This window comes from Sturnira hondurensis, unplaced genomic scaffold, assembly GCF_014824575.4.
Source record: "Sturnira hondurensis isolate 20B ecotype Veracruz unplaced genomic scaffold, ASM1482457v3 Scaffold0004136, whole genome shotgun sequence".
Taxonomy (NCBI): Eukaryota; Metazoa; Chordata; class Mammalia; order Chiroptera; family Phyllostomidae; genus Sturnira; species Sturnira hondurensis.
Genome location: NW_028076767.1, coordinates 27,109,886 through 27,172,523, shown reverse-complemented (window position 1 = coordinate 27,172,523; position 62,638 = coordinate 27,109,886). Strand labels below are relative to the sequence as shown.

The window sequence follows — 62,638 nt, the reverse complement described above, 5'->3', positions numbered from 1 at the left end:
CCTCGAATTCGGGGGGCTCTGGCTCCTTGGTTCTCTACTCCTGCCTAACAGCCTGAGTGAGCCCCCTAAATGTAAACCTGATCTAGCTTCTCCAGAACTTAAAACCTCTGTCCTCCCTCATCAGATTAATAGGATTCTGCCCAGCCACCACTCCCCCATCTCTAGCCAAAAGAAACTTGCTAGCTTCCTCGCCTTTGCTGGGATCAGGAACACTTCCGTCCCTCCCACCTATTTCCTATTTACCCTTGGGGTCCACTGCCCCTACTCTGTTGACTTGTGCGTGTCCACCTTCAGCCTTGGGGGTGAGGGAATAGGGAAGAGGCCACATACTAAACCTGACAAGCTCAGGGGAGGCCTGCCTGGCGGCCTTACAAACTCAGAGACTATAGAGACTGAAAGTAACCAACCACACAGGACGCTCTGAAGTCAAAACTTTCTAACTGAAATCGGATCAGATCGCCAGGCCCCAGGTGGGTATTGTCCCTGACAAAGGTCAATCTTTATACCTTAAGTGGGCCTGTGTTTTTGCATCTACAACTACCTTTGTCAAGGTAATGAATTTCCTTTTTTTCTAGAACTCTTCAGGAACAACCACCCAGAGACCACAAAGCCCCTCATTGTTATTGTTATCATGTTGATTGTTAACTTAATTATCCACCATTGTAAAGGAAGTATTTGTCTATTCATTTTACTTTTTATATACGGTAATCTTCACCACTATAACTCTTTTAATGTTCCCCTTTTATTCTGATGTATAAAATAAGTGGTAAAACTGCCATTTTCCAGAGCATTTTCTCAATCTGTTGATTTTGCTTCCCGGCAATTGTCAGTTTGGCTCAAATAAAACGCCAAAAATTCTCTACAGGTCTGAACATTTCTTACCTCCATGGAACTACGGGCATACTGAGTGGTCCCTGCATTCACCGAATATCCCCAAGGCCCAGAATTCAGCTGTTGAGTTGAATTCAGGATTTCCCATGTTGGAAAATGGAAATCAAGTTGCCATGTAATGATTACCTTCCAAACCTGGCTCCCCCAGAGGCCTGCTGAGAGGAAGGAAAATGAACAGGAGCCTGGGGAGACCCCGCTGAGAGCCAGTCTCTAAGCCCATGCTTCTGCCTCAGACTCTTCTTCCGGAAGCTGCTGGACTTTTGGGGCCAGCTGATGAAAACTTCATTTATCACAGTGGAAGACACACATCTCAAATGCTAGAAGATTCCACATCCATCAATTCAGGGCTTCCCCACCCACTTCCCTCATAAAATAATTCATATGGACATCCCCTCTTTATTGCTAAAGCATAGTATTCAAGGGTGCTGGCTCTGCCCTGGCCAGCTAGCTCATTTGGTTACAACCTTGTCCCTTCCCAGGTAACACAAGGTTGTGGGTTTGATTCCTGATCCAGGTACAAACAAGAATCAACCAATCAGTGTGTCAATAAGTGGAACCACAAATCTATGGTTTTTTTTCTTGCTCCAAATCAATTTTTGAAAATATTTTTTTCTTTTTAGCTTTTATTTCTTTTTAGAGAGCAGAGAAGGGAGGGAGAAAGGGAGAGAAACATTGATCGGTGGCCTGTTGTGTGCACCCCACTCAGGAACTGAAGACTGCAATCATGACCCAGGCAACCCTTCAGCTTGCAGGACTGCACCCAGATCACGGAGCTACACCAGTCAGGGCAATAAATATATATAATTTTTTTAAGTGGAGGCTCTGAAGCCAGACTTCCTCAGATCTGAGTCCCAGCCCCATCATATACTAGTTGTGTGGTCTTAGGAAAATTACTTAACCTCTCTGTGCCTGTTTTCTCATCTGTAAAAATAAGATTCATCAAAAACTTAGCCTTTAAAGCCCTGGCTGGCATAGCTTAGTGGATTGAGTGCGGGCCTGTGAACTACATGATCATGGTTCGATTCCCAGTCAGGGCACATGCCTGGGTTGCAGGCCAGTTCCCAGCAGGGGACTCACGAGAGGCCACCATACATTGATATTTCTCTCCTTCCCTTCCCCTCCAAAGATTTAAAAAAAAAAAAAAACCTTAGCCTTTACTATGTGCCAACCATTGTTCTGTACGCTTCCCAAATTTTAGCTCATTTAATCCTCAACAAATTTACAATGTTAGAATTATCCTCGTTTAACAGATGGGGAAACTGAGGCTCCAGCCTCCCCCAGGTCACACTGCTGGGAAAGGGCAAAGCAGGGATTCCGAGCTGGGCCGTCTAGTTCCAGCATCCGCACTCTTCATCACTGCTCTGGTACCTACTTTGTAGGATCCTACTTTGGCCGTAGGATCCAGTGTTTGTAAACCGCTGAAAACACTTCCTGGTACAGAGTAAGTACTACATGACTTTCAGTTGTTTTGTACGTGACTCGTTTATTACTATTATTGTGACAATTCAACTGCTCTCGCGCTTGTCCTTTGGGGTCCAGTAAACTGCATTGCACACAGCAAACAATCTCCTGTGGATTACCAGTCTCTCGCTGCCTGCGGAAACCTGGGGCAAGGACAGGACCTGTTTCTCGCACCCGGGTGTAAGTGGAAGCCCAGGACCAGGTGTGCTCTGACCGCGGGTGCCCTGCCGCCTGTCACAGAGCACGCACTTCAGGCGCCCGGACTCGGGTACCGCGCGCCCGCGGCATCTCGGGAGTCCGCCGCCTGACGTCAGCAGGGCGGCACCTGCGGCTCGGCTCCGCTGGGAGCTTCTGGGGTTCCCGGCCGCCTGTCCCAGCCCTACCTCGCCGGAGGATCCCGAGAGCCGCGCACACGCAGAGCCATCGTCGCTGGGAGGCTTCCACTGAGACCTGCCGTTTGCAACCCCCCTCTGCCCGGACCGCCCCTCCCCTCACCATGCCCCACCCCACCCCCGCGCCGTGTGTCAGCAACCCTGGACAAGCTTCTAATACTACGGATCTCCTTCGGGCTGTTTGTCACCGTTGGCACCTCTTAAGAAGTTCGTTTATCTCCTGAATTAGATTGTGAGTTGCAAGAGCGCAGCCCGAGAATGCAACATTAGTAGGCTTCATGCTAAAGTTTGGTGTAAGCAAGAATTTTCTCTTTAAAGTGTGTTATTTCTGGCTGTCTCTTAAAGGCAGCGGAAGATAACATGGGAGGGAGAAAGGAGACCTGAATGCCTGAAGAGGGTGACATTCTTTCTCTTCACTTTTTGGTTTTCAAGTATCACCTGTATTTTCTATTTCTAAAAAATTTTAAATTTCACTAAGGCATATGTAGTGCCCTAGGACCTTTTAGGAAACCAGAGTGTTAAAAGTCTCTTACATTTGGTTTTACAAATAAAGTAACTTAGCAAAAGCCATACACCTATGAATCATAAGACACCACATTTTCCTCCTTTCTGCTAGGACCCAGATGTTCATTACACGTCTCCCCCCTCTCATGTTAGTTCCTCTTTTTGACACTAATGTTTTCTCTGATCAGAGATGTATTTGAGCTCAAATAAAATCTCCAACAGTTATTTTTATGCTGTTATCTGCTAGGACTGATGCTATTACTTTTTGTGGGTTTTTGTTGTTAAGAATAAAGGGGAAACACTTATTCAAGTTGGTTAACTTTTTCATCTCCAACGACTTATGTGAACCGCTCAGATCTTGAGACCGGACATATTATCTAGGACTCATGTAGGGATTTCCAGCTATTTACTGGGTATTTCCACTGCATGAAATGCCATCATCTCAATTGGATTCTTACACAGTTCACCCTTTGGAATCCCCATCTTCCAATACCTCCACCGCCAAGCAGTCAGGATCGAAATCTTGGCAATCTGACCTTCAACCCCTAGACCAAATCCATTTCAAAATGCTCCCCTTCCTACAACAGCACTTTGGCCCACATCCTCATTACTTCCTCTTGGGGCTGTATCACTCTCTCTTTCACAGTCCCATCTTTATAAAGCCCACCTGCTAAGCCATTCCCACTGTGCCCCATCCCATACATGCTGGCAGTGGCTCTGCAGTCTTCTCTCTGGTTCTCTGGGATCCCCAAAGCTGGTGCCCAGCACATCCGGTACACCAGTGTGCACTCCCACATCAAGCTGCCCCATTCAGGTAGGGATAGTCTCTCCCATTTTCCCTGTGATAATCCTTTTGCTCGGCATTATCACCCCAAATGACAGCACTAAGTGCTTCAGGAGCTCAGAGGAGGGGATCAAAGTATGCGTGGACAGGAGAACCTCCAAACAGCCGTGTCTTGTGGGCAGCTGGATATGTAAGGAAGATGTGCACCTACTGTTTTATTTTTTTCATCAGGTGCAGTGGGGCAAAGGGACTGTATCCTTCTGAACTAGTCCAAAAACTGAACAGTAATTACAAGCTTGAGTTATTTATGCCTTTGATAAAAGACTCAAATCCAGAACTAGAGTTGAAAGAAAAGACTCCAGTGAAACACTATTTCATGTATTATAAAAAGTAACAGATTAGATCAGATTTAATTTAGAAAAAAGGAAACATATCTTACAGAAGGATCTTGTAAGTTAGAAATGTTTTACCTATCTGGGGACTACAAAAGATACACGGACCTCACACAGCTCCCAGTAGAAAGGAGAGATAGACAACTTTGATGAAGGGGTTGAGGAACAGTTGAAAAACAGCTGACAAATCAGGAGGCAGAAAATGCTTCAAGAGACAGGATCCTCAGAAATTATCCTGGAATGCAGTTTCACTTGTATCAATGTCATGTTCCTGGATGAGGGAATAACACACAGAATTTAGTATTTCAGTGCAAAGTCTGAAATGTGATCTTCAGTGTTTTGGACTTGACTAGAGATTCTGAAACATCACTGATTGGGACACACAGGTTATCTCTGGCTTTAAGGCCGAATCCAGCCCAAGGGTCAAGATTTCACTAACAGGACAGGGCTTTTGACTACTGTCCACCACCCACCAAAATGCAGGGAGTAAATATCATTGCAGGTGTCAATGCAAAGACCCACTGGACTTCTTACCTTGCCCTTGGGGCCTGGCTCTGCCTTGCCGCCAGGGTAAGTGCTTTTGGGAATCTACCCCAGCCCCAGTCCCTCGTTTCAGTGCTGAGCAGGCATTACAGGAGCACCTCACCCCTGGATGCCATGTGCTGTGAACACCCACACGCTCCCACCTGCCCCATTACCCTCAGCTCCTAGACAGCAAGGACCGCATCCATCCTGCTCACTGACGTAGCCCCAGCACCCAGCCCTGTGCCTGGCACACACAAGGCATGCAGTATGCGTGCACAGCAGTGCCAGCCCCTGCCAGTGTAGGCTCAGACCCGAACTAGTCTTTCCACTCAGCATCTAAATTCCTAAATATACATATGAAGAAAAATGGATTCTTTCTTTCTACTGTTTTTTAACCCTTCCCCCACCGCATGAATGTCTTCACAATCCTTAAACACTCTTTCTAATCATTTTTATTTTTTATTTCTTTTTTAAAGATTTTATTTATTTATCTTTAGAGGAGAAGAGAAGGAGAGAGGGAGAGAAATATCAATGTATGGTTGCCTCTTGTGTGTCCCCCACTGGGAATTGGCCTGCAACCCAGGCATGTGCCCTGACTGGGAATCACACCGTGATCCTTTGGTTCACAAGCCCACGCTCAATCCACTGAGCTACACCAGCCAGGGCTTCTTTCTAATCATTTTTAATCTTGTGGATGCACCATAGGTACTTCACCTACTGATGATTTTATTCTTCCCTACTGATGATTTCATTTATCTATTAAAACAGTGCTACTGCACTGAGAATCCAGGGGGTCAATCTGTATACACATAGATTATACCATTAAGAAATATTCTGAATCACAGGGCACATGCCTGGGTTGCAGGCCAGTTCCCAGCAGGGGACTCACAAGAGGCAACCATACATTGATATTTCTCTCCTTCTCTCTCCTTTCCTTCTCCTCTAAAGATAAATAAATAAAATTTAAAAAAAAAAGAAATATTCTGAGTCAAATTGCTGAGTCAAAGGTGTATACATTTTTAGGGCTTTTGAATACTATTTTTAAAAATATCTCCAGAAAAGTAGGACCAGTTTATTCCTTCATCAGTAGTGTATGAACTCCCTTTAACAACAGTGCTAGGCATGTAATGTGAGAAATCTCGTCAAGGTATGAACAAAATGAAGGCCAGGCATAATCTCAAAGTAGCTGGTCCTTAGTCCGGAGAAAGATGGATTTGGACATGAAGTGCTGACCCCACGTCCTGCTGCTCGGTCCTTGGCTTAGTTCTCTCTGGCCACAGTGGCATCACTGTCCTTCCCCACACACATGCCAGGCGAAGCCTGGCCTTAGGGACTTTGCACAGGTCTTCCCTCTGCCTGGGACACTTGTGCCCCAGCTAAATCCTGCAACACTTTCAAGTCTTGGCTGCAGTCCCGGCTTTGCTGTGAGGCCTCCCCCACCACCCCACCACCCCGCTCACTACCGCCACCTTCAGCATGCCGATCCCCAGCCCTGCTCTGCTTGTTCTGTGCCACAGCACTTTCGCCTCCCAGCATACCGTGTGACTGATTTATATATTTACTGTTTACCGTCTCCTTCAGCTAGAATGGGAGTTCCACCAGTGCAGGGACCGTTTTGCTCCCTTGGTGACTTAATAAATACTCGCAGAGTGAACGAACAGCACGAAGCTCAGTTTATGGGTGACGCTGCCACTCCAAGGGCTCCCGCACCAGGGAGTCCTCCTGGGCTCTGTACCTGGTTCAGCTTCTTGAACTCCACCACTTGGAAGAAGATGTGCTCAAGGATATGTTTGGCATCTTGTTGATCCTTTGGGAGTTTACTGGTCACCCCGAGAATGTCACCACACTTCCTGACGTAGAATTCTAGGTCTTCTTCAGTACCTAGGCACAGTCGGACCAGTTAGATTAACCCTGACCTTCTGCCCTCGCCTAAGTATGAAAGTACTGTGATTCAGGCACCCTCATCAGATTTCTGCATCTTTTGAGATCGACCACCATTCCTAGGGTGACGTGGCCACAGGACACACTCATTATAAAGATCTCTGGTGCATCCCTTTTATAAATTAGGACAAAAGTGTGCCACTCCCAATCAGAATAAAGCTGGACCAGCCATGGCTCTCCCATTCCCCGACCCGGCATTCCTATATTACTAAGAGCCACCACCAGTAAGAAACCAGGTCACCATTCTCCAAACGCAGTGAGGACCACTAGGAGAAGGGCGTGTGGGTACTGTATAGCAATATCATCGACGAGGAAATAGAAGAAGAAAAAAATCACCCATAATTCCACCAACAGCCTACCTCTGCAAAGCCATCCCCACAAACCCCATATTCAAAGATAAACAGCCATTACTGCCCTTCTTACACCGTAATTTCTTTCCACCCTCTGTTTTGCCTTTTTTCTTCTTATTTTTTATCCTCACCTGAGGGCATTTTCATTTGCTTTTTTAGAGAGACAGAGTGAGGGCCAGAGAGGCATCGATGAGAGAGAGGCATCCACCTGCTGCCTCGGTAGGCACCTGGACCGGGGCCGCAGGCGCCTGTGAACCAGGGGATGAACCCGCAGCCTCTCGGCTACAGGACGGCCCTGCGACTGCTGAGCCGCACCAGCCAGGGCGGGTTTGTCTTTTTAATGTTATGACAGGGACGTGTTTTAATCTCTCACACGACCTCAATCCCCACCAGTGCTAGGTAGGATAAGTACTGCCGCATTACGCCCACATAGTTACATGTGTGTAAGCAATGGAGTCAGATGAAGACGGTTCTGTCAGCTGCCTTCATCATTTAACCGTATCACATGGCCATTCCTGTCAAAGCTTACACTCCACGTCTTTCACTTAACAAATGGATAATAGCCTCCTTTATTTCGTATTTTTTAACCAATCTGCGTACTGACAGACCACTAGACTCTCGCCCATTTTCTGAAAGCTACAGTTAACATCTCTAGAGCTAAACCTTTCTTATTTTGCATTTCTACAAGGCCCGCTGCTGGGTGAACTGCCAGAACTGGAAATGCTGGGTCATGGCACCTTTTCCCCCCAGGTCCGTTATTACTGCCGCACTGACCTCTGGGTCTCGCCGATTTCCGACTACCCAGCGCCTACCATGGGGCCTGGGCAGGACAGAGACGCAGGAAAGGTGTTTTACACGGAATGATTTTCACTCCTGCACATTCCCTCTGGTCTCTGGGAACATGGGTGTTGTTCACGCAGCTGGGAACCTACTGGCCATGCAGTTTTCTATCTTGCTTTCCTCACTTAGGACTTCCCTAAAATCGACTGGTGTCACTCCCCAGCCTTTGTAAACCCCTTTGTAACGACTGCACGTTGTCCCATCAACTGAAAGTGGCACAGCTGACCACCATCCCCTGCTGGGCAACACCAAAGCCATTCCCAACTGTATTTTATTTTCTAAGCAAATAATGTAGTAGTCATCAGTACACCTTCTTTTATCTCCTTACATTCTCAGGAGTGGGGTCTCTGCCTCAAAATGGTTAATTCTATGCCTCTCAGCACCTGTGTGCAGGCCCGTCTGCTGTGCTGGCAGCGGGGCACGTCGGGGAGCACTGCGCAGAGTCGGGGTGCCACTCACCAGGCAGCTGTGTGGCCTGGGCCTCATTTCCTCGTCCACGAGTCAAGGTGGGCGTGCTTGGCTCCTCCTAGGACCCTGTGAAGGCCCCACGCTGAAGTCTCTATAATTGCTTGGCCCCGATTCCACTCTCCCATTGAACTGCTCCCCTGACTGGTGACCCAGACTCGGCACCAGTGACAGCCGAGTTCAGAGTGCACTCTAGGGTCACTCAACAGGTCAGAACTCAGGACCTGCAGGGACAACAGCCGGGACTGCGGCTTCCGCTCAGCACCATGCCCTGCCTCACTGAGCTGACCGGACTAGAGAGAAAGACATCATTTGCACGGACAAAAACTGTAACTTTACACTCCGTTCATATTTTGTTCTCCCTAGATGAATGCTAAATTTTCTCTCAGGGCAAATCTCAGAAGTTCACACTTAAATAAAACTCACAAGGGAAGAAAGACAAAAAGGTGACTGAACTTACACTTATTGGTGATCTGAGCGAGCCGCGCCTTCTCAGAGGAGAACGTCTCGTCCAGGTCGAACAGCTCCAGCGGAGGAGGGGGCAACTCCCTGAAGCTGGGAGGGAAAACCTGAAAGGAAGCAAGGGCTGTCACCAGAGAGACACCCACAGCCGAACCCACAGTGAGGACACCTAAGGGAGACGAGGGGCCAAGTCAGCCCTTCCCCGGGACAAGCCACCCGAATGGCCGTCACTCCTCCTGCCCCAGCCCGTCAGGCCACACCAAGCAGGACACCAGCCCACTGTAAACAGGCAAGCGGAGCCAGCTCTGACCACACCACCGACCTGACCAAGCTGATGTGCCAGCACCCACTCGCTGTGCAAGGACACAAAGCTTACAGCTTATTAGGCATATCTGCGGTGAACATCTGACCGTAGAGTTTGCTTTATATTTAATCACAAGCTCTTTAGCAACAGAAACTGGGGAAGCAGATGTAAATTAGTGTAGAAAGCGCTAAACTTGGAGCCAAAATTCGCAGGTATGAACCAGTGGTGTGCTGATAAATGTTTAACGGTCAGCTCTCAAAACAAAAGTCCTGATCTATAGCATTTGTGATTTTCTGTGATGTAAATACTTCCAATTTCAAGCTACCAAGAGGAAACCAAATGGCTCCAAATATTCCAGAAGGTGGTGGGATACGACAGTTTTGAAGACAAGCAGGGTAGACGCTGGGCTGGCATGCTGGGAAGTGCCCTCCGTGCACAGGAGCTCGCCCTGGGCTGCGGGGCCTGCGCGATGGCGCTGAGGGCCTGCTGCCTAGGAAACCGCAGCACACACATTCCCTCCTGTTTGCCCAGAATTCTCACTGGTGCCCTCCAACCCCACAAGAAGCGACATGTTTAAAAGCCAAAAAGGCCCATGGCCTTGGCGTCTCAGTTGGGAACTACACCAACGGGAAGAATGCTAGTAGCATGCGAGTACTTCTGGTCCCGGTGCCTGACGAGAGGCAGTGAAAGGAGCCTCGTGAGGAGTGGCATGGGTGGCGTACAGAAGGGTCCACAGCGGGGCGAACGGTGGGGTTCCACAGTGGCCCCCCCAAGCACACCACCCACCGCTGGCTGAAGGGCTGGCAGCGGCGTCTCAAACTGAGGCTGGATCAGCTGGAGAGGCTCGTGTCTCACGTTCAGCTGCTCACAGGCCCTGTGTTGGCAATGAGACAAGAAAGCGGGGTCAAGTTGAGAGCGGGTGGGCCTGGCTGGTGTGGTTCAGTGGGTTGAGTGCAGGCCTGTGAACCAGAGGGTTGCAGGTTTGATTTCCAGTCGGGGCACATGCCTGGGTTGCAGGCCAGAAACCCAGTGGGGGCCATGTGAGAGGCAACCACACATCGATGTTTCTCTCCCTCTCTTTCTGCCTTCCCCTCTCTAAAAAAATAAATAAATAAAAATTAAAAAAAAAAAAAAGATGAGAGCGGGTGGGAAGGACGGCTGACGGGTCACACTGTGCTCTTCTCCACCTGACCCGGTGGTTCAGCACTTCCGCGGGGAAACACACACAAGTGTGCTCTTATATGCAGCGTAAGACCCTTCCATGACTCTTCTCTACTGTACCAGACAGCACGACTTCACCGAGAACTGAATGGGAAAGCCCTTCCACGTTCCTACAAGCTTCGCCTGTTTACTTTCACCCAGTGAACACTGACTCAGAACTGTGTGAACTTTCTACGGGAGTTGGCTGAACTCACGTCGAAAGGAGGCAAATTAAAATAGGCCCAACTGGCCTTTCACAGTTAAGCCACACAAGCGAATGCCAATGGGTACGAAGAAAGTTCACATCTGTTTCTATGTGTAAGTGATTTCAGAAAGGAGAGACGCCTGTGACTGCAGAGAGGTGACCAGCTGGTTACTGCTGTCACCGCCTCTACTGCGCCCTGGTGCTTGAGGGAATGTTTCCTTGTAATGAGCAGAAGATCCCTGTGGAGGCGAGAGAAATAACTCGACTGAGCACCAACTAAGTGCCACATATTGTGCCCAACTCTCTGCTAGACGCTTGTTTATTTCACTTAGTCCTCAGAGTGACCCTGAGAGTGGGTGCAGTCTCTTGCAGAGGAGGAAACAGAGGTGCAGAGACGAAGTCGTTTCCGGAGGTCACATGCCCAAGAAGTGACAAAAGCAAAATAAAAATTCAGACCTGGCCAATCCCTGCCAACCAGAAGCTGTATGGCTCAGTCTACCCAGAAGGCAATGTCATTAGGGGCAGTTCTTTGCTAAAGGTCCACCAGCTACACCCGTGCACACACACACACACAGGTTCCTGTTGCCAAGTCTCAGCCCCGGGCATCCCCGCTGTGATTTCCTGCTTTCCATCCCGGGTCAGAGCTGACTGTGCTGAACTGTACTGAAGCCACGCTCGGGTGTGTCTCCTCGAGTGCTGGTGCCAGACAATGTGGGACACTGGGTTGCAGGTGACATCAGAGGCTCATTTTCCAACTGTTACCAAGTTGGCCTTGTTAGGAGTCAAGGCTAACTGCAGCTCAAAGGGCCATTAGGAATGAACGTGCTTGCCTGGACACACCTGCACGTGAGCCCACCTGGGGCTTTGCTCATAGGACCTACGTTGCTGCAGAATGTTCGCTCCCAACATCCCCACCTGCGTTCTGAAATCCCTCCCACCCCTTAAAGCGCAGCACCCAGCACAGTGCCCAGCAGACCCAAGGCCCCAGGAAATGTCTGTTGAAATGATCAATGCCTGCGTAAAACGGCCCCTCCTTCATAAAGCCTTCCCTGCTCACCCCAGTCAGAATCAAATTATCTTTCGTCATTACGCCCGCAACCTCCAGTTTTGTACTTCCTGCCTAGCATTACTGTAAAAACCGTGTATCACAGCTTTCGTCGGTCCCCTCCATAAAACCACACTCTCCAGGCACAGTGCTCAGCACAGCAGGAGCTCTGCCCTCGATGAACCTGAGAACACGAGGACGGGAAGTCAGACAAGCATCTAGGGCTGCACCCTCAGCCTTTGGTTTATCCAGATGTGGATCCCACGCCAGGCCAAAGATACTCGTAAGTTTTAGCCCCTGTGCCTGTCATTAGGGATGGAAACCAACAAAGTGGACAGTGAAACGGGGTCGAGCCCTGGCTCGACAGTCATTCAAGCCTGGTTTGAAATCCCGGCTCCCACCTTGGGAAGATACCCTTCCTCTTTAAACCTGTTTCCTGTCCTGGCTGTTGTGGCTCAGTTGGTTGGATCATCGTCTCCTACACTAAAAAGCTGGGTGTTCGATTCCCAGTCAGGGCACATGCCTAGGTTGTGGGTTCGATCCCCAGTCAGGGTGCATGTGGGATGCAACCAAGTAATGTTTCTCTCTCTCTCCCCACCACCCCTCCTAGCTCTCTAAATAAAACAAAATAAACCTGTTTCCTCAGTTGGAAACAAAACAGGTAACTCAGAGGACTACTGACAGTATTAAGGGGAAGAGGGTGACTAACCACCTGGGTTTAACCAGAGGATGCCTGGGACGTGGGACTGTCTCTGCTAAAACCACAAAAATCCTAGGCAAACCGGAACAAGCTGCTCCCCCTAAGTGCCTGACATGGCACCTGAAACACAGTGAGGGCTGACAGCATGGAGGTTGTTCCCCCTGCGCCGATGCCCATTCCCGGTACCCTGCTCTCTTTGCTGACCTCATCATGGAGCTGAGAGCATGTTTTGCACAAAACACTCACCGTGACCCCCAGCCCCGCGCCCAGGCTCACGTTTCCAAACCAAACACTCAGAACAGAGAGCAGTGCAGCCCAGAGAACCACGGGTACTGACTTGATGACCTTGGTGAGGGAGGTGATATCCAGCTGGTAAATGGACAGGTCGAAGAGGGTGGTGAAGTCCCGGGGGTTCTCATCGCCCTCCTGGAGACACACCCGAAGCCGCTCTGACAGGCTGGCTGTGTCGGGCAGCATCATGTAGTCGGAGATCTGAAAGCCACAAGAAGTTCCGTTCAGCAAGCTAAAACGAGAATTCAACCTGTCACGTCACCTGTGTCTCAGGTCTAAATCTGCAATATTTATATTCTCTTGCCACTATTCACGATCACTGACAACTAAACCTTGACTTTATGTGGAAAGAGAAACGCAAGTCCCCTGGCTCGGCCCCAGCGCTGGCTAAATCCACCTGTCCACTTTCTCATGCTGGCAGTCACCCCACGGAACACGGCTGGAGAAGCGCCTACCACCGTGCTGGCCGGTCGGCGTTTAACTTCACGATCGCTGACCTTGAGTGCTCAGCAATCAGTAGTATTCCCCCAGTCCACCCGCTTTCCCATTCTCCTATACTTTCTTTCCTTTTGTCACTTCAACCATCTAAAGTGGTTCTTCTTTATTTTTAGCTGATGATCTTATTTTCTAGTGCAGTGAGAAAACAGAGGCAACCACAAAAGAAAGTCCACAAGCTTCCACTACAACATCTACCCACCTGCCAGCACTGGGGCCACACACTCTGCTTTCTCTCCTGTCACACGTGCGAACCCGGTGGCCCCAGCACCGAGGACCCCCCACTTGGACACTAGATCCCAGCCCTTCCCAGCCAAGGACATGCACCCGGCATTGCCGGGAGCCCTCCATGATGGCGCTGCTGGGTGTTGGTAACAGTAAAAGAGCAAGGAAACCTAAACACGCAGCAATGGGAAACTGGCTAAACATACTACAGCACAAACAAGGGAAAACACAATCTTAAAAAATAACAAAAAACAAACAAAGAAAGAAACTATGTATAAACAGGAAACACCTCTAAGTCCTACTGGTAATTCTAAAAAGTCCGGAGCTGGACAGTGTGCGCTGGACAGTGTATCTACACACACCAGAAACTGCTACGGTTGCTGTCACCGCAGGGAGGAGCAACGTGGCTGGGGAAGGAGGGAAAGAAGACTACTTATTGTATACGCTTTTGAATTCCAAACTATGTGAACACGTTACTGAGTCAAAAATTAATTTAAACTGAAATAAATGCATGCTGGCAACAAGAACTCTCCTTAATGGCCCTTTGAGCTGCAGCTGGCCTTGATTCTAACAAGGCCAACTTGGTGATGGTGGAAAACCGGTCCTTTGAAGTCACCTGCAACTGACGGTCCCCCGAGTTCCAGCGCCCGCACTTGAGGAGACACACCTGAGCACTCTGGAAAGGCCAACAGGCTCCCCTTTTTCATCCGTCCCAAAGGCCAGAAACTACCCCCTCCTCAAACTTTCTGTAGACAAGAAACAAGGGGGGAGCACACCAGTCACACTCTTCCCTGCAACAGGTGGCTGTTTGAGCCTCCGACCCCTAGTGACAGTGGGGTGACAGTGAGAGGGATATCAAGGGCAGGGACTGTGTCAGGACGCAGCAAGGGGATTGGCGCCAGGCAGCTCACCCACCCGTAGGTCCGGGCCAACCCTCGTCTCTGCGCAGAGGCCTGCCACGGGCTCCGGCTTGGAACACTGCACGGCCTCACGTGCGCAGAGGAAACGTGGGAGCTCCTCAGGCCACTGGCTTTCATGACTTCCTCGCAGATTTTGAGGTTAAAACTGGTTACATAAATTCCTTCAACTCTTTCCTGAGCCGCCATTTGATTTTCTTACACATTGTTTGAAACTGAACTATACTGTCTGGGTTTGAAACCCATTTGGATATAACAAGATTTGATCTGAAATCACAGGAAGTTCAGGTTTTCAGAATTTCTTATTTTGCAATGCTACCAACCGGATGCAGCCCTTCACTCTCTGAATCCTTACAACACAAAGCCCTGGTCTCGCCAGGACTCGCACCTGGGAGACACATTAGCCTGCACGGTTTTAGAGAAAGGCTTAACCACACTGTACTCCTCTGGCTTTCCGATGCGTCCCTTCCAAACCAGTCCAGTGTCATGTGTGAGTGACAAAGGCACAGGCTCTGAACCGGGCTGACGTGGCATTAAGAATGGCTCAGCCAGGTATTCACGTAAGTGGGACCTTCCAGAGTTTACTTACCTCAGTTTCCTCAGCTAGAAAACAAGAATGCCAGACACTTAGCAGAAGCCAGGCAGCCGCCCAGAACAGGAGCAGAGGCAGTGTCTCAGGGCTGTGTCCCTCGACCCACGACACTCTGACTCGGGTCTGCGGCTGCCAGAGGTCTGTCCACTCAGAGCTGCATCCTCTGAGATCAGAAAAGCGAATTCCTGGCTGTACCCCAGTTCCTTTCTTTTGGGGGCTTCCATCACTTTTCAGGGGGAATTTAAGCAAAACAGCCATATACTGAATGCTTTAGACATGGGACCCCTCTGTTTCCTGACCTGAGTCAGCCCCTGGGCAGCCATGTCTTCAGCTGAGGGCAGACGCAATCAGGGGAAGCCACCATTTCTCAGTGCCTTCTGCCCACCTCCTGCTGCCCACGCAGGAAATCGTTTTCCTGGCATTTCAGAGGGTAAGGAGCAGAGCTGAATCAGGAGACCTGGAGGTGGGGCCTGGCTCCACATTTGTTTGAAACTGAGGTACATGGCAATCGTACAGAATTTTAGTTTCTTCACCTGTAAAATGAGTTTACCACCACCCGCCTCCCAGGGCTGTTGTGAAGCTTAGATAAGGTGGTTCGGGGGGACATGTATGGTATATAGTGTCTAGTATACAGTGATTACGGAAGTTTTCTTTTAATGCATTACAGAGGTGCACAGCACCTTTTAGTTTAATAAAAAAATTTCCATCTATGAATTCAGGCCTCACAATCACCCTGTGAGGCAGACAGCAAAGGTATCAGTGTTCCCTAGAAAACTAGGATGAAAAAGGACAAACACAACCTGCTTAAGGCCCAAGGTTACTGGTTCCCAGTCCAGTGTGTATCACCCTCCCTAGTCTGAGAAATATTGTCCTAATGCCTTCAGGATTGTTATTCCCAAAGGCAACAAAATTATAGCTTAAAAATTCAATTCAGCCCTGGCTGGCATCGCTCAGTGGATTGAGCACAGGCCCATGAACCAAAAGGTCACCGGTTCAATCCCCTGTCAGGGCACAACATGCCTGGGTCACGGGCCAGGTCCCCAGATGGGTGCCTGCCAGAGGCAACTGAATAATGTTTCTCTCTCTCTCTTTCTCCCTTCCTTCTTCTCCCTCTAAAAATAAATAAATGAAATTTCAACTCAGATGATCTTTGTTTCTTCGTGAAAAAATTATTTTTATAGCTTGCATATTTCTGAAAGAAGTATTTCCCTACGTATTTTGATCTTGAAAGTTTGGGCCAAGGACCACATTTTAAATTCCAATGACTATATACATATAATCAGAGGTTCTCACGCCAATAAATGATAGCATCTACTATTTTTTACCACATAGCTTTCACCTCTCCAAGAGCACCACACCTTGCCATCTGTCCAACAAAGTAAGAAACAAGTATTCCCTTGGAGCTGTCGGAAGTGGTGTTGAGAAGGTGAACCCGGTTCCATTTTAAAGTGTTTTTCTAATGATTCACAAGCTCCTACCTCCGGGTCCTCCGCATCGATCTGGTTGAGGTGAATGTCTTCTGTTGTAAGCCACTGGAAAACAACATCCTGGATTTAAAAAATAAAACTGGAATCACATACTTGGTTATTGGAGAAAGCTGAAGGCAGAAATACAGAATTTTATCAATAAAGAAAAAGTGAACCAGTGATTCAAATGAGGGTAGCCACCTTTCTGTTTGTGAAATCATATAAAAACTCACTATAATATCACTTTTATTATAGGAAATTTATAACTTTTAAAAGATTTTACTAATTTATTTTTAGAGGAGAAGGGAAGGACAGATACATCAGTGTGTGGTTGCCTCTTACGCCTCTCCCCTCTACTGGGGACCTGGCCCGCAGCCCAGACATGTGCCCTGCCTGGCAATCACACCAGAGACCCCTTGCTTCGCAGGACAGTGCTCAACGGAATCACATCAATGTACGGCTTTGGCACACACGGTCTGTGGCCCTTCACACCACTCTGCCAAGCAACTGCCGTGCCTGCACCTCCCTCCGTTATCAGCCAGTGACCAGTCCTATCATAACCCCTCCTAAATACCTCCCCTCACATTCACACCGTCACTACCTTCCTTCAGGTCCCCGCCCTTCTTGCCTAGCTGACTTCACCAGCCCCTGAACTGGCCCTAGGCTGCCTGCCTCCTCCTTTCCACTCTCCACCCACCGCACAAGGGGCTCTTTCTAAAACTCAGATCTGACTGTGCCCAGGGCTACTCAACACCCCACCAGGGCTCTCCAAGGCTTCCTGCACAAAGTTCAGACTCCTGAACTTTAATCACGAACCCTGACCAGGCTTGTCCCTCACCACTTCCCCAGGGTCGGCTCCCGCTCCAAGCAGACATGCTTAGAAATGCTTGGCACACTCTTCTGGATTTACGTCTTGGTCTCTCACGCTCTCTCTCGTTGTGTTATATAGTCCCAGAGTAGAGATTATGCCTGACTCAACTCTGCATTCTTAGCACGTGGCACGCGATGGGCTCTGAACAGCTGGCCGTGGGTAACAGATGAATGGGGCAGTACATTTTTAATGACGTGAAGATCACACCTAACACACTGTACATCGACGTAATGAAGGAGAAAGGCTTACCATGATTTTGCTGTTTTCTTCTTTATCCAAGTACTGGTCACTGAACATGTGACATGAGCCGAGCACTGCCAGCTTCCCACCTTGGTTCTGCGGATGACAAAGCAGTGTCAGATACTCTTGACCCCAAGACGCACCGCACACATCCGAGTTTCCAAACACTTGTCGTCAGAGTTCCGTACACGGTAATACAAATCAGTGCCAGTTCTCATCAGGAGTTTAAGTCTAGAAATACCAACTATGCAATAACCACCTTCCAATCTGCTTCTAATTCCATTCTATTGCATTATTTTTAATTTTATGTGCCCCAGGCATGAAACAGCTCTTGGCTGCCAACACAGGCATCGAGCTTGGGTAAGCTAAGGACTGTACGTCTGCCTTGCCCTGACCAATATGTGAGCAACACCTGCTTCTCAGGTTAGACACTTCCATGCTCTATTTGACCTGAATAAAAGACACTGTGAATTGGCTCTATGGCATTCCCCTATTATTATCTTACACACAAAGACCATAACCTCAAAGGAAAATAAAAAGATAAATCCAAAGAGAGTTGAAGACATTTTCAAGTACCAAAACAGTATTTGGTCACAAGCATGAAAAAGTCACAAAAGAAGTAAGTTAACAAAAAATACTTCAGTATCAGGATTTTAAACAAATCAACATGGTTTTGCCTATTAGATCACTAATACGACAAAAACGACTAAAAAGAGTGTTGGTCAGGTCTAGGAGGCAGAACAGAAAGCCTGGGAGGAGGATGACGCGGCCTTCGGGGGGGGGGACAGCGGGCAGAGGGCAGCCCCCCGAGTTCTGGAAGCGCCACCACACTCGGCACAAAATTTTGTGCCTCGTCTCCGCTCCACCAAATCCCACTGACTAGGCCAAGTAAAATCTTTGTGCAGTTAGGAAACCAAGTAATTATAGTTCAACCACCAAAAGTCCCTTAAAATAGTGTCTCATTAGTGTTGTGCCTATAAACGGATTCTTCATGTAAACCAACCCTTCGGTCATTTAATAACACTTTAATCTTACAACAAGGTTTCCAGCTGTCTGGGAGAGAACGACCACTGTAACAGCTACAGGAACTCAGTTTAAGCATCATTTTGCAAACATATCAGAGATACTTACGTCATGATAAAATGAGGTCAGAGCTACTTAGTATGGGAGGGAAAGGTAATATTACCTAAATCCCACAAAGAAAATCAGCACTGTGAGGAAGCAGAGACATCTGGGTCTCTGGGGGGAAACTAAAAGGTCAGCTGGTGAATTCTGTGTCTTGGTGGACGGATGAAGGTAACTTCAGCAGAACAGGGATCCAAAGGCAGCGGCAAGGCTGGGCCACAGTGAGGAGGGCTGTGTCCCCTGGGACCACCTGTCCCCACGTTTTGTGGGGTTTCCAGAACGAGAACTGGATGAGCAGTCTTCTGATACGTTTTCCCGGGATAAACTGAACTAAAATACGGCAGCACAATTCTGCGCAATTTTTTAAATTTTATTTTTCATTGGATTTATTGGGGTGACATTATTTAATAAAATTATACTGGGTTCAGGTACGATTCTGTAAGACGTCACCTGTGTATTGTCCTGTGTGTTCACCACCCCAAGTTGAGTCTCCTTCCACCACCATTTATCGCCCCTTCACTCTCTTCCACCTCCCCCACACCCCTCCCCTCAATTCTGTGCTATTTGGTCTATTAACTTGACCTTTTTCTGAACAGATTCTCTTACACTGAACGTGAGAGGCCACGGTCATAGACAGAATGAAAAGTTATTTTAAGAGTTAGAGTACAAGTAGCCTCATGTTATAGTGAAAAAGCTGTGGATTTAGATTGATAAAAACTCTGTTTAGGCCTGAATCCATCAATTACCCCATAAATAAAATGTAGATAATTGAAATATTGCTTTACAACACTGTCATGTAGAGCAGTGAGAAAATACATGGAATCACTCTAGAAATGGTGAAGTAGAGTTACTATTCCGAAATAAAACAACACACCCACCCTACCTAGCAAGGGCTGTACCTTGGAGTGGTAGAAGGCCAGGATAGGTCTGTTGAGCGGGAAACAGACGGAGCCCGTGGACAGAACGGCCACTGCGGGCTTCATGACACTCAGTGTGGCACCGAAGGGGTACACAAAGGTGAGGGCCCTGCAAGACATTAAAGAAACACTCCACCTCTTCCAAATATTGAATAAAAACATTTTCAAGATAATCTCAGTGTTTCTTCAGCAACTCACCATCAAACACAAAATTTCCTCACAGCTTTGGTTTGTTAACACAAAAAGTGGTATAACTCTAGCTACGAGTTCAATGACACACTTTAAGAAAATGAATGTACATTTACAATTGTATGTGCCCATGAATGTAGCTGTCAGAACTCAAGGAGCCCCTACGGAGGGGAAGGACGGGGAGCCTCATCTAAGAATGGAACTGGGGCGCTGCGTGCGCCTGCCCTGTACAATGTCTTCCCCGTCCTCAGAGATCTGCCCGGCCCCTTCCCTAAGAATGAACGCCTCCGTAAGAAGAGCGTGGTACTAGGTGAATGCTCAGGTGAACGGAGGCGAGTGTCTACCCCACCTGGACACTTCCGCCCTGGCCTGCAGTGGAGCCCTCCTCCCCTCCCGCTGCCCCAAGTGAATCAGCTCGATTCAGACACAGTACACGTGGAGCGGGTGTGTGGGGACGGGGGAAGCAGGATGTAGATCCTGGGGCACAGCCAACTCGTGCGGGAGGGACGAGGGGTTCACAGAAAGAAAGCTGGGGCTCTGCAAAGGCAGCTGTTTGAGGGAAGAGCTCTCAGAATGAAGAAAAATGGGAAGGTTAAAACGAGAGCATAGCCCTGGACAGCGTGGCTCAGTTGGCTGGGGTTCGTCCCTGGTCAGGGCACCAACCAAAGGCAACTCTCCCTCTCTTCCTCCCTCCCTTCATCTCCAAATAAATAAGTAAATAAATAAATAAATAACTGGAGCATAAAGTTAGACACTTGCAAGGCTGGAGGGCAAGGCAGTTTCCTATGAAGAGTTTAACTTCCCTTTCCCCTTAGGCCATGAGAAAATTCTTTTTAGCTTACATGTAAAATTGTTTCTTTCCAGTGTTAGTTGTCCCCATTCTTTCGGTAAAGTCTCACCTATTCCTTTTACAAACTGCTGATGAGTAAGATTAGCTGGGTGAAAAGTTGGGGAAAGAACTTTCTGGGAGAGGGTACAAATATGTAAAGGCCCGAAGGGGAGCATGAACTCAGCCTGCCTAAGGAACTGAGACACAGGCAATGTGGCTACAGAAGTGAGAGCAGGAGAAAGGGACAGGATAAGACACTGGGCTCAATGAACGTATGTGACTCCAAGAAGCCAGGACACCTGAAAGCACAAGGTAGGACTGACTGCCCACATCTCAAAGCCCATCCGGAGGCTGTTCTGCTTCCGGGTCAACCGGAAAACAAAAAACCAGCCATCAGCCATCTGCCCCTCACCACAATTTCCAAGGAAGCAGTAATGCAACAGCAGGCAAGGTACTCTTCCTTGTACCACTAAGCGCTGTCGCAGGTATGAGCTCACTAGAGCTTCCCAGCAACTTCGTAAGATTATTACTGGTCCCACTGCAGGTACAGAAACAGAAGCCGAGAGTCACTTTGTCCTAGGTCACCCTGCAAGTAAGACACTGAGCCAGGTCAGTGAGCCAGAAGTGGACAGGGAAACAGACAGGGCCAGTTAAAGTCCAAGCAGTTTGCAGCCATCTACGAAATCCCATCTTCCCCAAACCAAGGATACTTAGGAGGAAATGGTTTACACTTCCCCTCCCCAGCCAGAGGGCCACAGTTTAAATCACCCTATTCAGGTAGATAGATACCAGAAATCCAATTAGCCCCATTTGTACCAACCACACCCAACAATGGGTGAATTCTAGGGAACTAATCTCATTTTGGTGCATCAGCAGGAAGCTGATGAATATTCTATTGAGATCCTCCCCTAAAATTCCCCCCTTTAGAAAACAGGTCAAAACCCTCAACACAAAGCCCCAGCTGGCTCTCTCTGGAGCACACCCACACCTTTCTCCCCTCTCAAGTGGGCGCCTCTACTTTTTTCTCCTAAACTCTAAGGGGCCCCGGGAGACGTGCAAGCAGGGGAACAATGACAGCTCGTCCTGGGCTTCAGCCTGAACCCGTCTCCAAGGCCCCTGTTCTCGGACTTCTCAGTGAGCTAATGGCAGCCCCACCAGGCTCACTTCTGTCCCTGTGACTTTCACTTCTCAGTGAGTCCACACAGCCCAGCGTGGCCCACCTCTTTCCTGTAACGCTGCTAGAGATCCAAAGGAGAGCCCCCCACCCGGGCTCTCTCCTGNCTGGCTCTCTCTGGAGCACACCCACACCTTTCTCCCCTCTCAGGTGGGCGCCTCTACTTTTTTCTCCTAGACTCTAAGGGGCCCCGGGAGACGTGCAAGCAGGGGAACAATGACAGCTCGTCCTGGGCTTCAGCCTGAACCCATCTCCAAGGCCCCTGTTCTCGGACTTCTCAGTGAGCTAATGGCAGCCCCACCAGACTCACTTCTGTCCCTGTGACTTTCACTTCTCAGTGAGTCCACACAGCCCAGCGTGGCCCACCTCTTTCCTGTAACGCTGCTAGAGATCCAAAGGAGAGCCCCCCACCCGGGCTCTCTCCTGTTGCTTCTTCTATCCCAAGCCCTCCCTTGTCTCACTGTCCCCAGCTTTAACAAACGAACTCTCAGAACCACCTGGACTGCTGGTGTGACATCTTCCCTGCAGGAAGTCAACCCACACACTACAGGCCGGCCTGAGGCAGACCCACTCTGGGTCCAGGTCCCTTTCTGGTGACAATGTGAAATCAGGAATTTCTTAACTCCTTTTAACTCCAAGCCTACAGCTCTGTTACCTACACGAACTGGATGAACTAATACAAAGCTCATGCCTGTGCTTCGGTGCATCTCTGAATGCCAACGTTTTAATTCTATTGTATACTTTGTTAGACATTTTCCCCTGTATAACCTTCCTTGGCTTCATACTAAGAAAGATCTACCCGACTATAAGATCACACACAAAAATTCACCTATATTTTCTTTTCTTTTTTTTTGTTTATATTTTTATATTTAAAATTTTAATCCATCTGAAATATATTTTGGGGTATGGTGTGAAAATGGAAATGTTTTTCCAAATGGTTAGCCAAAATGATGCCATCCATGCCTCAGTAATTTGAATGTCACTTTTGCAATAAAATAATCCCAACCCTCCATTTATATTTTTGGTCCAATTTTAATTTGTTTTATTACTTTTCGACTACCTCTGCATTAGTACCAAATTACTTTAATTCTAGAGCTTTGAAAGATGCTTTAACTACATAAAAGCACTCAACTTTTGTGGGGCAAAGTACCCCAAAATAAAAATGTAAACTGGGAAAAATAGTTGCAGTGCATGGAGGGTTTACAAATAAGACAGACCATCAGCAGAAAAGTAAGCGGTAAACAGGAAACTCACAGAGTACAATCAGCCAATAGACCCTGGAGGCCACACCACTTAGTCATCAAGGAAGTTGGAGTTAGAATAAAGAGATGCCATTTTCACTAGAATGCTGCAGGCTGGCTCCGGAAGAGAAAAGGGTGTGTTCTGACCATCCCGTGCCACAGACGGCCCGGAGGGCAGGCTGGCCAAGCAGCACTTTTGGCAAAGCGTCAATTGGGAGACCTTTGACCCAGAAATTCCAATGCTAAAAATCTAAACCACTGAAACATTAGCACAAGTGCACAAAAACTGTACCCACAAAGATGTTCACTTTGTGCTTTGTTATTTACAGTAACAACATGGAAAAGAAGTTAAAGAGTACAGGCCCTGGAGCAGACTGGGTAGCTCGGTCACTAAACTATGATTAAGCTTTAGTTAATCATAGTTAGTAACTTAGTTAGTAACTATTAACTAAGCTTTAGTTAATTAATCTGTTATCTTGTCTATAACCTCATAGGATTGTTGTGAGGATTAAGTGAGGTAATACATGCCAGTCACACAGCAAGTGCTTGACAAATGTTAGATGGTATTATTAAAGCAAAATATTACATATACTGCCCTGGCTGGTGTGGCTCAGTGGAGTGCCAGCCTGCAAACTGGAAGGTCACTGGTTCGATTCCCAGTCAGGGCACCTGCCTGGGCTGCAGGCCAGGTTGCCGGTTGAGAGCATGTGAGAGGCAATCGATCAAGGTTTCTCAGTTTCTCCCTCTCTTTCTCCCTCCTTTCCCTTCTCTCTAAAAATAAATAAATAAAATCTTTAATAAACAAAAATATTATAAATTACCTAAATGTTCTATAATAGGTTAGATAAATTGAGATAAATCTAATTTTATCTAGTCATTATATATGTAAAAGAATCTAGAAACCTAAATACCATACTGTTAAGACCAATTATTATTATTATTATTATGGATTTATAGTGAAGGTCTTCTATTTTTTTTTCTTCAGAAAAAAAATCTATTCTTTTTTATATTTTCTTCAAAATCCTTTAATGTGTGGCTTGATAGAAACCTATTTTTTTTCAAAGATTTTATTTATTTACTTTTAGAGAGAAGGAAAGGGAAGGGAAGGGAAGGAGAGAGGGAGAGAAACATCAATGCATGGCTGCCTCTCATGTGCCCCCCCCACTGGGGATCCGGCCTACAACCTAGGCCTACACGTGCCCTGACTGGGAATCAAACTGGTAACCTTTTGGTTCTCCCCGTTGCTCAATCTGCTGAGCTACACCAGCCAGGGCAGAAACCTACATTTTTTAATACCTGCTTCTGCTTTCTTTTTTTTACCATTGAAGATTTCTGGTATCAGTTTAAGGGTATTCAGCATAGTGGTTAGACAATCATATATTTTGAACCGTTTGAATTGTTTTTTGGGTGAGAATCACTTCCGTAATCAAAAGCTCTCCATTCGGGAAAAGAACACCCTTCAGAGCAACAAAGGCCCTTTCTGCAGGCAGCCTCAGAAAACACACTCACTGGGCATCGTTCCCACTGCCCTCCTCGTCGAGGATGCCAGGCACCATCTTCCCTGCAGCTCGGCTCATTTCCCTTGGAAAAAAAATTAAAATCTCGTAAACTAAAAAAATTTAGAAATTCCACACTCCGCTCATTAGTAGCACAATCTAGATGCAAGGATTTTGCAGACTTGTTCAAGATACAATTCTCGGTAACTGAAGGTATACACCCTCTACACAACTACACCTCTTTTGGAAAACTTGCCAGAGTTAACATTAAAGTATGAGGATCAGTTCCTGTTTCTTCAGACCTAAGGGAAGAGTCCATATACTCAACCCATATTCTAGTCTAGTATTCTAGACTCTGTATCATCGACCCAGCGGAGCACCTGGGTTTAAGTAGCAAGTTCAAGTGTAGAACGAATCATTTTTAATACAGGGAGAAGCTCACAGAGGGCACCTGACGTGGTCCCCTCATGTACTCATTTCCCACTTCCCCAAAGCCTGTAAATTATGTTTCAGGCTCCAGTGACCAGAAAAAACTGACTTCGTCCCAGGTGCCAGGGGTGGAGAAAATGACCTAGCTATGCCATCAGGACATGCTCTGCCCTCTGCCACAGTGACCCGTCAGGAGTCTCGGGACCATTTTTGATGGGAATGCTGGGACCGAGGCACACACACCCTCCTTCCCGAGATGGTGCGGCGGGTGGCGGTGACTCTGAGAACCATTACACCTGCTCAGCCTACACAGCCAGGACAGCCGACCCAAGAGAAGTACAGAGAAGCGGAACTGCAGCCCTGTGTGCCCATTTAACCCCCATCCAAAACGTGTCCTACTCCTGGGCTTTTCAATCGCATGAGTCAATAAATCCTATCATTTAATCCCATTCGAATAGGATTTGCTGTTGCCTGTAAGTGCACGTATTCCAACTGAAAAAAGGGTGAATGTGGAGTGAGGTTTCAAAAGATGGGAGGAATAGAAACTGATGGATGAGAAGTAATACAGTAAAATAAATTATACAATGAAAGCATAGAAAACAAAAGGAAAAGAGAAAAGAAGGGCTAGTGAGAAGGATGTGGGAGAAGAGATGAGGGAAGACTCACGTAGGAAAGATGAGTCATTTATAAAGACAATTCTACTTTCGACATGCTTACCTATTTAACACTCCATTGGAAACCAGCGCTTCTTTAGGATGGAAATACTTATAATATACATTTCTAACCACAGCATCTTTAAGGGGAAAACAGAGGAAGGCGCATTTCACATTAGAAGTTTGGTATTAGAGACTTAAATCTGAAAGGAACTCTAGTCCTACCCCTCTCACTTATAAACAGAAGCCGCCCAGACCCAGAAGGTCCAGAGTACGAGTAAGGCCACAGGACCAGACCACATACCCCCACAGCCCAAGGCTCTGGCCACTGTCCCAGTCAGCCCACAGGGCTACAATATGAATAGTAAATAGGAAATGATTGCTTCTGTTAAATTAATAACAATAATTACCACTATTAACCATGATTCCATACTCTTCTAGGAGAAAGTTAATATTGGTGTCGAATCTGGACTCCCCACCCTCTCCCAGCATCACCAGGATGTCTCCACCGCCGTCCAGGTATTTCTTCAGGACCTCAAACTGCACGAAGGAAAACACAATCTGTGAATGTGCTCAAAGACTTCTGTCTAACACACTATGAATAAAACCTTTACTTCCTGAAAAGTGAACACTTTGAAACTATGTGGCACTTAAATATAAACGTACGTAAGACAATATAAAGTGTCCTCTCTATGTAGCATTTCCAAGCTTGTCTTTGAACACAAAGCTGCAGCCCTGGCCAGGCAGCTCACTTGGTCAGAGCGCCGCCCTGACACAGCAATGCCGCCAGGCTGACCCCCAGTCAGGGCACCTATGAGAACCAGCCGAGGAGTGCATGACCAAGTGGAACAGCAACTCATGTCTGTCTGTCTCTCTTCCCCTTCTTCTGTCTCTCTAAAGCCAATCAATTAAAATAAATAAATAAACACAAAGCTCCAAAATAATCAAACTGAATGGATATTTTCCAAGTTGACTACCTAGAGAGCAAATCAGAGCGGGAAACTTTGAGCTAAAGGAAGCTCAGCGGCCTCCTCCATTCAGCAGCAACCCTGCTCCTTAACTTACGAGATGCCAACTGCGTCTGCTCTCTCCTGACAACCAGAAAGGCCTCCAGACAGTGCCAAATGTCCCCAGGCACTGGTCTCTGACCTCTCCCTGGATGCTCTCTCTTTCATGAGGCTGCTTGCTCCCTGGCCAAGACCTGGTCACTCCTCCGTCTTCCCTGGGTGAAGGGGAGAAACTACACTGGCGTTAGGCTGAGGCCTGACAAGCAACGAAGCATTCCTTTGCAGGCCGCTACCACTGGGTGAGCGTCTCCCTCAGAGCCTCGCTGGGTAGGGAGCTGGCCACCGGACGAGGTGGCCTTGCAATCAGGTTAAGAAAAAAAGGACAACAGGAATGCTGCCCTGTAGACCCCCTCCCGTGCTCCCCCGCAAAGTAAGAGCAGGAGACCTTCACCTGCCTCAGTGCAAGGGCCACACTGCCCTCACCTTGCCTTCACCCGCTTCTCCCCACAACCCTCTCTGGGTACCAAGGCACTTCTCCAACTCTCTGTGGACTCTTCCTGGGTTCTGGATTTTATGTTTTTCTAACTACGGTAAAATACACATAAGATTTACCATCTTAACCATTTTAAGTGTACAGTTCTGTAGTACTAAGTACATTCACACTGTTGTGCAACCAACCTACAGAACTCTTCATCTTGCAAAACCAAAACTCTACAATTAAACAACTCCACATTTCCCTCTTCCACTCCCAGCCCCTGGCAAGTACCATTCTAATTTTCTCTTTATAAATGTGACTCCCCTGGGTACATCATATAAATGGAATAGTACAGTATCTGTCTTTTTGTGACTGGCTTATTCACTTAGCATACTGCCCTTAATATTCATTCACTTTGTAGCATGTATCAGAATTGCCTTCTTAAGACTGAATAATAAATCACTGTATATACAAGGTCTATCCTGAAAGAGTCCAGCCATTGTTAATATAATGAGAACAGTTTGTACAACATTGATGTAGCCTGGCAGCCAAGGAGAGTGAACTGGAATGCGCATGCGTGAATGATGAGGACTACACTGTACTAGTTGGTGGGGGCAGTAGACGCCATTGAATGAGCACGTGAGCCCAAGGCACGTGTACTGTGTGGCCATCCCACTCAAAATGACCGAGTAGAGCAACAAATCTGTATCCAATTCTGCGTTAAGCTTGAACATTCCTCTGCGAAAACTGCTCAAATGATTCGGAAGGCCGCAGCTATGGGCAACTGGTGATTGGCAGCTCCATCACAACAATGCACCCGCTCACACATCATGTCTCATGCAGTTTTTTGGTGAAAGATCAAATCACCCAGGTGACTCAGCCCCTCTACAGCCCAGATTTAGTGCCCTGTGACTTGTGGCTTTTCCCAAAACTAAAATCACCTTTGAAAGGGAAGAGATTTCAGACCATTGATGAGATTTAGGAAAATATGACAGGGCAGCTGATGGCAACTGGGACAACTGTGTGAGGTCCCAAGGTGCCTACTTTGAAGAGGACTGAGAAGGCATCACTGCCCTATGTGCAATGTTTCTTGTATCTTCTCCAATAAATGTTTCTATTTTTCACGATACGTGGCTGGATACCTTCTGGACAGACCTCGTACACGCCACTTTTTGTTTATCCTCTCACCTGTTGGTAGACATTTGGGTCACGCCCACCTTTCGGCTGTTGGGAATAACGTAACCGTGGATGTACAAATAACTAACTCTTTGAGATGCTGCTTTCAGTTCTTTGGGATACATGTACATCCAGAAGTGAGACTGTCGGCTCACGTAACCCCACTTTTGATTTTGAGGGACCACCTGGCTGTGCGAGGTGCAGTTTTCTTTTCACTGCCAGGGCACAGGGCTCCAATTTCTTTACGCCACTTGGTATGTGTGTTCTGGGTCTCGTCTATTCCATGAAATGAAATACAAAATGGTTTAATTTAAAATGGGACTTCCCTATTTTCAGAGCAAAAACATGGCAAAGGGGTACAGCTGACACTGAATGAGCCTGCAGTGCAGGTCCGACACTTCACATGCATCAACTCATTTAATCAGCTCAACAATTCGACGATCAAGAGGGAGATGAAGTCATCACCTTAAGGCAACAGGTAAGCGACCAATAAGAATTCAAGTCCAGGACTTCAGAGCCCATGCTCCTAACCACCTCATCATAGTTCTTGCTTGCGGGTATTTCTTACCTCGGCTGCAGTGAATTTTTCCCTTGGCCCAGATGTAATCCACAGTTTCACCCCAATTAACTTCTCAGATGTGATTTCATCCTTTAAGCTACAAATATGATTTTAAAAGCAAGGGTTAGATCCATAATTAAACCAATTTGTGAGCCATATTAGTCTCTAGGCTGAATGGGAAAAGAGGGGCCATAGAGGCCCAGAGATGAAAGTATTTAAAGGTACCCAGTCTAGCCGCTCTCCCAAAGTGGGAATCCCCTCTACAAGCTCGCACCTGAGTTACTGGCCTCTGCTCAGATACTTCCTATAAGTCAAATTAAACTGTGCTAGAGCATAGAGAATCCTCCAACACTACTGCAATCAGCTCTCCTACTAGCTTGTATGATTATGTATCCTTCCCCACTAAGAAAAACTACACATCTCCCTGGCTGGTGTAGCTCAGTGGATTGAGTGCAGGCCTGCAAACCAGAGAGAGGACTGAGGTTCGATTCCTAGTCAGGGCACATGCCTGGGTTGCAGACGGGTTCCCAGCAGGGGAAACACAAGAGGCAACCATACATTGGTATTTCTCTCCCCCTCTCCTTCCCTTCCCCTCTAAAGATGAATAAATTACATCTTAAAAAAAAAGAAAGAAAAACTACACATCTACAAAAATAGAGAAATATTCTCATTTTCCCTTTCTCTAAATTGTACAACTGACACAAGTTGAAATATGCAAAAAGCCTCTAACCTCTTAAAAAGTTGCATATGTATCATTTATAATTTTTTATTTGTGACTTTAGGGACAAGCTGATAATATGCTAATTGCCCATTTCAAAAGAGATATTTTAATAATTTATTTACTTCTGAATGATCTTTGTATTGAGCTCTCCCACCTACACAATCTGTCTTACATAAGAAAGTAGACTTTCACTTTTAACCAGCAGGCTATTATCTGGAAGGGAAAACAATTCACAAGGTCACCTCTGAATTTTCCAGTTGCTCCGAAGTCGCTTCTGCATGGATTTATAGCCATTGGTGGTGGTAAAGACTTCCTTTTTGTACACATTGAAAAGAATGGTGCTCCGCAGCTCTTTCTCCATGGTTACCTATGGAAAAAAGAAGGGATCAGAAAAAAGAAACAATAAAAAATATTCCAAAACACCCCAAAAGGAACAAAATAGTCTATTCCTTCTAATTTAATGAGAAAGGGTGTGAAGCTGCAACCTACCTATGAAATCTCTGCAGTTCTCGAAGGTTGAGAGTAAAATGCAGACTCATGGCTGCAGAAACCCAAGGCCAACGCTAGTGACCAGCCTACTCCCGTGGCGCTGCCCCGCCATCACCCTGCCCTGGAGGGAGACCATGATTCCGCACTGCTCACTACTGTTAACTGGGGCATATGGTCTTCTAGATTCTTTGTATACATACATTAACTTACAGATGTATTTATGANTCTCTGCAGTTCTCGAAGGTTGAGAGTAAAATGCAGACTCACAGCTGCAGAAACCCAAGGCCAACGCTAGTGACCAGCCTACTCCCGTGGCGCTGCCCCGCCATCACCCTGCCCTGGAGGGAGACCATGATTCCGCACTGCTCACTACTGTTAACTGGGGCATATGGTCTTCTAGATTCTTTGTATACATACATTAACTTACAGATGTATTTATGAAACAGGATCATATCATATGCAGTCTTTTCCAACACTTTTTTCACCTAACCCTGTATCTTTCACACCTTTCCATATTGGTACATAGGCGTCATTTTTTAAAAACTGCTGCACAATATTCCATTTTATGGATGTACCATTATTGATTTAACTAGTTATATACAGACTGACATCTTTTTTTTCAAAATTTCTGGTAGTAAAACAATGCTGCAAATATCAACCATCCTTGAGCATGACTTTAAAAAAAAGGTTTATTTATTTTTTAGAGAGAGGGGAAGGGAGGGAGAAAAAGAGGGAAAGAAACATCAATGTGCGGTTGATGGGGCCTCTCACATGACCCCCACTGGGGACCTGACCCGAAACCCAGGCATGTGCCCTGACTGGGAATTAAACCGGTGACCCTTTGACTTGCAGCCCACTCTTAATCCACTGAGTACACCAGCCAGGGATGAGCATGAGCATGTCTTTGAGTACTTTTCATATTTGTAGAATAAATTCCTACCTGTTGAATGACTAAATTATTTCCATACTGCCCTCCAAACAGTTGTAATTTTCACTTCCGCTCATACTTATCCTGTTTCTAATCACATTCATCTCTTCTAAGATAGGCATCCCCCACTATTGTTTAATTAGCACTTTCAAACAGTGAATGGCCATCTTTCACTATGTATATTGGCCACTTGTATTTCTTCTGATTTTCTCATCCATGCACTCTCCTTATTCTTCTATTGGGTTTAATATTTTTCTAATCGATCATTCAACAAATACTTTCACAAATTTATTTGTCTTTAGATGTAGCTTATGGGAGTTTGTTTGGTTTGGTTTGGTTAAATTTTGCAGGTCATACAGAGGTTTTCATTTTATAAAATCAAAAGTTTTCATCTTTTCCTTTTGGGCTTCTGGATTGTATGATACATTTTGAAGAGTTTTTGCCATGCTAAGATTAATGCACCCAATGATGCTTTCCTCCTGTATTTTTATGTCATTTTTAAAATTTTTGGTATTGGAATTTATGTTGGTGCTCAAAATGAATTTGTTGTTTTTTACTAGAAAGCTGTCTGACACCAATCCAACTTTTCAATGCTGATTTACAACATCATCTACCAATATCTGGATTTCATTCTGAATATGATATATTCTATCTGACTGTAAGTTTCTGCTCAGTTCCATACTATTTTAATTACTGTCACTTTACACGTTATAATTTCTGGTCGTAGTGGAGAGCTAATCCCCGTTATTACTCTTAATTTTTAGATATTCCTAGCTAGTCTCACATATTGACTTTTGCAGTTTAACTTTAAAATTATTTTGGCAGGTTACCAAAAACTGCCCCCATGAACCCACCACAGCTATCTTTTCATGATTCACCCCATCCCTGTGCGTGTATACAATATTCTATTCTGCTTTCTCCAGTTCCCTACAGGAAAAGTCTTCAAAGTCTGTCGCACGGTTAAGTCATAATTAACTGAACCACTGGCTTCATGGCCATCTTCAATTCTGTGCCATCACAGATATAACTGTGATATAACTGGAATTTACTGCTGCTTTGCCATTATTTTCACTCTAGAACAGATTCCGAAGAGCAGTATTTCTAGGAAAAGGGGATGAGCATAATAAGCTGTTATGAGTCCTTCTCCAATGTTCTTTCATACCCAGCAGGACCACTGAAAATCCACGGAGCAGGAGGCAAAGGACACTCGAACCCAGCCCAGGGTCCGGATTCAGGCCTATATGTCCAGTTTACCCAAGATGACCTCTATTTTCCATAAGACTGGCCCAGAGGTCCCCAGGACAGTCCGGCGAGACCCTCGCCAGCGCCAGGCCGCCCCAGCCAACCCATGACAGTTGCAGCTCTTCCTACCTGAGGCCCAGTAACCACCATCTTCACCTAACACCGCCCAGCATCCTGCAGCCAGGTATCCAAGGCCGCTTAGCAACAGGGAGGCCGAGAGGCAAGCTCGAAAGGCGTGAACCCGGGAGTGGTTGTACCTCCGGAGCCACGTGATGACGACAGTGCTGAAGACGCCAATGAGCCTCGAGCGTCAGGTGGTGGTGGCAGGGGGCGGAGCTAACATGGGACCGTACCATTATTTTGCTTGAGGGCTAAATCTACATAAAACGAGAATTTTTATGCCAAATATAAAACGATTTAATTGGGTCCTTAGTATCAACTCTTATAAACAATAATAAAAGTGGTAGGTCCCAAGCGCCTAAAGTTCGTTCGACCCCGCGGGAAGAGAGTAGTGAAGGCTCCCGGCGCTGGGAGACGGGTTGTTGAAGAACGTCCCAGCCCGGGCCCTAAGAGCGCAGGCGTGCGAAGAAGCAAGGGGCGGGGCTTTGCGGCCCCGAGATGGGGTCCAACTGCCAGGAATTGCTGAAAGAGACTTGAACAGTGATGCAAAAGAGTTTCGGCTCCCTGGGACATTGGGGTCAGTTTTCCGGAGGACAGTGGGTAGGTTTAGTGGTGAGAGGGTAACCCGAGCTAGTTCTTTCACTTTGATTAGTCCCGCATCTCTGAACACCGCAGTTCCAGGCCCAGGATATAGCGGTGAACTCGCCCTCAAGAAGCGCCCCCAGGTGGGGAGTTAGACCTGGCCAGACCCTACAGAAAACGAGAAAATATAAACTGTCTTAAGGAGCTGTGAGGGCTGGAGCTGGGCAGAAAGGCGCCTGCGATGAGCAGAGATGTGAAAGAAAAATAGCATTCATTAAGGCGAGGGTTGCAAAGAGCAAGCCGGCAGAGGGAGCTGCTGATGCGAAAGAGACATCGCCTTGAGAATGAGAAACAAGGGGCGGATAGTCTTCCTTTCTCCACCGGGAAGCGCTCCGCGTCCTGAGCCTGTGGACTTTGGTGCAATGCCACGACCTCGCTGGCTCAACTCGATGAGACTTCAGACAGTTTCGATTTCCATTTATGTTTGTTAGAATCTTCAACATGTATAAAGTGGTAGGAGTTAGGGGATCTTAAACACACAGCTCTTGTTGCCTTTCCACAGTTACTGTCATTGCGAAGTTAAACAGTGGAGGAGGGCAATTGAGAACTCTCTTCCTAGGGACGCTGTATTTTGGTGCGAAATTGGGTAGATACACAGTCTTCAGCGAGGTATAAAAATGGAAGTGATGTGTTTCCACTGTAGAGGGAGTAGGCTATGTCACTTGAGAGTTGGCACAGGTCTTGGGATCCTTCTGCTCCGTGTGGAGTGAGTGCTTGAAGACGGAAAAAGTGCCTATCCAGAGCACTTCTCCCACCGTTGGGGGTTGGAGAAAAAGCAAGGGTCTTAGAATTAGCTGCCACCAAGTTCAATTCCTGGCTGTGCCTTATACCAGCTGGGTGACCCTAAGCAAGTTCCTTAATCTCTCTGAGCAAATGTTTCTTATCTATAAAGGAGGTTAATTTTTAAATGCTGGCTCACTGTGAGGTGCGTAGATAATGTACATAACACTCAGAACATGCTCAGTAAACATAGGCGTAGCATGATCAATTCTATATCATAGTTTGTCTTCATTTTTATTTTCTATCCTGATGAAAATTTTGTGATCTTACAGTCTTGGAACAGAGAGAATCATTATGTGATTCTCAATACAATTCTGCTGTATTTCACAATACAGCAGATCGTGTGCTTTTGACGTTACCAGTACATTTTGGACAATTACAGTCTCTTGTTTTTTGCTTTGGGAAATTGGGGGAATTTTGGCCCCTCCCTCCTGTTCTACATTTGTCAATCAGCAGACACTGTGAAGACAAATCAAATCAGAGTGTTTCAGAGTTCTCAGTGCATGTCAAAGGGTAACAACAGCTGCTCCTGACCCAACTTTGGTCTTCACTGGCTGTGTCACTGGTGTGTTCTCCATGGTCTTCAGCTTCATCCCCTTATAATTCCTGGGGTGGGAGTGGGGAGCAGTCTGCCCTGGATAAATGGAAGGGAGGAAAGGACCAAGTTAAGAAAAGGCAATAAAAATCACAGCACACACTGATGTTAAGAAAGTTCCTCTTATTAACAAACCAAAAAGCTAATAAGTAGATAATGAACCACAGGTCTATGAAAAAGAAGTCGCTTTCCACTGAAATAAAGCTGCATGATCCATCCCTACAAGTAAGTGCAGGGTGTTCTGAATTCATGAGGTTATGTGCTCCTGTTCTGTCCAGAATTACCTTGAGAAATAACTCATCTTGATCACATGGAGCTCCACAGGTGGCTAGGAAGCTGTGGTCACCAAGCTGGCACCAGCCTCAAGGCCCGGGCTCCTGGCTTTAGACTTGCCAAACATACAGGGCAGGTGAGGTGGAGCACACCATGAACTTGGCAGCCAGGCCCAGACCCTGAGCAAGTTGAATGTCTCCTTCCACACCCCAATTCCCACCACCTAGTTTATCCTGACCAGTTCCTGACTTGGTTTTCATTACCGATTTTGACCGTCATTCTGTTGGACCTAACAGACCGGGAGGCAGATGAACATACAGGTTACATGTGAGAGCCCAGACTCAGCCTGTAGGGCTCTGAGTCCCAGCTCTGGCCCTGTTAGCTATGGGACCAGGCAAGGAACAACTTCTCTGACCCTGTCACTTCACTGGTAAAAAGGGTCTGTTATAGTTCTCACCTTAGGGTTGTTTGGATAAAAACTGGTAATAGTCTTGAAAGAGTCTAGCATAGAAACGGCTTCTGCATAAGTCGGTTTTCTGAAGCTGACTGGACAATTAAGCCAAAAAGGGGATGGGATTGTTAAAAGGATCAGAAGCTCTCATAGCTAGAGGACGAGGCTCAGGCCTTCCCAGGAGTGAGGGGAATGACACCACAGCAGTGATATGAAGAAACCACAGCTGCTGCTGCTGCTGTGGCTGCTGCCACTGAGTCCCAATTGCCACAATTTACATCGTTGCCACCTCTACCCCAGGAACTCGGTTTTGTGGGTACCGTCACCACAGCTACCACATGAAAGGGAGCTCCAGGTCCCTTCTTTGAGTCAAAATCTGGCCCAGCTGCATTCCTGGGTCACATGCTTGACCCTGGCTGCAAGGGAGGCTGGGAAAGTAACTGTCTAGAATTCCAGCTACTTTCAATGGAGGTAGTCATGGTTCCTCAGCCAGACTCATGAAGTAGGAGATTCCCTGAACAGAGGGAGGAGTTCAGATGCCAGGCAGACAGATCTAATAACAAATGTCTAACCCTACCCGCAATAAAGAGAACCACCATCAACATCGGAAAGTAAGAGAGGATGTTGGGTGCTACCCTATAGGCTTGTCGCATCTCTGTCATTTCACACTTTGAGATAAAAATCTCAAAGAAGCCTGCTGGTTGCCTACCCAACATTTTCCTCCTCCTCCCTGAGTGTCAGAATGCCTGTTTATTAGGAGTAATACTGTGCCAGCTAATAAGTCCCACATCCCAGTCTTCATGACAGGTAGGCATGGGTGGCTAACGAGCAGAGTCAGTGGGTGGGGCTTCTGGGAAACTGAAAAAGTGTCCTTTTGCTCTTCCCTCCTTCCTCCTTTCTTCTCCTGCCCAGAACTCAAAAGCAATGGCTAGAGCTCCAGTAACCGCCCCATGATAATGCAGCAACTAATATTGAGGCTATTTGCCAAGGATGGCAGAGCACAATATAGAAAGCCCCTAAGTATCTGATGACCTGGGGTACTAGCCCTGGGCCACCCAACACAATTCTTTATGTGCTGGGGAAACAAAATCTCATTTAAGCCATTGTTTCTTTGAGTCTCTGCTCGTAGCAGCTGAAGGTGATTCCTTACAGATCCAGCTTTCTTCAAGAGGTGTCACAGGGACTTCTGTCCTAGCAATCCAAGATGGCGTCATCCTCCGGTGCATAGGAAAATCCCAGGAATGCACTTGAGCCCCCAGAGCTGCTGGCCACAGTGTCCGGAGTGCAGCCAATGGACTTTGACACGGCTTCTTGAGTGAACTCTGGGTCAAAGTGTTTCAAGTCAGCAGGTCCTGCCTGTGAATATAAGCCAACGATGGGAACACAGGTGTCAGAGCTGCCAAAGGAACCCACAAGCCCTGAGAGGGAAGCTGGGCTTTTCCTCTGAGCACTTTCTGGACACCCTTCCTTACTATCACTTACCCATAAGTTTGCATCATTTTATTCCACGAGGTCCAATAACCACATATCAGCTCATGCCTCCTCCACAATAACCCTAAGACAAGCCTCATCAACATATACTGACCGAATGCCTCCCAGGCCCTGCTCATGGCCCTGGGAATACGGGAGAGCAAAATTGAGTGGGCCCTTGCTTTCACGAAGCTCATATTATGCAAGGGGTAGGAGGACTGATAATAAACACGTACACAAATAATTTAGGATTTTGATAGGCCTCATAAAAATATAAAATAGGGTAATATGGTGAAGAGCGACTAGCCTGCTTTAGTTATTTTGCACAAGACCTGTGAGGGAGATTATAAAATGGTCACAAATTCTCCATTCCCATCTGGAGATGGAGTCTCTTTCTACATCCTTTAATAGGGGTTAGCCATGTGACTTGCTCGGGCCAATGAGACATTACCAAATGTGGTGCCATCAGAGGCTTGAAAAACACACACTTGGAGTTCTCTCCTGCTGTACTTGGAACACTGAGGCCACCCTGTAAACAAGCCAGGCCATCCTCCTGGAGTCTGAGAGGCCTCAGCTGCCGAGCACGTGAGTGAGGCAATTCCAGATCACCAACTGCCAGCTGACCTGCCAGCCGACTGCTAACATGAGAAAGCCCAGCAGAGACTGCTGGCCTGACCTGAGCCAAGAACACTACCCAAATAATCCACAGAAGCAGAAGGAAGTAACAAATCATTTTAAGCTACCTAGTTTGGGGGTGGCTTGTTATGTAGCAAGAGCTAGCCAATACAGCCTCTCTGTGGAGGAGGCACTGTCTGCGGAGAAGGCTGAAACAGCTGGGTTTTACGCAGTAAGCAGGTGAGCAAGTGGAAGGAAGGTTCTGCAAATCTGCTCTGCAAGTATGCAAGCCTCAGCCTGTGGAACCGAAGAGACCTTGGCTTCTAGCTTCTCAAAAAGGCCTCAGGACACAGTGGCACTAGCCCAGGACCCAGAGTTCCAAGATCAGAATGTGAACTCTGGCCCTTTTTTGATGTATGGTCCTAGACAAGGCAAGTCTGCTCTGCTTTTTACAAACAAAGACACTAATGCTAAAGAAACGTCTTCAAGATCTCACAGTGGTAGGGGACAGAACAGGAACCCACCGCCACCATGTCTCACTCTGAAGTTCATGCATTGCATTTTATTATCACCCTGTCTAGTATTTGTATATATAATTCTCTCTCCAAAGTGTATGTTCAATATTATCTTCACAGTCTTTTTTTTAAATCCTCAGATAAAGACACGTTTCAGTGCCTGCACTGAACATACCCTATCTGACAACTGATGTCAAGAACCTGAAGTTCAAAGACAGGTTCACAAACAGGTAAATCCCCTCGGGGGAGATGTGAATAGTAAAACTGGCAGTGCTGAGGTGTCCGGACCCTTGGATGAAAGGGACTGGACATCGCTCGATGGTTAGAGGTGGCCAGGAGAGCCTCCAGTGTCCACCGGAAACAGGGTTCCTTCCCTTCATACTAGCGCTGCTAATTAACATGTAAAAACTAAGCGCCTTCATTGTAAACCAAAGAAACGAAAATTAAAGCAATACCAGGTGGTATTTTTTCCTTAAATTTTCCAAGTTAAAAACCACACACACACTGCAGAGAGTAAGAAGCCTCCAGCAGGCTCCAGAGGTCAGAAATCGACTGCACACCCTAACACACAGCGGGGGCGGCGTGACTCAGGAACCAAGAAACGTTCACATTCTTTGACCTGGTCGTTCTCCACCAGCAACTCCCCCCCGCCCCCAAGGAAACAGCCAGAACTCCAGGCAAAGGCAGACACTTAAAGATGTGCACCAGCACTTTACGATAAATGGAAAGTGGTGAACAACCTGAAGTTCGCCATTAGGAGCAGGGTTGGATACATTATGCCACCAACGTAGGGTTGAAATAGTATGAGTTACTTAAAATGACCCTTGTAAAGTTTTATATTACTTGCAGAAATAATGACATAGGCCCTGGCTGTGGTGGCTCAGTGGGCTGTGCGCCAGCCTGTGAACTAAAATGTCACTGGTTCAATTCCCAGTCAGGGCACGTGCCTGGGTTGTGGGCCAGGTCTGTGGCTGGGGGTGTGTGAGAGGCAACTGATCCATGCTTCTCTCCTTCTCTTTCTCACTCCCCTTTAAAAAAAGATTTTATTTTTTTATACATTTTTAAAAAATATTTTATTTATTTATTTATTTTTAGAGAGGGGAAGGGAGGGAGAAAGAGAGGGAGAGAAACATCCATGTGTGGTTGCCTCTCACATGCCTCCCACCCAGGACCTGACCCAACAACCCAGACATGTGCCCTGACTGGGAATTGAATCTGCGACCCTTCAGTTTGCAGGCCAGCATTCAATCCACTGAGCCACACCAGCCAGGGTAATAAAATCTTTTTTTTAATAAAAGTAATAGCCCTGGCTGGCGTAGCTCAGTGGATTGAGCGCGGGCCTGCGAACCACAGGATGGCGGTTCAATTCCCAGTCAGGGCATATGCCTGGGTTGCCGGCCAGTTCCCAGCGGGGGACTCACTCAAGAGGCAACCATACATTGATATTTCTCTCCTTCTCTCTCCTTCCCTTCCCCTCTAAAGATAAATAAATAAATAAATAAATCTTTAAAAAATAAAATAAAAGTAATAATGACATAGTTTTAGCAAAAAAAGGGGGGTGGAGAAAAGTATCTCTATATAAAATATAACCTAGGTAAAAAACACACAGGAACGATGGAAAGGAAACACATCAACCGTGGTTTCCCTTGGGCAGTGAGATAATAAGCTTTTTTCTCCTGTGGCTTTAAATTTCTCTGTTTTATATACTTTCTACAACGAATACATGCCATTTTTCTTATCAGGAAAAAAACTAACCATAGGGGGAAAATATCTATACAGGGCTTGGCTCCACCCGGAGTCGCTGCGTGACACAGAACACTTTAAAACCTGTAAAGCAGAGGACTTCCGCCAAGATGGAGGCGTAGGTGGAAACACTGTGCCTTCTCCCACAACCAAGTTTGAATACAACAAAGGATTGGAGAACAAAGACGCAGCCGAAGAACAGAAAATTGAACTATACGGAAGTCTGACAACAACGAACCGTTCAACTGGGACCTGTAAGAGGGGAGGAGCCAGCAGCGGAGCAGGGTCGGGCAGGAAGGATTCCCCGACCCCAGGCACCCAGGTAGCTCCGCGTCGGGTGGAACCAGTGAGGGCTCGGGGTGGCGGGCTGACCTGGTCACACATTCGTGCCCAGATAAACCAGCAGAGGAGTGAGCAGTGAGACGGACTGCGCAGGCCCCAGCGAGCGAACCCAATGGTGGGCTGACTGCGGTCGCACATTTGAGCGCAGTGGGACAGACCGCGTGGCCTGCAGTGATGGTGAGAGGCAGCAGAAGGGGCCCGCCATTGCTGTCCTTTGGCCCCGCCCCCACATACAGCGTCACAACCCAGCGCCTGGTCGCCTCGGCCTGGTGAACACCTAGGGTGCTCCTCATACGTAACAGGCACAAACAGTCCAAAATACGGCTCAAGAAGAACTCAAAGCCCCAGAGCCGATAACTCTAAGCGAATAAGAAATAGCGAACCTCTCAGATGCACAGTTCAAAACACTGGTGATCAGGATGCTCACAGAACTGGTTGATTTTAGTCACAAATTAGAGGAACATATGAAGGCTAAACTAATTAAAATGAAGGGAAATGCACAGGAAACCAATAGTGATGGAAAGGAAACTGGGACTCAAATCAATGGAGTGGAGCAGAAGGAAGAACAAAACATCCAACCAGAAAAGAAGGAAGAAACAAGAATTCAAAAAAAAACGAAGAGAGGCTTAGGAACCTCCAGGACATCTTTAAATGTTCCAACATCTGAATTATAGGGGTACCAGAAGGGGAAAAGAAACAGCCACGAGTGAAAAAACGTATTTGAACAAATAATAAAGGAGAACTTCCCCAGTCTGGCAAAGGAAATAGACTTTCAGGAAATCCAGGAAGCTCAGAGAGTCCCAAAGAATTTGGACCCAAGAAGGAACACACCAAGGCACATCATAATTACATTAGCCAAGATTAAAATGAAGGAGAGAATCCTAGAAGCAGCAAGAGATAAGGGGACAGTTACCTACAAAGGAGTTCCCATCAGACTGTCAGCTGATTTTTCAAANGAGGAGGAGAAGGGGGCAGAAGGCACAGAAAATAGCATAGACAGTAGGCAAAAAATAGATGGGGGGAGGGCAAGAATAGTAGGGGAAATATAGAATCTAAAGAACTTGAGATACATGGTCATAAACTAAAGGGGGGGAAGGGTGGGGGAGGGGGTGTGCAGGGTGGAGGGGAATGAAGGGGGGGAATAGAACAACTGTAATGGTATAATCAATAAAATATATTTTAAAAAATAAAAAATAGCCCTGGCTGGTGTAGCTCAGTGGATTGAGTGCGGACCTGCGAACCAGACGATTGCAGTTCGATTCCCAGTCAGGGCACATGCCTGGGTTGCAGGCCACCCAGGCCAGTTTCCTGCAGGCCAACTCCCAGCAGGGGACGCACGAAAGGCAACCATACATTGATGTTTCTCTCCTCTCTCCTTCCCTTACCCTCGAAAGATAAATAAATAAAATATAAAAAAAAATAAAAATAAATAAAAAATAAAAACCTGTAAAGGGCTGTGTAGTGAGAGTCACTGGTGCTAAAAATGAAGAAGTGGAGGCATGGCCCGTCACACAGAGCTCAACTGGCAGTCAGGGCTCCTGGTTCTACACCAGTTCTGCCTCTAACTTTCCATGTGACCTTGGACAAAGCATGGAGTCCCTTGGATCCAGGTTTTTTCCCACCTGTAGAGAGTTGGTCCAGATGCCCTGCTAACTTGGGCCAGGCCTGGTAACCCAGAATCTGGACTGCGGTGACTTCTTACCACATTTGGGTTGAAAGGTGGCGTCAGCCTCTTGTGGTACAAGTCATCCCAGTTTATGGGGCTGAAGAACACATGGTTCTTTATCTCGAGCTGCAGGAAGAAGGTGCCGATCAGAAGCAGCCCTCCCCACAGACACTCCCAACCCTTCCCGACTCCGCCCCAAGCTCCAACTCGACTGGCAACTGACCATCAAGCCCCAAAACCTTTACTGAGAATGTAACTTGGTTTCCTGGGACGACAGTGCTGCAGCCAGGCCTCTCCCCTTTGCCATCATCAGGAACCCAGACCCTTTCTCCCAGGGCATTTGTTTATTCCGCATCTGTTTAGTGAACACCTACTGTACGCCAGAACCTGCTAGGCTTTGGAGGCACATCACTGAACTAGGGTGCCCCAGGAGATCTTGGCAACCCCAGCCCACTCTGCCTTAGTGCATTGGACTCTTCCAGAACTCAAACCAGAGAAATAGACAAAGCAACTCACTCTGGAAGGTTTAGGAAGGAAAGACCCAAGAAAAGCTGTAGGCTCCCAGAGACCCAGAATTTAGGACTCAGCCCTGGGTGGGTTTCACCCTTTCTTTCCGACTCCAAACCAAGGTCAGCGCCAACTTTCTCCCGTCCCAGCAGGACGCCCCCCCCCCCCCCCCCCCCCNCCCACCCTGGGACCCCCCCCCCCCCCCCGCCTCTGTTTCTCAAAGAATGATTCTCCGGCCACCTATATCAGAATACCACCTTCTGGGCTTGTTAAAAAGCCAGACCCCAAATATCCCAGATCTCCCAAAACTAGTAACACTGGTTGTACCCGAGGACATTTTTCCACTGCTTTTAGAGAGAGGGGAAGAGAGGGGTGAGGGGGGGGAGAGAGAGAGATGATGATGTGATACATTGATCACTTGCCTACCTCATACACCCTGACCAGGGATCAAACCCACAACCTAGGTGTATGCCCTGACTGGGAATGGAACCAGTGATCTTTCAGTGTATGGGATGACCAACCAACTGAGCCACACAGACCAGACAAAATCATATATATTTTTTAAGATGCAAACTGGAAGGAGTGTACCAGTTGTCCCGAAAACCTCATTCCTTAAGCTGGCCAGGGATGGGTAGACAAATGCCCTAAATGTTGTTATACTTCACAGCATCTGTCATGTAGGGCTGTTGGTACAAACACTTAAAAAGCACTTACTATGTTTCAGGCATTGGCCTAAGTGCCTTGCATATCTTAATCCATTTGATTTCCATAGCAGCTTAGAGCTAGGCACTATTATTACAGATGGGGAAACTGAGGCTCACAGAGAGAAGTTAAGTGTGAGTGGTGGAGCGGGGATCTGAACCCAGGTACCTGTCTCCTAGTTCACACATCTCAGCCGCTCTTTGCTAGAAGAGAAAAAAAACTTCCAGGGAGAAGAGTATCGTGGTCTTCCTTTTATAAACTCAAATGATCTTTGGTTGAGTAGAGAATGGAAGGTTATTTTTTAAATGCTATTTTAATACAAAATATATAAGAAACTTGGTAAAAGAATGGACTATGAACTTTTCATCTCTATATCTTGAGTGCCCAGCCTGGGCGCTGGCAAGGAGGAAGCGCTCACATATTTGTGAAAAGCCAGGTTAGTCCACTCTGCACAGAAGCCAGAGGAATTTCTTAAAACTTAAAATTGGCTCTTACTACACCCCTGCTCAAAACACCCTGAAGCGTACCACTCTCCACCTCGCTCCCACCACAGGACCTTTGCACATGCTGCCCAGTGTCTGGATGCCTCCTTCCAGCTCTGCACAAATGGTTCCTTTTCTCCTTCAAATCTCAGCTTGGCGCCTCCTCAGAGAGGACTTCCCTGACCATGCCAGTGTGAATTCACCCCCTCTCATCATTACTGTCTGTCTCAGCTCACTGTTCATTTATTTCCTGACACTTGCCACGCTCTGTAACAATTGTATATAATGTTTGTTCATTGTCTCCCTCCCCCCCCCCATAAACTCAATAAGGGCAGAGACCCAGTCTACTGAATCCCTAGCACTTATCTCAGTGTCTGGCACACAGTAGGTGTTCAGCACATATTGGTTGACTAAAAGCACCAGACTGAAGGAAGTAATGAAGCAGCAGCATCTGTGCATTTCCAAATGAGCAAATTAGCTGGGTGCATGTCACTGTGCTTCTGAGTTGTCTCTGCAAGAAGGGGCCGGTGCTCCACCGGCAAGTCACATACAAAGTCTGCTTTGGAGCCCAGCCGCTGCTTCTGGTCCTTGTGGAGAAGGGCTTGCAGGAGGTCACAGGCGGCCACCGTCCGGCCCCCAGGGATCTGCAGTGGCTCGTGCAGAATATTCTCATACATCTGGGCTATGTCTCGGCTGTAGAAGGGTGGCTAGTGAGAGAGGGAGAGAGCTGGAGGATCATCCATGTGCAAGTGGGCACAGGTCTCAGAGAGACTTAGAGCAAAGCCAGGTCGCTGGAAGGATCAGCCAGACCTGCGTCTTGTACACTGGCTCACGTGGCAGACTGGAGAGGGACAGAGACCTCTGGGCTTCCAGTACAGTGGAGAGGGCTTCTGGGAAGGCCAAGGGGTCTCTCTCCCCCTGTGTGAGACTTGTGCACCTCCTGGGAGCATCCCCTACCCACCTCTCGTAACCTGCCTTGTGCACTAACTTCGCACTTTGCAAGGCTCACACCCTTCATCATTTCATCCCATCCTCATGACCGTCCTTGGAGACAGGTCGCAATTGTTCAGAAGAGCAGACAAGGCTCAGCAAGATGAAAGCCTAGGCAGAGAGCTAGGCCCCAAACCGTACCCAGAGCCCGTCTTTCCTGACGCTCTTCCTCCCACCTGCTCTGCCAGCCCTTCCTCCTTACGTCCACCAAGCTCTGTTGCTGAAGCCGCCCTAGAGTGAGGCCTGCCCTGGGGCAAGTCTGCATGGACCTCCGCCTAAACAGGCAGCCTGGGACTGGGTCCTGGGCTGGTTGCACAACCTACCAGCACTCTGACCTTTCTGGGCCTCAGTTTCCCTTTCAGTAAATTGAAAACAACTCCATTTCCTGCAGCCACTCGCAAAAAGCTATTCTGAGGAACCAAAGGAGTAACATAGGAGGTGGAGTATTATAAAGTGCTGAACTGACATTATTGAAAAAGACATATCATCCTTGTATTCACTTTGGCATCATCTGTTTTAGCTTGGAGTGGAGAGATGGCCCGTTCAGTTCCTCGAGAAGCCTGAGCAGGTGACTCAAGGGAGAGGCCCACCCCCACCTCTCCCCAGAGCCAGATGTCCCTTGCAGATGGCCAGACCCCACTCACCAGGCCGTGCAGCATCTCGTAGAGAACGGCCCCCAAACACCACCAGTCCACCGCCCGATCGTAAGGCTCTTTACGAAGCACTTCTGGAGCCAGGTACTGTTGAGGGGAAACACTTATCTGAAACCCTGCAGACTCAGCCTCTCCATTTGTAAACAGGGCACTTGGAGAAAAAGATCATGGAAGAGGTGACACATTGGGGCCACTTGTCTCCTACATGAGCCGGAGTGCCATACACCCTGCTCCCTGCACTTGGCAATGTCCAAGGAAGGGATGGCTGGGTTGTCAGGCCTGGGGAGGCCAGCTCTGTCCGGCGGACACCTGGCCATTCACAAACACAGACAATGGCTCCTGCGCAGAAGGTCATCCGTCCGTCGGCTACCCTACACCAAACCAAGGAGGTCCAGCTGTAATCTGAAGACTGGATCATCATGCATGGGGAGAACAGCCGAGCAGTGAACGCCCCGCCTCATGCCCACTCGGGAGGAGCTCGCCAGACCTGCAGCCTCAGTCCCACAACCCCACCCAGACAGCTGTCCAAGCAACTGGGGACTCCTCCCAGTTCGAGGTCCAAGGGTCAACACTGGTGAGAGTTTGAAGGAAGGGTTGAACCCTCAGGCTGCACGGAGGCATTGGCAGGACAGACAGACGTGGGGATTACTGCTGAGACACACAAATGTTAACCTTCCAGGCTCTTGGTGGATGGAAGAAGATGGAAGAAAAGGTGTCTTTCACACTCGCCAGCCCTGATCTTAACTGTCAGGCTAGGCCCTCCTGTTGCACATGGACTTCACCCTGTAGGGCAGTCGCTATCCACATGTGGCCACCACACACTTGAAATGTGGCTGGTCTCAGCTGAGGTGGCCCATCACTGTAAAATACACTCCGATTTCGAAGACTTAGGAAACAGAAAACAAACTATCTCTACAATTTTATATTGATTGTATGTTGAAATGACAATATTTTGTGTACATTGGGTTCATGAAATACATTATTAAAATGAATTTCACCTGTTTCTTTTCACCTTTTAAACATGGCTGCTGGGAAATTTTCATTACCTCTGTGGATTTGCGTTTCCATCAGACAGCACCATGGTAGAAACACCAGCAGCTAGCTGGGTGCTCTGCCAGCTGAACCCCGCATTACACAGACGAGGGAACCAAGGCTGGGGGCACAGGCAGCTCAGGGGAAGTGCTTGGGTGGGACAGGGGAGCTCTTTTTGGTGTACACCATTGCCTCTAATCAGGAGCTGTGGCCTCAACCCCTCATAGCCTGCCTCCTCTTGGAAGGGTTAGCTCACCTCCGGGGTGCCACAGAATGTGGACGTGGTCTTCTCCGGCTCCACCCCTTCCTTGCAGAGGCCGAAATCTGTCAGTACCACGTGTCCCTGTGGAGGAGGGAAGAATGGGGCAGGAGGGTGGTTCAAGATTAAGGTATGGCCAGGCCAACCCTTGAAGCCCAGGCGCCACACCTCAAGGCAGCCACCGTGGGGTCTGATGCCCTGCACAGGCTGAAGGCCCTACAGAGAAAACTAGGCCTTCCTGACTGGGAGTGGCACAGGGGGGTGGGGTAGGGAATGGCGTTCTGCTGTCTGCCCAGCTCATTGCAGACCCAGACCCATACCCTGTAACAGTGGCAGCTCCAGAATGTCCTTGCTGGAAGGGGCTGGTAGCAGCAGCCCCTTGACAGAGCACTGGGGACCCACCCAGGAAGCAGCCACACCTTGCGGCAGCTGGGCAGGTGGGAGGCTGGTGGAAGTTGTGAGGAGGGCGGATACCACGGGGCTCTGCCCAGATCTTCCCCTTAGGAGCTGTTATGCCCTTCTCCCACTGCCCTCACCCAAAGTTATGGCCCTCCCAAGGGGCAGTCCCCGCCCAGTGACTGATGGGTGCAGGGGCACAAACACCCAGCCCACTTGCCCCAGTTAAGAACAGCTCTAAAGAGCCGTTCCAGCTGGGACCCTCCTCACCCCGACTGGCTGAGGCCTCACTTGCAGCCACAGTGCAGGTGAGCTTCCTCCTCTGCCCAATCCTGCTTTTCCACTCCCTTAAAGGTTGATCTCTTGAGACTGTTCCCCAATAATCTTCTGCACCCAATGTTTTAGCTCAGGGTCTGTTTCCGGGGAACCCAGTCTAAGATATGGAAGGAATACAAAATTCACGAGCCTCTACCTGACTCCACCCCTGCCCCCTATAGACCCCCATACATGCACATGTGCACACATGTGCACATACACATGTTCTTGTGTGCGCACGATGCACATATACATGCACATATATGTGTGTGGGCACACATGTAGGGGCACACACATATTTGAATGCATTCCTCCATCATATGCATGCCCATCCACACACACTTGTGGGTGCATAGAACATGTGTGCAATGATGCACACACATACACACACCTGGCAGTCCAAGAGGATGTTCTCTGGTTTCAGGTCCCTTCAGGAAACAAGAGAAGAGCGTGCTGTGATGGCCCAGCCACTCAGTGAGGGCAGTTAGGGAGCTGGGGGCCTGGCAGGAGGGGTGTCATGGAGGCTCACAGAGATGTCCAGGGAAGCCTGGGGAGGACGGGCCCTTGATCCTAGAAAGAAGGAGGCTCCCACCCTACTGCACTGGGGTGCTCTGCTCAGGCAAAGGGTTCTCCTCAGAACTCAGGTTCACTGGGATTTCATCAGGACTCGGGGGTGCACACAGCCCCTGGCTGTTGGGGCAGAGGGCGGGGCTTGGCTCTGAGCCACAGGCAGGCCTCACCTGTAGATGATGTTGAGGGAGTGCAGGTAGCCAATGGCGCTGGCCACCTCAGCGGCGTAGAACCGGGCCCGGGGCTCCAGGAACCTGCGCTCCCGCTGAAGGTGGAAGAAGAGCTGGAGGGAGAAGACACCTATGAGAGGGTTTCCTGGGGTGAGGGGGCGTGGCTCCAGCTCCTAGAATGCAGGGGGGCAGCTGGCCAAGTCACCCCCTCTCTGAACTGCAATGCACTCAGACGACAAAACACATGCCAGCCCCCACCCCATACAGCAGTTATGGGGGACCAAAGGGTCAGCAGGAGCAATGAATAAGTGTGGACTGAGCGCCTACTGTGCTCCAGGCTCCAAGCCAGAACCTTTCACATCTCTTATCTCATTTAATCCTCATGACCACCTTCAAGGTATCAAATACATGCTAGTTTCACCTAAGAGGAAACTGGGAGGGGGTCAGAGCTGTCAGGTGACCTCCCAGGTTCATGCATCCTGCACCTGGCAGAGCTGGGATGTGAAGCTGGGTGGTTCAAAGCCGTGTTTTTCCTCCACCCCAGGTGATAAGGTTATTGTCCAATCAGCCCAGGTTAGATCTGCCCGTGGGCCAGCTGCTTGGGCTGTCTCGCTGGCATGGAAAGTCCTTCACCTCCACCAGCGGACTTAGGGATGCAGGACGAGAAGTCCCATCTTGGCACCGGGCAAAAAGGCAGGAGGTCACACAGCTTAAATCTGGGATCGCCGAGGAGACCCCACTGTTTTTCCCAGAGGGCCAGAACGAAGTCCAGGAGGGAACTCAGCTCATCCAGCTGTGCTTCCTGGTCACCCCCACCAGTGGCCTCTGGGGTAAAACGAGGGCATTGGAAACCTGGACCACAGAGCTCCTCTTCCCCAGGTGAGCCTGGGCAGCTCTGCAGGGGGAAGCCAGTATGGGCCCTCATTCGGGTCCCAGCTGTGCCAGGTACGAGCTGGGTGCACTTGAGCAAGTGAGTTAGCTCCTGAACCTCGGTTTCTTCAGCTATAGAACGGGTCTGTTGTATGAAAAATGTGAGATCATCCCAGAGCCCGGTACTCAGCGGGTATGTGGGAGGGACAGTCCCCAGCTAAAAGCCGGCCCAGGGGACCTCCCTGCGGGCCCACCCACCTCTCCTCCGTTGACGTAGTCGAGCACAAAGTAGAGCTTCTCCGGCGTCTGGAAGGAGTAGCGCAGGCCCACAAGGAACGGGTGCCGCACGTTCTTCAGAAGCACGTTGCGCTCCGCCATGATGTGGTTCTGCTGTGGGGTCACACAGACAGGGGCCCATGGCATTGCCCTCAAGGCCCGGCTGGTGGGGCTTGCCCTGCCTGGGACCTTCCCAGGCCCTTCCTCAGACACCCACTGTGGCTCCTTATTGCCAAGCCCAACTCTTTGCCTAGATTCAGGGTTTGGTGTGGTGGCTTCATCCCCAACCAGTCCACCTGGGTGCAGCTCCAGCCCCCAGATCAGAAACCCCTGCCTGCCAACCCTGGGGTGATGAGCAAAGCTTATGTGATTACTGAATAAATGAAGCCACATTCATGCTTTATTCAGTTCACGCTGTTTCCCCTTCCCGGGCCCCCTTGTTTCAGACCTTCAAGGCCAGCTGCAAGGCCACCTCCCTCAGGAAGACCTCCCCTACCCACTCCCAAGATGTCCTTGTCTTCTCTTGAGTCCTCTGATTTGATATTGAGCCCTCTCTCAGGGCCTGCTTGCTCCTCCTAATGAGGTTGGTATAAAGTGAGCTAAAGCCTCCGTAACTCTAGGATGGCTGTGGCTGGAAGGGCCTTCAGAGACTACGAAGTGTGACCCCACCCTACACAGACGCATAGATGGGGAAGCAGGCACCTAGACACGGCCGAGGGCTCATCTATGTGGAGCCCTGAATTTCCCAGGGGGAGGCACAGGGCTGGACCGGCTCCTTCTTCAGGCCTGTGGGTGAGGTTGTTGACGTGCCTGCCTTCTTTGAGAAGGGTCAGCAGCCTGGGTGCCACCTGGCCCCCTGCTGTGACCCCCTCTGCACCCAGCCCATGGACCCCCTCACAGTTGGGACACATCTTGGGAAGCCACCCTAGCCTGGGAGTTGAGGAGAAGGAGAGGAAATGTTTATGCCTGAGCTCTGGTACCTCTTTATTCTTTAAGATGGATTTTTTCTGCAGCACTTTCACTGCGTAGAACATCCCATCGGACTTGTGCTTGGCCAGTAGGACCTGAGGGAAGCAGAAACACAAGCCCACACAGGTGACCACTCCACTGATGGACCCCAGCTGTGGCCCTGCATCCTTGAATCTGCAGGTTGTAAGCTTCCTCTTTGCACATGCGAGTGACAGGCAGCGGGTGGAGGAGGCCAAAGGAGGAGAGATCCAGGCCCCTCATCTTCACCATGTCACTTACCTTCCCATAGTTCCCTTTGCCAATGACTTTGAGGAAGTCGAAGTCGGTGGGCCGGGCACTGGGGGAAGAGGGGAGAACACGGGTCAGCATTCGCAAGCTTGTGAAACCTTCTCCCGAGATCAAATTCAGACTTCTTTTTCACTTTGGACGTGGGGAATACAAGGAGCTTTCCTACAGCCAAGCCTCCTCACCGCTGACGTGTTCTCAGCCAAGAAGGGTCTTATAAGACTGGCCCCTGCACCTGGGGATTTCACAATCAGGTAGATAACATGTACAGTGGGGAGAAAACCAGACAAAACTGAAGAGAAGGTAAGGGATCTGGCTTCAAAGCCTGAGAAGGGCCCAAAGGGTGGGGAGCTGCCAACAGCGTAGACATTGGGTAGCATTCTAGGCCCAGGGCTCAGCATGGGCGGAGGCTGGGGAGTTAGTGCGAGGTAAAGGTGGGGCATAGTCCTGGGCCCAGAGCGCAGAGGGTCTTGAAGGTAGACCAGAGAACTTGGATTTTATTCCCAGGGCTAGGGGAGCCAGGGGAGGAAGTTCCTTGAAAGACTGGAACTTACTTTGGGTTGGCTGAAGGCCCCAGGTTGATGTTCCCATTGGCCTTTGAGGGCTAAAGACATTTACAGAAAGAGGTGATTAATACCAACAGGTGCCTACTCCTTGGCTCCATCCCTGCCCCCTGTCCCAGGCCCTGATCCATTCTCCAACATCTCTACTAGGCTCCTTCCTTCCTTCCACCCCTCTACTCACCTACCCCCATCTACTATCTGGTCAGCTTCGACAACAGCCTCGGGTGGCGGCTCACTCTCATGCCTCTTGTGAAGGTGAGGAAACTGAGGCTCAGAGAAGGGCTGTCCTGTCCAAGGACTTACAGGCAGCCCCACAGGTATTACTACAACCCAAGTGTCCTCAGAGCCAGTTCTGTGACTTTTCCACCTCATTTACTTCTTGAAGCCTTTGCCCAAATCTCTTATCTATTTACCCCTAAAATAGCCCACTTCCATGAGCTTAGAGTGACCCCAGTTCCGCCCCCCCCCCGCCCCTCCCTGCACTGTCCTGTCTGGGATGGCTCACCTGCCTGGCAGGTGCTTCTATATAGACTTTCTGAGCTAGGTAAGGACGTGAGCCCCCTGGTGGTGGGTAGGGGAACCAAGACCCACTCACCTGTGGACTAAGGGTCCCAGTTGGGCTAGTACCAGAGTCCATTCTGTAGCAGCGGTAGGGCTGGGGCTGGGAACACAAGGAGAGGCATTAGAGAGCTGGTTGGGGAGTTAGCTTCACCTGTCTAGGGCTTTGGGCACCGCTGCCCTCACCACCCCTCCCCAACCCCATCTGTACACCTGCCACAGCCTGATATCCTTCTACCCCAGAGGCCAGCCACCCCTACATGAGACAACCTCCACTGGGAAGGAGGGAGAATGGTCAGGGTGGCCCCTCCCAGGCTGAGTCTTTTATAAGGGTTGGGGACAGCCAGAGTAGCAAGATCCCTGAGAGCCAGGCAGCTCCAGAAGTCCACGATGGCCAGGCCGGAAGGACCCTGGCAGACCATAAAGTCTGCCCCCCCTCACTCCATTTCACAGGTGGGGAGCCTGAGGCCTAGAAGGGGACTTGCCAGGATGGCACAGCTTGCGAGGGGCAGGCTGGGCTGCCCTGGCTCCTGCCCAGGCATGCTGTTCCTGAATTCCCAGGAACAGCCCCAGTCTGCACTCTGTGCTGTCTCCCTGCCACAGTGATTTCTGCCTAATGCCCCTGGCAGGGCAGCTGCCCTGGGGGCCTTGGGCTGGTGCCATGGAGAGACCCCAGACTGAGATCAAACAGATCAGCTGGTCCATGCAGCTAGGGGCAGTGTCTGTCCTGTCCCCACTCTGCAGAGTGGAAGAAGCTGGCCTATTTGCCCTGACTCAGGATGCCCAGGGCCCAACAGCCCCATCCACCCCTGCTTGGAAGGTCAAGGCCAAGAGCTGATGTTTCACTTGACATCCCTGTTGCTTGGGGAAACTGCTGGATACTGTGCATCTCAAGACCATAGCCTTGGCCCTTTGTGGGGCATGGGCTGCAGCCCAGGCTCTCTAGATAGACGCTGCCTATCTTTACAAGGGGGCACCTGGAACACCACCCCATGGCCTTCTGCAGAGCTGAGAAAGTGACCACAGGGGAAGGAAGGGAGTCCCTGGGCTCTGTGGAGCCCTGAGAGAGCAAGTTGAGGAACTGCCTGCTGGAGAGTGCAGCAGCCTGGTGCCCTTGGCCTGTGCTCCTGCAGACAGCCCGCACTGTGGCCACTCCCTCTCCTGTGCTGACTCTGACGGCCCCTCTGCCAGGCCCTGGCCTCCCTAAGCCCCCCGTACCTGCACCAGCCTGAGGAGGGGCCGCTGAGAGAAGCAGCAGTTGGAGCTGGAGGACGAGCTGTGGACAAGAGAGCCTTTCTCTGTTCTCCCAACAAGGGCTGAAGTGTCTGTGCCTGGCGCTGGCCTGGCCCCAGCTCGAAACTCCCAGCAGCATCGGGGGGCTGTTGATATCATGCAGGACCAGGCAGAGCTTAAGATGGGCTGGGAGACCTCTGTCCCCTCGGGGACATCACCTCCCCCTGGGGGTGGGTGACAGCTGCAGGAAAGCCCTGGAGACTCAGGGTTTGGTGGACCGTGTGAATGTGGGTCAGGGTGTTCGTGTGCAGGTATTTAATGTGTGGATGTACTTTGGCCTGTCTGTCTGTCATGTCTGTGTGTCCCTGTATGCTGCAGTGTTTGTGTCAGTGTATGAGTCTATGTAGGTGACTACCTGGGCTCCATTGTCAGTGTGTGTCATGGCGATCGTGTTTGTATACTTTGTCTGTGCGTCTGTGCTTCTGTGACTGTGTGTTCCCGGTGTGTATATGTGTGTACTTCGGGGAGCCTCTGTGTAGTGTGTCCATGTGTATCTTTATATGTGTTAATGTGCTTGTGTGTATGCATGTGAGTCTATGCGTGAGCATCTATGTGTGTGAGTCTGCAGATGAGTATGGGTGTCTATTGACGTGTGTGACAGTGTAACCATGTGTAGGTCACTGTGTGTCTGCATTCATATTGGTGGGTGCATATTTGTAAGTTCGTGTGCATATGTGTGTGTGTGTGTGTGTGTGTGCGCGTGTGTAGGGGAAGAAGACCTGCCCCTGGGGCATACCCGGGCCTGGTGTAAACAGTATGGGACTGAAGATGAGGCCCCGGGACCCCAATCATGGCAGCTGAGAACCTGCAGATGTTTGGGAGGAACCTGGAGCTCAGTCCGACTGGCCTTGGACTTTGATAGCCGAGGACTTGGCCGTTCGGGCTTCTCCCTGCCAGCCCCAGGAGGGGGCCAGTTGGCCCACAGCTCTCTGGCTGCACCAGAGGCAAGAAATGTGGCCCCAGCAGCACTGGGTTCCTGAATTCCCTGCTGCCTGGTATGATAATGACCCATGGAGTACTCACGGGGTCCTTCCTCTCCCCTGGAGCTCACGAGGGGTCCTTTGGGGAATGCATGAGTGACAGGGCCTGACACAGCCCCTGTTCTCCTGGAACTTCCTGTGTGGCTACCACATGCCACACCCAGACCTCTGCAACTCACCATAGTGGCAGGATCTATGGCGCTGGGGCCAAGGGGTTGGTCAGGGAGGGGCCTGAGCCTAGGGGCCTTGGGGGTTCTCTGCAGGCTCTGAAGGGCCAGGTGCTGGGCGCTGTCAGCCAAGGAAACCCGAGTGAACAGTATCAGAGCCCACCGTCTTCCAACAGAGCGGAAATGTTGAACCCATACACAGATGGGCAGGACGTCGTGTTGACAAAACACACGCTCAGCACCAGGACATTTCTTTTCAACAACCAGCCCTGATTGGCCCCTCACTCAGCAGCACTGTTGAGAACAGGAAAGCAAGGGTGGCCACAGTAACAACCTGCATGACCACAAGGCGCTTGGGCATATCGCAGCTGAAACAGCTTGCGCTCTCGACCTTGCATCCCCACCCGGATACTGTCCATTTCTCTGTTCCCCGTTTCCTCCAACAGAAAGAGTTGTCTTCCCATTTCAAAGAGGCCTTTATCCCAACACGCCACCAAAACGGTGGCTGCCACGTGCCAGAGCCAGTGGTGAATTCTTCATGGGCGCCCTCGCTTGGCCTCTCAGAAGTGCGTGGCACACCCCCTTCTCCTGCGTGGCGTCGGGAGCTTCCCGCTCTCCTCCGACCTCCCTGACTGCCCTTCCTCCTCCTCCTCTTCTGCTGGACCCTCCTATTTTTACACTTAAACACTGGCCTGTCCCGGGGCTCAGCCCTTGGGCCTCTGTCTGCACTTGTTTCCTCGCTGATCTCAAGCAGTTGGACGGCACTGAGCACCAATTACACTCAATAATTCCCGAACGAATCTCCCGCGTTCTGATTCCCGCCTGCACGCCGAATTTAAATGTCTAACTGCTTCTCGGACGCTTCACTGGTTAGATATCCAGAGGCGCCTCGGACTTCACGCGGCTAAAACACGTCTCGGCTCACATTCCTTCCACTCTTCCTCGGCCTGCTCCTTCCATCCCTGGAATGGTGCTGCCACCCGCTCAAAAGCTCAAGCTGGCACCCCACCCCTCCCTCACTCCCCCAAGAACTCCCACCAGGCTCTAACTTCCAAGTGCACCCAGAAACCCACTGCTGCGACCCCTCTGCTTGGGCCACCAGCGTCACCTGCGTGGCTTATTGCAGTGGCTGCCCTACTGATTCTGTTTGTATCCTCGCCCCGTACAGTCTCTTTCCACCAAAAGCCAGAATAACTCTCTAAATATGTAAATCAGACGACGCGAGTTTGTCGCTTAAAACACCAGTGACGTCCCATCACTTGAAGGATCAAAATCCCAAGTCTTTGGCATGGTCTACGAGAATCCACCTGGCCCGGCTCCACCTCGTCCCCACTGCCCGCCCCTCACTGCACCCCGGCCTCTCCGGCTTTCTGGCTGCCCCTCCCACACAGAGTGCCTGGGGCCTCCTGCCCCTCACACCCACTTTTCCTCTGCCAACAATGCTCTTCCCCAGACACCTGCACAGCTGCCTTCCACTAATGTCACCGAGGTCTCTGCTCACATGTGACCTCTCCAACAGGCCTTTTCTGATTCCTGGCACCCAACTGTCCGGGTTTGTCCGGGACTTGCAGGTTTCCCAGGATGTGGAACTCTCAGTGCTAAAACCAATACATTCCTGGATAAACTAGGAAGGTGGGTCACTCTAAGAAACCGGTCCAGCTCATTCCCTATCCCCTATTCCTGCTTTATATTTTACTTTTTGACACCTTCTCATGCAAGGCTTTACATTCTGTCTCCAAGGAGACGATCCGCTGCCCAAGGGCAAAGACTTCTCTTGTTCACTGTTGACTGCCCAGCTCCTAGACCGGGGCCTGGAATATAGTCAGAGCTCCATACATATCTGACTAATGAATGAAGGAATGAATTGATAAGATATATTACAGGACATATAAAGTGGAAAATCACCCAACAACACACAAAATCGATACAGGAGCCTATGTAAAATGAAACAGTAAACATATGTGCCACAGTGTCAAGCAAAAAAAAAAAAGAAAGAAAGAAACAGGGTTCAGAATGGTAGGTGTACCAGGGACCATCTTTGTACAGAGAAAAGAGACACGTGTGGACACGAACATTTGTGTACAGCCACGGAAAACAGTCTGGAGGGCCATGACCCAAGGTGACAGTGGGTTAGGTTATTTTTTTCACCTTTGTATCAGTGTGCAAAACTTCTAAATCCTGGTGGGAACTTTGACATGCCCACCGCGTCCCATCACCTTGACTGTGACCCCCACACCCGAACAGCTCTTTGCCCCTCCAGCTTCTTGCTCCCTCCTCTGCAGCTGCTTCTGCTGTTGTATTTGTCTTCCCTCTCCTGTGGTTGACCCATTTACCCCGGCCTGCCCAGGGCACGCCAATGGCATACCAGTGACAGATGTACCGAGTGCCAACTGGATCTGAGGTTTGTCCCACAATGCCATGGGTTAGGAACTATATCATCTTCCCTGTTTGAAGGAGGGGGACACTGAGGCTTGGAGAGGTGAAGTGACTCGATCAATTCCCATCGCCAGTAAGTCACATAACAGATTTGAACCCAGGCCGTGTGACTCCAAAGCCTGAATTTCAGGAAGAAGTTAGCAATTTAGAAAAGGAAGGCACGGAGTTAGGGGGAAGGGAGTGAGGATGTAAACTGGTTAGTTAGGAAGGAAAACAATTAGGTAGCTGAGAAGGTAGAGTCAGCTGAGAGGGAAGGAGGCAAAGGAGAGAGGGTAGGGGAAAAGAAGTTGGAGAAAAAGGAAATTAGGAAAGAAGGAAGCAAAGGATGGAAGGAGAAGAGTTAGGAAGAAAAAAGGGTTTTTAGGACGAAGGGTGTTAGGAAGGAAGAGAAGTAAATAGGTAGTTAGGAAGCGAGTCAGCTAGGTAACTAGTTAGTCAATTCGGCTGCCCATCAGGCTGGCAGGCGGGGTGCCGCTCCCAGCTGAGCCTCTCACCTGAAAACTCTGGGTCCCAGCTCAGGTCCTGGGGAGCAGCCCTAAGCACAGCTCTGCCCTCCTGTCTCTCAGCATGGCCCCCCCAATCCTGAGCTGCTGGAGCAAACTTCTCTGTCAGGAGCGACTTGTCACCCACTCACTACGACTCCCAAACAGGCTCAAGTTCAGCCTCCGAGCCCTGCCAGCTGATTCCTGGCCACAGGGCCTTCCAGTTACTCATTAACCACTGGGCCTGAATCACAGTGCTGACTGCACCCACTGGCTCCTCAAAGGCCCTGCCCTGGGGAACCCTCTGAACTTGTAAAAGCTACTGCACACCTGATGTGACCTTGGTTGAGCAAGTGACTTCAGCTCCCCAAGCCTCACGTGAATTATGTGTCCTGCCTCACGGGGGGCGGGGGCCGGGGTTGTCTCTGAAGTTCCTTTCAATATTGTCACAGTTTTATTGTCTGAAATCTCACCCTCACCCTCCCAAGTTCAGCTCAAATGCTGACCGCCCCCCCCCCCCCCACAGTCTTCCCCGATTCCATCGGCTGAATCCCTTTCCCTTCCTCTCGGAGCCTGGAGAAGAGGCCACCTGAAAGGCAGGTCACACACGACTCTCCTCTCAGCCAGTCCCTGATAGGACCACCAGCCTCTGTGACAGCCCATTTCATGGACACCTCCAGGGAGGGGCAGCTCACACCCGACATGTCTGGCACTGTCTTGTGTTGAGCCAAAGCCTGCCATCCAGAGCTCGCCTGCCCCGGCTCTGTCCAGCGCCACCCTGGGAGAACCACGGCTGGCTGAGCCCCATGCCCTGCTCTGCCCTTCCGAGACCTGAGGCTCAGGGCCCAGGGCTCAGCTCTCCCCAGGTGCCACGGAGGGAGGGCTTTCCCTGGTTGATGTGAAGGTGCCCAGACTGAGGGTTCTAACTCAGGGCAGGGACAGGGCCTGGCCTGCTGGACAGGTAAGAAAAGCTCCACCCAGTGACCCCCTCCTCAGCTGGCAACTCAGAGTATGACCACCACGCTGCTCTCTCCAATTACATTTCGTTGAAATGTCAACAGCATGCCCTGGTGGGTGTGGCTCATTTGGTTGGAACATCATCCTGTGGACTGAAAGTTTACAGGTTCGATTCCTGGTCAGGGCACATACTGACCAGGTTTTGGGTTTGGTCCCCAGTCAGGGCATGTACTGGAAGGCAACCGAGTCGATGTTTCTCTGTTTCTCTCTCTCTCTCTCTCTCTCTCTCACTCAAGTAATGAAAAAATGTCCTCAGGTGAAGATTTAAAGAAATAAATAAATAAAATGTCAACAACTTCCCAGTCATTCTAGTGCTTTAAAAGCTGGCTGCTTGTCCTGGCTGAGCAGGTCAATTAGGTTACAGCATCGTCCTGACCTGGTCACAGGTTCGATCCCGGGTCAGGGCACAAACACACCCGTCAGCACGAGACTGGTCCTGCCAAATCGGGGTGGGTTGGCAGCCCAAGCGCACCCAACAAATCAGGGCAGAGCCCTGGGTCCTGCCCCTTTCTGGAGGTGTCATGTTACTGTTCCACCAAGCCCCGACCCCTGCACTCCAGAAGCTGGTTTTGAAAGCCCCTGCATAATGGGATTGCCTAAACTGTACTGGAGATTTCCAGCCTAGAGAAGAACGGGAAATAAAAGCGGCAGCTTCTCCTCCAAACCATCTTCAATAGCATTCCCGGAGGTAACTGCTGTTAACTGAATGCTGACAGCTCTTCCAGACTTTGGCATGTGCCCTAATCTACGTAACTTATACACGTTTTTCCCCAGAAACACGTGTCATACTACCCAGTATTCAGCCATTCACTTTTTCTCTCTCACACACACCTTTCCATGTCAACACACGAAGATTCAGCTTTAAAAAGATCTACATCACGCTGTAGAATATGGGATTAGTTTCCCTATCCCTGTTCCCTAGTCACTGTTCCTCTGCTGGGGGACATTCAGGCTGCCATCAGTTTCGTAGTAAGTCTAACAAGGCTGCAGAGAACACCTTTGTGTCACTATCCCGTGGCCTGGCGTTAGTGCTCCTGTCTGGTAACTGCCAGTAAAGGTGTTGGGTTCATGCTGACCCCCCTACCAAGTCACTATAAAAAGTAGTACCGACTACCACGGCCGTCAGCAGGGCTTACACTTGCCCTCTCCCCAAGGGCAAATCGCCAAGGCCACCCCCGCTACTGTGAGGCTACTGGGGGTGCACATCACCTTCCCATCTCCTCCCTCCTTTTCCCTTCCACCCTCTTGTCTCTTCTGTCCAACTGGCCATTTCTGTTGTTTGGGTATGAAGGGCAAAGATAAGTCTGTCCTCAGGGACGGGATGGAAAAAGACTGAACCAATGAGAACCCAAGTCCATGCATGTTGCCTCCACCCTGCGATTCCTCAGCCCACTTTCCCATGCTCACCTGCCCCCCCCCCCGCTACCCTCACCTGCACACATGCTCTCACAGCTGCAGATTCATCCACGGCCAGAGGGCATGACAGGCATAGATGGGGCATTAATAACTGCCTCATTTGAAGATCTGAAATATTGACTACACATACATACATATGAACATATACGTGATTCTCTTGGAAGCTCTCTGTCACAGTGGAAATGATCCTTTTGATACAATAACATAGGTTTCAGTTTGTTTTATTTTGTTCTTCCACTCTCACCTGGACGGTCGCTCACTTGTCAACCCGGCTCTTCCGTCCCATCACTCTGGACATTCCCTTTGTCTTTGTCTTTGTCTTCGTCGCCTCCCCTAGTTCCTGGATCCTGTTTTCCTCTTAATTTTTTAAAAAATTGTGGTTAAATCTATGTAACATAAAATTTGTCTTTTTAACTATTTTTCAGCGGACAGTTCAGGGGCATCAAGTTCATTTACAGTGTTCGGCAACCATCATTACTATGTAGTTCCAAAACTTCTTCATCACCACAGAAGACCTCTGTACCCATTAAGCCATAACTCCCTATTCCCTTTCACTCCAGGCTGCTAACTTCTAATCTATTTTCTGTCTGTATCGATTTGCCTGTTCTAAAGCTTTCCTATGAGTGAAATCATATATTTGTCCTTTTCTGGCTGGCTTATTCTATTTAGCATAATGTTTTCAAGGTTTGTCCATGTTGTTCATTCCTTTTTGTGGTTGAATAGTATTCCATTGTATGGACATACCACTTCAGTCCACCCATTCATTCACCAATGGACACTTGAGTTGCCTTGACCTTTTGGCTGTTGTGCATAATACCTCAACGAACACTGTCATACAAATATAGTACCTGTTTTCAAATCTTTCAGGTATATATTTAGGAGTACAACTTCTGAGTAATGTGGTAATTCTCTGTTTAGCTTTTTAAGGAACCAAACTGTTTCAAACCAGCCAAATTCTTTTGCACAGTAGCTGAACCATTTTACGTTCCAAGCAGCAACTTCTCCATATCCTTGCCAGCAATTCTTATTTTTCCTTTTTAAAAAAATTATAGGAATCCTAGTGGGTGTGAAGTGGTATCTCACTGTGGTCTTGACTTGCACTTCTCTGATGACTAGTGATGTTGAACATCTTTTCATGTGTTTATTAATCATTTGTGTATCTTCTTGGGAGACATGTCAAGTCCTCCATCTGTTTTCTTATTTGGGTTGTTTATCTTTTTGTTTAGTTTTAGGAGTTCTTTATATATTCTGGATAGTAAGCCCTTGTCAGATATACAATTTGCAAATATTTTCTCCAATTCTGTAGGTTGTCTTTTTACCTTCTTGATAATCTCCTTTGGTGCACAGAAGTTTCCAATTTTGAAGTCCAACTAAACTGTTTTTTCTTTTGTTGCTTGTGGTTTGGGGTGTCACATCAAGAATCCATGGTCAGTTCCAAGGTCGTAAAGATTTAACTATGTTTTCTTCTAAGGGCTTTGTGGTTTTTAGCTCTTATATTTAGATATTCATACCATTTTGAGTTCATTTTTGCATGTGGTGTAAGGTAGGCATTGAACTTCATTTTTTTTCAACTTTATGCTTTTTACGTGTGGAAATTCAGTTTTCTTGGCCCTACTTCATGAAGAAGCTGTCTTTCCCCATTGAATGGACTTGACACTCTCATCTAAAATCAATGGCCCACATGGGTTTATTTCTGGACTCTCAATTCTATTCAATTGGTCTTTATGTCTGTCCACATGCCAGTAGCACACTATTTTGATTACTTTATCTTTATGATAAGTTTTGAAATAAGGAAGAGTGAGTCCTCCCATTTTGACCTTTTACAAGATTGTTTTGGTTTGGGGAGGCCCCTCGCAATTCCACATGAATATAAGGCTCGGCTTTTCTATTCCTGCAAACAAAGGCCATTGTAATTTTGATAGGGTTTGCATTGAATCTGCAGTGCACTTTGAGTAATATTGACATCTTAACATTAGGTCTTCCTACCCACGAACACTTGTGTCTCTCCATTTTTTAAGCCTTAATTTCTTTCATCAATATTTTATAGCGTTCAATATATCTTTCATCTCCTTGTTTAAATTTATTCCTAGGTACCTTCTTAGATATTTTAAGTGGAATTGCTTTCTTAATTTCATTTTTGGTTTGTTTGCGGCAGATAATTAGAAACACAAGTGATTTTGTGTTGATCTTACACTCTGCAACTGTGCTCAATTTATTTAACAGCTCTAGCTGCTTTCTTGTGGACCTTTTATATGTAAGATCATGTCATCTACAAAAAAGATAGTTTTGACTTCTTCCTTTCAGATGTGGACACCTTTTATTTATCTTTCTCATCTAACTGTTCTGGCTAGAACTTCCAGTCCAATAATGAATAGCTGAGGTGGAACTGGGCTTCCTTGTCCTGTTCCTGATCTTAGGTGGAAAGCTTTCAGTCTCTTACCATTGAGTAAGATGTTAGCTGTGGGCTTTTTTTTTTTTTTTTGTAGATGCCCCATTTCTAGTTTTCTGACTGTTTTTATTGTAAAACAGTATTGATTTTTTCCAATGAGTTTTTTGCATCAGTTGAGATGATTATGTGTTTTTCCCCCTCTCATTCTAGTAATGTGATGTACTACAAAGACTGATTTTCTTACGCTGAACTATCCTTGTATTCCTGGGACCATCCTCTTTTTTCATGTACTCTCTCGTTTTGGTGGATCCCATCCTGCAATGCCTTTCTGAGGAAAGGTGCAGAGGAGGCAAAAGTTTGAAACCTGGCCCTTTTCTGGGCAATATTCGCAACTTTAGCTTTCAGCCCTGTGTTCAATTATTTTTATCTCTGCAGTCACACTTTAAATTTCCAAATGTCCTTTCTTGTCTCTCAATGTTTCTTTTCCTTTCACAGCAGCCATGGCTGGTTGAGGATCTCGCTTCTGACAAGCAGGAAAACCAACTCTCCCACTGCGATAGTTAGGAAAGATGGAAGACGGGTGTGGGTGGAAGGAGACCAGCAGATGAGGTGGTAGACACACGGGCGTCTTCCTTCTGATGACTTCCATTTTCTCTGTGACAGAGATGGGGAGGGCATCTATTGAGATAACACAGAGGGTAACGGGGTAGGAGGTTTCAGGAGAACAAAAAAGGGAAGTTGAAGCCAACCCCCCCCCAAAACCCAGCTGCTTCCCGAGCAGCCCTGAGGTTTCACATCGAAGCCAGAGTATCAGCCAACTGCGGCAGGCACTCTGCTCAGCGAGCTAAGTTCCCAGGCAAGATGTGGAAACAACGGGCTCTCAGATCCATGGCTGGTACTCTTCTGGCCAAGTAGTCTGGGAGAACAGCAAGGCCAAGGGATTCAGGACATTGGCAGCAAAGGGGTTGATGTGCTTGACCATGGCATTTCTGCTGCTTTCCCAGCTGCTCACAGTCTCTGGAAACCTTAACACATTCTAACTGGTATTTCCCCACCTGAAAGTTTCAGGTTATTTTAAAAACGGAAGGTTTCACGGACTTCTCTGCCCCCACCGTTCACAAACTGTCAAGGCCCGAGCCTTTCCCACTGTTCTCTGTGGATTCCCATTGTTTGTATTTCTCCTAGACAGTATATGCATACATTTTTATCCTGTGTTTATCTCTAAAACAGAATAACAATCCGGTTCTTTAGGGCCCCAACAGCAGAAGGAACCCTTTATTCTCTTCAGTAATTATACTCTAGATATTCGCTTGGTGTCTGCTGGACATTTTACCATGGAAATAGAACAAAGTCTGCATGTCATTCAGTTGTTTATTTATGTTGCTTCAATACAATGACAGAGCACGCCACATTTGTTTGTGACTCTTTTCCTCTCATGAGT

At 48.5% G+C, this 62,638-nt stretch overlaps 2 protein-coding genes and 1 long non-coding RNA gene across 6 annotated transcripts; 1 reads left to right on the top strand and 2 right to left on the bottom strand.

Annotated features, from left to right (window-relative positions):
• Positions 1 to 4,394: 4,394 nt before the first annotated feature.
• Positions 4,395 to 32,683, bottom strand: IFT52 (intraflagellar transport 52). The gene is made up of 14 exons (XM_037044100.1): positions 32,338 to 32,683; positions 29,792 to 29,916; positions 28,838 to 28,925; positions 26,022 to 26,151; positions 25,676 to 25,751; positions 24,543 to 24,614; positions 19,583 to 19,709; positions 17,568 to 17,654; positions 16,460 to 16,528; positions 12,799 to 12,953; positions 10,098 to 10,185; positions 9,006 to 9,114; positions 6,685 to 6,830; positions 4,395 to 4,695 (listed from the first exon to the last, which is right to left on the bottom strand). Exons 1-14 carry the CDS (start codon positions 32,356 to 32,358, stop codon positions 4,648 to 4,650), a joined length of 1,341 nt encoding a protein of 446 aa, XP_036899995.1. The 5' UTR covers positions 32,359 to 32,683; the 3' UTR covers positions 4,395 to 4,647.
• Positions 32,684 to 32,820: 137 nt separating this feature from the next.
• On the top strand, positions 32,821 to 39,504 carry LOC118985498 (uncharacterized). The gene is made up of 3 exons (XR_005066131.1): positions 32,821 to 32,940; positions 37,810 to 37,899; positions 39,449 to 39,504. It is a non-coding gene; the product is annotated as an uncharacterized LOC118985498 (long non-coding RNA).
• SGK2 (serum/glucocorticoid regulated kinase 2) lies at positions 34,140 to 56,567 on the bottom strand. 4 transcript variants are annotated; one of them, XM_037044102.1, is made up of 15 exons: positions 56,388 to 56,567; positions 52,236 to 52,491; positions 51,055 to 51,120; positions 50,451 to 50,500; positions 49,891 to 49,948; positions 49,623 to 49,706; positions 48,625 to 48,756; positions 47,497 to 47,609; positions 47,148 to 47,184; positions 46,043 to 46,129; positions 44,746 to 44,841; positions 43,663 to 43,818; positions 41,457 to 41,546; positions 36,220 to 36,425; positions 34,140 to 34,384 (listed from the first exon to the last, which is right to left on the bottom strand). In XM_037044102.1, the coding sequence occupies exons 2-14, from the start codon at positions 52,407 to 52,409 to the stop codon at positions 36,261 to 36,263; spliced, it is 1,308 nt and encodes a 435-aa protein (XP_036899997.1). In that variant the 5' UTR covers positions 52,410 to 52,491; positions 56,388 to 56,567; the 3' UTR covers positions 34,140 to 34,384; positions 36,220 to 36,260. The 4 variants fall into 4 exon arrangements, with proteins under 4 accessions (XP_036899997.1, XP_036899996.1, XP_036899998.1 ...); XM_037044101.1 differs by having other exon boundaries at positions 52,236 to 52,474; XM_037044103.1 differs by having other exon boundaries at positions 48,625 to 48,753; positions 52,236 to 52,474.
• Between the last annotated feature and the right edge of the window lie 6,071 nt (positions 56,568 to 62,638).

Excerpts from the sequence above, each read along its gene's own strand:
- IFT52 (XM_037044100.1), bottom strand. The coding sequence starts at position 32,358 with ATGGTGGTTACTGGGCCTCAG. Across the intron at positions 24,615-25,675 it reads TCCAATGGAGTGTTAAATAG|GGAAATGAGCCGAGCTGCAG; the intron begins GTAAGCATGTCG and ends TTTTTTTCCAAG. Across the intron at positions 16,529-17,567 it reads AAGAAAACAGCAAAATCATG|GATGTTGTTTTCCAGTGGCT; the intron begins GTAAGCCTTTCT and ends TTTTAAATCCAG.
- SGK2 (XM_037044102.1), bottom strand. The coding sequence starts at position 52,409 with ATGATATCAACAGCCCCCCGATGCTGCTGGGAGTTTCGAGCTGGGGCC. Across the intron at positions 48,757-49,622 it reads CCATCTTAAAGAATAAAGAG|CAGAACCACATCATGGCGGA; the intron begins GTACCAGAGCTC and ends GTGACCCCACAG. Across the intron at positions 43,819-44,745 it reads ACGAGATGCTGCACGGCCTG|CCACCCTTCTACAGCCGAGA; the intron begins GTGAGTGGGGTC and ends CTCTCTCACTAG.